This window comes from Chanos chanos, chromosome 3 (assembly GCF_902362185.1).
Source record: "Chanos chanos chromosome 3, fChaCha1.1, whole genome shotgun sequence".
Taxonomy (NCBI): Eukaryota; Metazoa; Chordata; class Actinopteri; order Gonorynchiformes; family Chanidae; genus Chanos; species Chanos chanos.
Genome location: NC_044497.1, coordinates 14,443,488 through 14,514,735, shown reverse-complemented (window position 1 = coordinate 14,514,735; position 71,248 = coordinate 14,443,488). Strand labels below are relative to the sequence as shown.

The window sequence follows — 71,248 nt, the reverse complement described above, 5'->3', positions numbered from 1 at the left end:
TGCCATTGTGGCACTCGTGACAGAATTAGAACGTGTGACAGTAGGCTAAGTTATGTGACAAATTTGTATTCCCGCTCCACGACATGGAGCACTTGCTTCAGAATGCTCTGCGCTTAAGAGTCGTCACATCTCTGTGTCCCGTCTCTGTCACTTTACATTCCCTAACGATAGGTTGATTTTAGGTGAAGAACGTCCTTGCTTATGTTTGGCCTACTTGGAAGCATCACAAAATAAAATGAAAACTCGAAACTGTTTGATGACCCGTTTATTTAAACGCGGACACAAAATAAATGACTAATATGAACAGAGCAAGTTCCAGAATTTTATTTATGTATTTATGTATTTTTGAAACAAAAAGGTTTATTGCTCATAATTTTGTGTTGTGTTGTTTAACAGGGGGACACACAACAGAGATTATTCGTCTAATGGGGAGTTTGTCTCAGTCATACGGTCCGCGGCACTATGTCATAGCTGACACAGACAAGATGAGTGAGGAGAAGATTCGTACCTTTGAAGTTTCGAAAACAAGTGATTCACAATCACAGGTAGAAGGACCCTCCTGTAGTTTCTGATCCCTTGTTACGAAGCTGATAGTGAATTTTGCCTTTCCAAGTGCCACTGTTGCAATGGGCATAAATAACCAGCAGGAGGCAAACTCTCCCTGTCTACTGACTGACAAAACTCCTAACTTAACGACCAGGATCTCATTCTTTTTAAATGTTAAATTCTGAATAGAAAAGCAACCTTATTGTTTCAGTGGTAATTGACAAGGCACATAACGATGAATAATAAATGATATTCTCATTTGTATATTTGTTTCATTGTTTCATCCCCACCTTTTGATTGGTGCTGATGTTCTCTTCCCCTTTTAGCTGCACACCGTCAGTCGAGAGCTTAAATATATAGAACAGTATCTAAAAACCACGCCATTTATCGTGTTTTCTCGTATCTCAGTTCACGATCCATAGGATCCCTCGCAGTCGTGAAGTGCGCCAGTCGTGGAGTTCCTCAGTCGTCAGCACTCTCTATGCTCTACTCTACTCTGTCCCCCTAGTCTTCAGACTCAGGCCAGACATGGTAGGTCTCTTTCTGCCCTGTCATCTCTCACACACTCATTAAACTTTTGACCACTGTACATCCTTCACACCGCCCCCGTACAATCCATTCCCAGCCTTTAACCTGAGGTGCCCCGGAATAGAACGCTCATAATGTATTTATGACTTTTGTCTCCCAAGTTGTACAATATCTATTTTGGGAATGAAAGGCATTCATTCATCCTGGCGGATTTGTACGTGGATTTTGTTCTGATCAAATTTCACTATTTTTAGCTGTTCCGTGTGAACTTAGAAACACTATCAAGCTCTGGTCAAGAAATTTGCATCATGACCTTGTGTCATACAATTTGTATTTAATATCCTGTGAGTAGACTGATCTGCCGTGATATTTTGTATGGCGTAGACGATGTATCAAACAACCAGACTGGAGCGCACTGGTCAACGTATGTTTCCATGTCTCCTTCTGGACGTTTCTCAGTGTGTCGCTTTTACATCCTGTTCCACATTCCAACACATCAGAAAACGCTTCACCATGATGGAAATCATTATTACACAACAAGCCAGTTGTGTTAAAGGCAATAGAACTCTGTTGAATGTCCAACACTGAAATAAGGCAGTAGTTGGTCTCTGTTAAATATGAGTTCAGAGAAAAATGAAACCGTTATGGATGTTTCTTTGATCTTTTGTTACATGTCTTGGATTCTCATCCCTTAACACAACATCTGGATAAAAGACATTAATTCAAGTACAGTCTCACTGTTGGAAACTTAAACTTTCCATTATGCTCCTTATGTAGATTTCAGATGTCCTCTTGGAATCGTGCTTTCTTTTTTTTTAATCCAGGTTTTGCGCTTTTGCAGTAAAAGATAGGAGAGCTTTTACTTCTCACTAATTTGGCCGTGAAATAAAGGGTTAGACAGAGTAACAAAGGATTTTTAAACCTTATGCAAACCTTGTTAAAACTTCCTTGAGGTTTCCGGCCTTCTAATTAACAGCACACAGCATTCTTCCATTGGTAATTATTACACACACCATTCTGAGGTTTCACGTTCCATTTAACTGGCCTGGAAGAGTTTCAGTTGTACAAAGTAGCATCTTGCCCATACTAAGTGATAAGATTATCGTACTTCTGGGGCACTTTTTCTTTCAGAGGCTATCTGCTATCTAAACAGTAAGAGGCTCTGGTATTCTTCTCCTTGTCTTCAACTGGGCAAAAAAGAGAGACTGATTAGAAAAATACACAGTATGAGAAAGATAGTTATGTGATGAGAGAGAGTGAGAGAGAGAGAGAGAGAGAGAGAGAGAGAGAGATGGAAAGTACTTAAGCCTTTCTGCAGGAGTGAGCAGACATACTGGGGCCCCTTCCTTTCCCTCCTCTGTTGTGTAATGGTGGGGGCCACAGAGCGGGGTCTTGTTTGCAGGATGTGGCAGGACCTGACTGGTTCCTCAGCCCAGCTGTGAGGCTGGCCTGAGCCTTCTCACCGAGGGAGGAGCTCAGCAGCATCGGGTTTCTCTGTCGCCAGGGTGACGGATCTGGGAAAAGGCGGAGCATGACAAAGCAAGCGTGCTGCGGCTCCAGCGTAGCGTAGCCAGGGTTTAGAGAGCAGTGGGGAAGGACTGGAGAAATTTGACATGTCACAGGGAGCCTGCCTGACCATTCCACCCCTAATCTCTAATTATTGTCCCATCACTCACGTCATTTTCCACTCTTTCTTTCTGCTTAGTCCATTTAGAAAAAGGGAGAGTGCTTAGGCAGAGCGTTGTGGAAATGAAAACATTGTTGCTTTTCTTTTTGATATACTTCTGTACATTTAAAGGTTTTTTGTCACATGGAGTTATTGGCACTCTTCCCTCTTCTATGGATGCTGTTTCTCATTTGATAAGCTTGTGTTATGTCTAGGCCCTCAATCTTTACCTTACTGCTGTAAAACTGCTTAAACATTTTGACATATTTTATCTGAGGAATGTCAGATTTAGCATAGTCCAGCTTGTTCTCGGACACGGACTGATTTCGAAGTGCTTTGATTTTTGGCTGCAGAAGTCCTATTTCCTTATAAGTGCTTACACATGCTCTCTGAGGCTTTCCTTTATGGAGTGCTATATACCACCCCACTCACAAACTCTCTCTCTCTCTCTCTCTCTCTCTCTCCCTCTCCCTCTTTTTCTCTCTGGTCTGATGCGTGGGCCTGTACTCTGAGTGTGCATTCTTGAGTGTGACTGGGAGCTCATCCCTTGTGTTTGTTTTTACCAAACTTGAGCATGTCTGCGAGTGAGAGAGAGACGGCCCATCGTAGGGGGTGCATTCCCGGGCTGAATACGAAGGAAATGGGGGGTCCGGCCATGAAGAATGAGAGGGTGGTCTCTCAACCATGTGTTTGGCCATAAAAGGACATTTGTGTGAGATCACAGCACCCCTCATTCCTACATTCCCCCACTCCCCACCCCACCCCCACCCCCCCCAGATGTGTCAGCGCAATCTAAGAGTCTGATGGTGTCCCCACAGTCTCCAGCCCCGTGTGAGATGCTCTGTGTGAAGCCAATGGACTGGAGCTAATACTGAGCATTACTGTTGGTCCAAGGCCATCACGGAGGTGAATTACGTAACTTAGACTTACTCTAAAATAGCCTTTTTCTTACAAGCACTTTACACCCCCCGAGACTAAAATTCCATTGGAGAATGTGTAATGGAATGATTGGCTGTATACAGTCCTTTTTATTTTTTCTAAAGTGTTATTACCTCCCAAGTTATTATTGTCGTAGCCTACGCACTTAATTTATTAATTTATTTCGTAGACAAGTTGCTGAGTTTCATGACTTTAAGTTCACATAAAATGGGTTTTATGGGGTTATTTTCTAATGAGCTTCATAACTTGCGTATGAAATGAGAATCAGCCCAAACAGAGAAACATTCCGCTCTGTCGGTAAAATGCCTGCTCCTGCTATCTGTCTTTCAGAGACGCTGACTGAATTTCTCAAACGGGGCCGAGGGAAAAAGTTGTGATCCTCGTTCAAAGAATTTGATTTACTCCTTTCCTCTGTCAGTGATTCTGACTCTGAGGCCCAAAACGTCTTCCTTCGTGTGGAAAATCGGGGTCCAGGAGCGGGCTCTAGTCATATGATTAACAAAAACAAATTACGGTGGCTCGGGAGCCACATAGGGAGCGTTTTGGGCCCTTTGGCATTCCTTTGTGGCTCCTCTCCACTGCTGAGCTGAGCTGAGCCTTTGCTTTTTCACGTTTGTTTTTCTTTGAACGTGCACCCCAGTTGCCACGGCACCATATGTTTTATCTTAACCTTATTAGGAAGTTGTAGAGAATGGAATGGAATGAGCTGTTGGTTGTTTTAAGGAAGATTCCGATATGGAATACGAGACTTCTCTCCGTTCATGAGATATTTTCAGTGACTGATGGATGTCTTAAACCAGAGTTTGGAGAATGATGGTTAACTAAACATGTCAAAATCTGCATATGAAAGCACGTTGTTCCCAGAGATTCCACAAAGATTCTCTTACATGTTGGTTTTGGGTTTTGTTACAACCACAAAAAAAGTTCTTACATAATCAGTCTTTCTACCGACATGCCCACCGTATCGCACCTCTGCTGATCATGAAATATTTATTTCACAAATTCACCGTTGAGAAACAGGGTTTAATTGAAACTCCCCTGTGTTTTATTGAGCCTGTCATCTGTTTAAGCCAAACTGCAGTGACATCTCAGCAGTAATATGACCCCAAACGTCTCCAGATGTCAAAAATAATAATAATAGAAAAGTTGAATTCATAGACGTCCACGTAAACCAGCTGTGCAAACGCACTATGTTTCACTGAGGGAGGGAAAGAAAGAAGAGAGAGAGAGAGAGAAAGACAAGGTTCATCCTTAGACTGTGGTTGAGAGTGAAAGTTCATGACGGGCTCATTTTTGATTAATTGCAATTTGTGGGGTTTATAATGAGTTTCAGGACTCTATCCTGGGGTCTGTTTTTCTCATGCTCAGTGTACCTCATCATAACAAACAGCCTGTGGTATTGAAAAAGTGGAATTTTTTGGTAGGTTTATGTTTACAATGTCTTATGCTGACAAAAATCAGAGTATTTGTGTGTGGTTTAAACCACCACACTTTACCCCTTTCAGACACAACATTTCCACAGTTTCATGACACATGAAACCAGCCAACTGTTAGCCATCCAAGAGTAATCGAAGGATTGTCTGGCATGTTATCATTTAACTGCAGTTTGCATAAGACCCTGTCAGCTTTTTATCGGGTCGTAACACCTGCTGTCTAGTCAGGCAAGTGTTGACTCAACCAGTTGGCAAGGGTGAGGCAGGAAATGACACAAACTGATGACATATATACAGTTACCTGGTGCCACGCTGCCTGATTAACGTTTGATACCTGTTTTTAAGACGATATGACATCATTGGACACGCCTAAACTCCGCCCCTCCTGAATCATCCATACCTTGAGCTTTCCCTGCCTGTCTGGATGTGAGTGAGCCATAGGTGTCTCACTGTGATGTCAATGACTGTGAAATGTGATGTTTTGGTTAATGGAAAACTGAAACTTGATGTTATTTTATTGGTTCTTCAGCCCAAGAAAAACTTAAATGCTATCTGTTCATTGAAATTTGCCAGCGCTGAATTATCAGCTTGCAGAGTGATGACAAATCATTAAGATACTACTAAGTTTCCCACATACGTTAACTACAGGGAGAGTCATGTTGTATCGGTGTGTGAGTATAGTGGTAGATGAAAGCATGATTTCCAGCATGTGTCTTATCAGTGACAGATAAGGTAGAGTTACTGTATGTAGCTTATAGCCGCAGGGTATTTGAATCGGAGCCAAATCTTTTGTCTGGTTATGTTACGAGGCTGGTATTTGAATGAGCTTGTTTGTCAGTGTGTTTTAGCTCAAGTGTTTTTATTTAGTCCAGTTCTGTTCACACCTACATGCGTCTTTGTACCAGCTCATTCTTGGTGGAAGCGTGTGAGAAGGCGGCTGAATGGGTGGTGCAGGAAGGGGCCAGAGGAGCGTTTGGGTTGGGCTGAAACCCCAGCTGTGGACATGGCAGGAGGAAACACAAAAAGAATGTTCCAGTCAGGTTTACGAATGCAGCCCCGCAAAAAAAAAGCAGGGCTTTAGAACTTATGCCTCTCCACCGGGCAGGAGGTGGAAAGAGGAGCGATTCCAACACTATAAATGTTCAAGAGATCCAATCTGAAAACCCAGAGCCTTATTACACTGCATTTTTTCCTAGAGGATGTCATGAGAAATGAGGATGATGTCAAGGGGCTAAGTGATACAGTGCTAGAATTGCAAGTGATACAGTGCTAGAGTTGCAATCATGGTGTAAGTGATCAGTTTTGGGTTTTTTGGGGAGGGGAGGGGGGCTGGCCAGAAAAATTACTTGCTGGCTGGAGTCAGAAGCCTGGTTGTAACAGTTGCTTATCAGGTTATAATGTTTCTTTGAAAGCTGAGAAGAAATGACTAGACTTCTTTTCCCAGCACAGTTTTGTGAACTAGCTCTCTGCCTAAACACCTTGACAATGACCGGTGACAGAAAACAAAGACAAAATCTCCAAGCCAAAATCTCAGGTCAGTGATTTATTCTGTGTTGAAGGCTCACATTATGTCCCTCCAAATTCACACCTTCTTGATGACAGATTGGTAAAGCACCTTTTTTTCACAATTTGGCCTGTACCCAGAGCAAATGCTCTTAGGTCCCTGCACATAAGTCTGCCACCTTCAGAGCTTGAGTCAGCTTCTCTCAGTTGGGTGACAAGAGCCGCGTTCCTGAGACTGAACTTGCAGGAACATGTCAAGTGTCAGCATCTCAGTGACAGAGCACTCATTTTGGAGGCGGGCCCAGCCCAGCTAATTGTTCAAATATGCACTAGCATTATGGGGAACGCAGTTCATGGAGTTGGGCAGTGTTATAAATCTCAGCGATAGATATATACCCTAAAACGTGAATCCTGAGAGGCTTAGATTTGATCAGGATTAGATTAGAAGTGCGATCAGATTGAAAGTCTTTTAAAATTCTCAAAAGAGTTCAAGAATTCGCCGCTGTCAGCCAGAGCACTTCCCACCTTCATAAATTGTGGAGCACCCATTGTTATTATTCAGTGTCCTTGTGTGGGATAAGTCTTAGTTGGTTTTCAGACAGAGGAGCTGGAATTTCCAGCATTAATGTTCACCCAGACGGTTGCTCAGTAGTCAGGGCTGAGAGAGATGGATTCTCCAGACTCAGTGGCCTCGTTCCACAGTAGTCTGAATGCCTTCCTGTACCTCTCTTTTCCCCAACTCTCCTTATATTTCTGCCTCTGAACTCTGCATTTCTGCTTGTCTCAATCTATGCAAATCTCTTGTCCTGTAAAAATAAGGAATCTTGACATGGGTGTGGGGTGAATTTAAATTGTCCTAGTCTCATGTTGCTGTATTGAATGTTTTTCTTCTGTTTTTTTTTTTTGTTTTTTTTTGTCCTACAGGTGTTGTGTAATGGACCAGGTACATGTGTGCCCCTGTGTGCAGCTGGATTGCTTCTCGGGGTCCTCGGCCTTAAGAGGGTCCTGATCATCTATGTGGAGAGTATCTGCCGTGTAGAGACCCTCTCAATGTCTGGGAAGATCCTTTACCACCTGGCTGACTACTTCTTTGTGCAGTGGCCATCTTTGAAAGACAAATATCCCAATACCATCTACTTAGGAAGAGTGGTATGAAGATTCCCTAGCTCCTAGACCGAGGAAACTGCTCTCCAGACAGTCCTATACGTTTTATGAGCATAGCCTGTTACCAGGGACTATGGAAAATCCTCCAATCAGCTGCCTCTGGAGAAATTTGTTACCTCATGCTGCTGTGATTTGGACCACTACGTGTGTTTTGGTTGTGTGTTTTTCTTGCGTGCAGCGTGACTGAATGCTATTTCATTCCGGAGGAGCTGTTGAGATGTATGAAACTGAGTTTGAATAAATGGGTCTGTGTTAACACCTTGGTTTTCTGGTTTTTAAATGAAACTGCTGCCTGAAATGATGTCCAGTGGACAGCGTACTGAAAGACTCTGTCAATATGCCCTAAGCTGAGAATGACAGTTTTAAGTTCTTAAAAAAAAAAAAAAAAGTATTGCTGGAGACAAGACTCTACAGGATGAATGGCAGTAACCCGAGCGCCACTCGAAGACAAATTTTAATCGGACAATACATGCAATCAGACATGGATTTTTCTTTTTTAATTAATGTTGAAGACTTTGTGTGGGCGAGAGGGTTAAGCTATAATCTGTCAGTCACTACAGCCTTTCATTCTTTTTCAGTTTTGACACCTGCCATTGTTACAACTTTGTTTAATAGTTATGTTCAACTGGAACCACACCTGATATACAAATAAGCAACCTATTGCACCAAGTATAATAGTCAAAGGAAATGTACCATCAAATTCAATAGAGTCCGTCTTCTGTTTACACACATTTAAACTGTCATTTCATAGCAACATCTCTAATATTTGGCACTATTTGCACAATCAATCAGGGAGCTCCAGTTATGTTACATCAAAAAATGCAGTAGACTCGAGTAAAAACTTCTATGTGTGTCTGCCTAATTTTCAAACATGTCAATAAGTGATTTTTTTTTTTCTCATTTGCTTTAATATTGTGCATGGTGGTGGATCGTTCCTCCCAGGACAAGGGGAAGTCTTGGATCTGTATTGTTGGGCTTTTCCGGTCCCTTCTTTGAGTCGGTCCCGTGTAAATTGTTTTGGAGGAGAGGAAGTGGGATGAATAATCGGGATGTTTGGTTTTACAGCAGCTGTAAGAACGAGGGGAACGGGAAGAGCAAGAGTTCTCTGCTGAACATTTTGATTATTTTTAGCCCTTATCTCTTTACAGCAGTTCAGAACCCATACACTTGCGTCTGATCTGTTTCTGCTGATAGTGGAAAAGAGAGAGTGAGACGTAGAATCACACCCCACTTATATCATGATGATGCAATTTTTTTTTCCATCCTACACAAGCTCATTCATGACATGTTATTGCAAGGTTTCTCTGCTACTGTGTTGCTGTGGTAAAAATAGACAAAAAAAGGACATTTTAACAGATCACCTCAAAATTACACAAAATGACCTTCATTTTCACAAGTTTAAATGACACAGCAGATAACCTTAGCAGAATTTGAAAACCATACCGCCCTAATTTGACGTGATTTTTTTTGTAAAAACAAATTATTTGGTCTCAGTCAGAGAAATCCATGAGACATATGGCTCAGTAGCACCTCAGCACTGATTATGGTATGTGCTATGTTACACTCGTACGATGTTCTCTGCAGACGTCTTGGAGCTTTTAACTTTGTCTCAGCTGCTAGCACGGAGCCTCCGTGCCTGCTCTTGAGGAGCGGCTGTTGTTATTGGCAGCTTGTCTGAGCCATTGAGTCAATGGGAGTCAGATGAAGAGACCTAGACTCTGGTGTGGCAGCACTCCAACACGGTTGGTAAAGTGATCCAAATGCAGTAGACCAGCCTAACGGATGCTTAGCTCCTGCAGTTGCATTTCTATTCAGTGAGATAAAGTAGAGAGCACTCTTAGATATATTGTTCTAAAGAAGTTTGGAGGAGCTTGGGAACTCTCTTCAGTGGTGTTCTTGACCTATCCACTTTTGACTCAGTGCCAGATCTTTATTGAAAGGCTGTGAGAATGCTTTAAGTTAATCATAAACAAGTAAACTGGGTATTGGATCATGTCTTTGGTTCATTAAACTCTTCTGGTTCTATAGAATGGAGACATTGTTTATAACCTCAGCTCAACTCAATTCTTACCTTAGGTGTGACATATGACATCTTCTGTGTCATTGAAAACATGCAGTAGATATGAATCCCTCTTTCCTTAGTAAAGGAGAGCTACCGATAGACATGTATGAAAAAGTTACAGTGTAGGACGGCCTAAACCACTGACATTTCAAAGCTCACATTGTGAACACTCACAAGCATTCATCTGATTTCAGATGTGGAACTAACATAAGATTTGGATTTTATTAATGAAAAGTGAGCCAATCAGTTCTTCCCTTGTCTTCGGTTTGTGTGAAGATTAATTTTGTACAACAAACAGGAGTCAAGAACAAAACAAAAAAGAAAGAATAAAGAAATAAAGAAAATGAAAGAGAAAGAACTGGATGTAAATTGACTGCTTATGCTGTAGACGCTATTACTGTATTTGGGCATCAGTGTTGAGTGGCATTGGAAGAGGTACCATTTTCAACATCTTGTACCCCCCCCCCCCCGCCGCTTCCTATGCCCTTTTAGTTCCACTGTGCAGCGTTGGATGGGGGAAACGCATGTAACAATCAAGCAGATTCGGTACATTATACAAGCAAGTCATTAACCCAGAGGTCATTTGTTATTGCAACACAATATTGCATACATATATATTACAGCCAAAACTGAATTTATTTAGAGTCCTATCTACTGGGTGGGCATACCGATGTCCTGCTGCTGTGTTTCTGAGATTGCATTCCGGATTTTATGATGCCTTCGACTTTCTTGTCACACGTGACGAATATACTAGCATTAAATGAGTCGTTTATTTAGACGACAGAAGGTAGTGGTAGTGCTAGTCATACCTTATTTTATGAATGTAAAGTAAAAACATATTAATTGATGATGTAAATAATGCAACGACTCGAATTACTTCAAATTTACCGATAACTTTTGAAATTTTTGGAGAACAATATGAGGATAATACCTGCATATACGTAAAGAACCTTTCGTGATATCTTTTTGTTGTTTTTCGAGATTAAACGCTGAGTACAAACCTTTTAAGGAATGAGTCTTTTCGCACAGAAGTGAGGGGATCAACTAGACAACCCTGGGCGAGGAGGTGACAATAGGAGAGAGTATGTAAAATTAGCGACTCTGATTGGTCAGGAAGGATCCGTCAATCGTGTTACGACATTTTCCCTGCACAAAAATGAGCTATTGAAGCGAGAAGTTTCTGACTAAACTAGAGCAACCTCCTACGTGAGTCGGTGATATTTTCGAACTCGGATTTAATGTCTCGGACTGTCTAATTTCAGGACTCAAGAATAACGTTGCTTTGAAATCAGTCAAGGTAAAGGACACTCTGTGGCCACTTTGTATCCCGAAAAAAACTCACACACTGACTCTAACTTTGAAAAGAATCATGACTCAGTTCAACAAGGGGCCAGCCTACGGATTATCTGCTGAGGTGAAAAGCAAGGTAAGGCAAGGTTTTTTCTTGGAACCATCAAAGTTCAAATAAAGAGTCGATTGAGAGCGCTCTGAGGTTCGGTTCAGCGGTTTCACAAAATTTTAAATGTGGATGCCTTTGTGATCTCAAGCATGCTTGTTTGCGAACTATGCTTTTAACATAGTTCGCAACATCAGAGGGTGTTTGATTGTGATTTTTTGGCGAAGCTGAGTCGAAGTTGTTTTTTGGGGTTTTTTTTTGGCGAAGTTGAGGCGATTTATTGTTTCAGAGTGTTCAGTCACTTAGCTGTTCCTATGCTCGAAACTTTTTCCCCCCTTTGATTATTTGCTGCAGCAAACGACAGTTAATTCAAGTCTGCCTGACCAGTTAAAATGTGATTTTTTTTTTTACAGCGCTCAATAAAGGAAATACATTCATAACGTTTGAATGGGGTAATTACTTTCCTGTAGTTATCATGTCACGGTCTCGGTTTTGTACCTTTATATCGTATTTTTCATTTATCGACTGCTTAATCAACTTCCATTCAAGTTATTTTTGCGATTTGTTTCGTGCGTGCGAATTCTACATGAATTAATGCGCAGGCCATTCGTCAAAGGCTACTGACCGAGTATAGTAGAACTGTTTTATCTTCTATTGTAACAGTATGTGCAACACAAAATCAGTTCCAATGCATTTCATTGCCATTCGTAAATTTGGGAGGAGTCTACTGTGAACCCCACTGAGTAGCATAACGGGAATTTTTCGTGCATCCTCACGAAATTGCGACCCTTTCATCCAAAGTTATATTTTATAAAGCTTAAAAGAACAGACTTTGCTTTATACGTTATGACACGTTGGACGTTTCAGATAAGCTGTATTCTGTTGTACAAGCGGTAGCTGCAATGAAAAAATGCTATTTTAATTGTTATTTATTTATTTGGAATCTGTATTAGTGCAGACAAGGGTAAGGCGTAAAAACAGACAAAGCAATGAATTACAGAAGACTGAGAGTGAATTCCTGTTTAAGATATCTTTAGCATGACATCATAGGTTATCCATCGGAAGTAGGTAGTGCAAATCCAGTGGGGTTCAGTAATTGGTGGTTTAAACGTGAGTGTGTCGGGGATTTCTTGGCTCCTTTAAAGACGTAGTGTAATTTACTTGTATAATTTGTGTTACAGCCCATTGTTTGTGTATTTAGAGGCTTATTCTAATAGAAGCAGTTTGGTCGGTTCGTCCTCAAGAGAGGCATTTTCTTGAGGAATTTTTTACTTTCTGTAGAAAAGACCAAAACAGTCACGGTAGCTGATCATGTCAGAGTCTTCGGTTACACAATGAATTTAGGCCCTCCTTTGTCCTGTCAACAAAGTATGTGTCACACAAGAGTACAGAGAGATCTAGAAAAAACAGGTGCATTTAAATTTATACAGATTCCTTTACTGTTATGAGATAATACAGACAAACAAGTGCACGTATCTGATTCCTATTTTTCATGTTAATATTGAAGATCGGTCAGGTACTTCGCTAATTTTTTTTCTTTGATAGCTCACCACAGACCAAAAAAAATAAACTCACTTTTTGTTTTTCCATCTCCAATATCACATAATTGGACGTATCTGGGCCACAAGGTTTAAATGCATAAGTCTTCAAGTTGTCACAGGTTTAATAATTTATTCCCATCAGATGTGTAAGGCATCCAATACTATGACCTGAAAAAAACCTGGAAGATCAATTATACTGTATCTCCTTTGGTTTACCCCCTGGAGTCCACAGCATCTATGAACCATGTGATCCAGGCTTTGCTGCCAAGTCATGCCTGGAAATTCTCTTTAGGGGCTCTGTTCTCTTAGGGTTTGAAGTAGAAGGCTATTGTTTTTGAGCATCATTTTCTTTTGTCAGTCTTCAGCTGTGTTGATTACAGATGTATTCTGTCATCGTCTTTCAGAAAATTGTTTTACTTTCACCTCAGCCAAACAACAGAAAGCCTTTATCAGGAAGAAAACAAGTCAGGTGTAAAGTCAAACGTTTGCCAAGAATGTATTAAAAATGAAAGAATCAGCTACCGCAAAGCAAGGGGGATTTTAAAATAGTTTTTGCATTCAGCTACTGAGAAAAGCTGACAAATACACTCTCATTGTTTCCACACACACACACACACACACACACACACAAAACTGCATATTTTAAGGGCAGCAGGTTACTGATGTTATATGACTGTCACTTCTCTTCTTCATTACTTTATGGACATCTTTGTTGCTCCTAAATTATGAGAGACATGAAAAATACTGCCAGCCCTATACTGATATTAATAGGATCCAGATACCCCCTTGTTTAATCTTCAGCTCTTGACATTTATTGGATCACTTCTCTCTGTGACAATTTTAAAAGAGTGAAGCTGATGAGTAACAGTTATGAGGGGAAAAATCCAAGTGATATAATACTAGTTTCCATTACATTCTTTATTGGTCCTCACTCAAGTATTTGAACCACACTTTGGTTCATGGATCACAAAGCTGAATCAAATGACTCTTGTATCAAATGAAGAGCTTCATACACAGAGGAATGACTCCACATGGTCCTTAACGGTTTGAATTGTCCGTTTGACATTTGATGAATTGTTTTTTTTTTTTACTTTGCCACAGACCTCTTTTAATGAATCGGTTGTAAGGCAATACTTTTTTTGGAGGCATGTTGCTTCAGTTCCTAAACAGGTCATGAACCTTCAGAGGACTTGTTGGTCTTGTTCCTCGAGTTTCATCATCACACATACAGGTCTGAAAGCTGAGTACTGGTTAATGCTGGTGTGCTCTGTGAATTGACATTGGTAGACATGGGAAGTCACAAAATAAATAAGGGTAAAAGTGTACCATTGTCTGAGTTAGACACACTTTTCCTTTTTTAGATGCTTTCCTGTTTAGCCTGCTGTTTGCAACCTAGTCAGAATTATCATTTCATCAGTTTCTTGACTGAAGCTGTGTTCTAACTATCCCTTAAGTAGCATTTCATGGGTGACAGAGTGAGATAGATGTTTTCCCTATCAACAACACAACTTCTCCTTAGTTACATAATCGTTTACTCAAGGGCGTCATTTCTTACTGGCTTGTTGCCAAAAGCGTTAGCCTTTTCATCATTTAAAAAAAAAAAAAACATTTGCCTAACACAAAGTTTTAAAGAAAAACCAAGCCCATTTTTAAAGCTACTTCCTAAATGACTTGACTTGTTGGATCACATACATTCATTATTTTTCCACTGTTCGTCATACACAATAGGGGTCTTTTGGTGCTGGTTTGTTATTTCCTCCTGAGGACTCTGTTTGCCTTTGGGTGGGCGACTTGTTGGTTCCAGCAGCAAACAGGGCAGTGAATTGTCTTTCAGACTCCTACGTGTTTCAGAAGAAGGAGCTCTTTTTTGTTGCTGTTGTTTTTGTAATTTTAATATACTGCTTCTCTCTCCCACTGTTCAGCGTCACCAACATTTTTTTCATGGTAACTTAGAAAGAAATCTCTCTGTATTATTTGTATATTACACTGCACTGCCCAACTATCTGAGAAGTAAGACTAGATTTTTCCATCCATTATCTAGGCTTACTCTTGGCCTTGTGCGGTGACCCTCTGTGCCTATTTGTCATGTTTCTACTGTCTAACATATTTTTAAACTTGCCTTTTTAGCCAAGTAAAGACTGTATGTATTCTGGAATTCTTTGAAAGATGTTCCCAACAGTCGTGATTTATTTCAGTGAAGGGCTCATGAGAGACGTTTAAAATGCTGAGGTTAAAGTGGCATTTTTGGGGTTAGAATACCTTGATAGTCTCTAGCTAGGGGGAAACTGCTCCCATTATAGTATATACTATATATATAGTATTATAGTATATATTAGGGCATAACATGAGCACATATCTCGGTTTGTATCTCCAGAATGCTCCTGGTGCTCATGTGGCTGTGGGGCATGGTGCCGTGGAGAAGAGCCAGGATTTGAATGAATGGGTCCACATTCAGAACTGGCTAACAGGCGTAGGAGAGTTCATCTGAATAGGGAAGAAGGGTTAGAAAATTATGGTCATGGTGGTTTTGATCTAACCAGACCAAGTTAAGCTGATATCTCCGGGTGATTGCTCTCTAACACCACATTCCGGCTGATACTTCAGTGAAAACCACCTTTCCCCTAACGTACTGTTAACACAGATGGGGGTTAGGGGGCAGGCAGAGAAGCTGCTGCATTCCCAAGCAAACTGCTGACAAGTAATATTTTCCTGGATTGGTTCAGGCTGCTCGAACCATTGTGCTTCCAGTTGTTAACCATGTGTTGCCATCTTGGGAAGAACAGGAAAATCCTTTTCCTGGCATCATTGTTTTTGTATACCCCCCCTCCCCCCTCGCTGCTTCCCCCACAACTGTTTAGAAGCATTTGGGGAAACCTTGAGACTTTAAGGTCATTTTGACAAGCTTATCTTATTTACGCTTGTTTTTGTGTAGTCTGTCTCTTTTCCCCACACTGAGACAAAAAGGATTCCCAGTAGTGGAGGAGACCTGAAATGTGATAAATGGTTCAGTTATCGTTATACTCTGCTCCATTTCCATTCAAAGGTACAGTGCTGTTCATTTGGTTTGGGCTTCAGTGACTTGTCCTCAGGTTCAGCTCCTCTGTAAACATTTCTAGTTGACTTCACATGCATAGTACAGACAGATTACATGGTCTGTTGGGTATTTCCAGAGTGAGCAGATGGTTAAATATTAATGAAGACCAGCTGGACTGATTGTGCAGGTTTTGGTCAAATACTTGGTCACGTGTATATGTCACACAAGCCTGAAAATAGTTTGGTTTAAGTCTGGCCAAATTCCATACTCAATTTAAAGTCCCACACAGAGGATTTGGCTCTTGTATCTAATTTTTCTCATTAATTTCTAACAGTGATACAGCTTTTTGAATGCTCTTAATTTCTTCAAAATTAATAGTATTGATTAAAGACAGACTAGTATTGATTAAAGACAGATTAGTATATACCAAAATGAAACCTGGGATCTTTCCCCCCTAATCATAAGAAAAGCTTATCTACCAAAAGATATAGGAAGTTTCATATTGTGTCATATTGATCTCAGAGAATCAGTCTGTTGCATTGATTGTGTTTGAGGACCTTTAGCCTCCTGTACCTGCTATGACCAGATGTGTGCTTGGTGTTGTACTGTCATCAGGAAATGCTTAGGCTTGAGGAAGGGAGGAGTTTGGGCTGGTTTGATTCCAGTGGAGTTCAGCCATAGCTTTCCAGAATTTTCCTCAGGAACAAACTTTCATGACTCTGTCAAGAAGAGTAGAACTGGTCTCCCTTACTTTTTTTTTTTTTCTTGGCAGTTGGAAGTCTTCCAAGAGACCAACTGCAAGATGGTGAGCACAGAGAAAGATGTTCCACCCTCTAATTCTCCACTCTCTTTCTCTCTCTTTGTGATTGAAGAACTCCTCTGTATTCTTGGCCGGTCACTTATTTTTTTTCTGTCTTTGATGATTAATTCCAAAAATGATTTTTTCCCCCATAAAAAATAGCCTCAGTAAATATCAGCTGTCCAAGAATTCATACTAGCCTTTTGCTCCATGAAGGCAAAGGCCCAACTTTGAATCATTTTGGAACACCACATCAGATTTGCCCTTTTGAAAGATGAGAGAAGTTCAAGGGTTTGCCCTTTTTGCCTGTCATTATATGAGAAAAGTCTTTTTGTCTAACCTCAAATTGCATGAGGGGAAATGATTGCAGCACCCCACACGCTATTTTTTTTTTTCTTGGGGAATGTTCTCACATTCCATCTGCCCGGCATCAGTGAGGAAAGTGATTCACTGCAGTTTAAAAAAAAAAAGGGGGGAGGGCGATCTGTAGAAATGGGAAAGCGGTGACCCTTCTAGATTGTAGGTTTCCAGTGCTTTGTTGTCCCAAGAGATTTTCAAAAAGTTTTTTGTTTTTTTTCTGTCCCCTTGAGCGAGTGTTTAGTTCAAGTGTTTAGTTTAGCTCTTTGATTGATTTGATGGTATTTCTTAAAATGGCTCTCTACGCATGGTCTTATTTGTGTGTCAGAGTAACCTTAATGTGATGTAACCTTAATTTTGTTAATGAGCTAATATCAGAGCAATAAGGGGGGAAATGTCAAACAATGAGAGAACTGTAAGGAGGAGTGGAGGCCAGATGTTTTCTCTCATGTGTCCTCCGCCTCCTCTTTTTCCAAACTCAGTGGCACTAGATAGTCTTGCGGAGATGTGATAGGAGAGAAGCTTGTTAAAATAGTACGCTAACAGTGCTCCTAACATGGCTGTAAAGCGCTTTAAGCTAACGCTGACAGCATCTGGGTTTATTTCATCACATATTCGCCCAAGTTTTCCAGTCGTGCTTTAAATCGTAACATCAGAACTGGTCAAATTAAGAAGTAAAAGTTCAAGAAGATCGTCCACGATGGCCTGTTTGTACGAAGAAGCTTGTGTTTTGAAAGGCCGTTTGATCTCTTGGAGTCTGTTTTGTCTCTTTGAAAAATGAATGACACAGGCCTGTCGGTCACAGGACCGATGATAGTAATGGCAGGCACTGTGCTGAAGGGCAAACAGTATGTTACATAATTAACAGTCTCCTTGCTTATCTTGTTTCGGCTGCCGGGGGGACAGCATGTGGGGATTTTCAGTGAGAAACAGCTCCGGGGCAGTGATGAGACTGGCAAGCGTCCACTTACACGCTCGTTCTCGTAACTCAAACCGCCTCTGTAATATCTTTTTTTTTTTTTCTCAAGCTGGCTCTATCAACCCCCTACCCTTCACACAAAGCACCCAGATCTGTAGTTTGATAGTCATGCTAACTTTATCTCTGAATGAGTTGACTTTGAGAGCTGTCCTTGAAAGGACACACCAACGATAAATGCCGTTTCCTCTGTTTTTGTGTCAAGTCTGATTTACGTCCAAGGGTCATGTTACGCATTACCGCTATCAAGAGATGGAACTGAAATGTCGGAATTGTTCTATAATTCTCAGAATTCCAGAAGAAGAATGTTTCTTGTCTGCCCATGTTATTGCATTTGTTGATTTTTCTTTCAGGAAAGTTCTCTTTCAGCTTTGAGTTTCTTTTCTTGAGAACACAGACATTGAAATTGCAGGTGTGCATGTCAAGCACAGATAATCATAGCTATCCGTTTTAAAGACCTCATGTGATGTTTGTCGTTGAGTCATGTTATTTACTATTCTTAAGGCTTTTGAAGGGAAACCTACCAGTCAAGAAGCTTTAATGCTATGCTTTATCATAGGCATTTGGTTTGTTTTCTGTACAGTTGTGTGTTGGACTCACCACATAATACTTAGAAACTAAAACCGCAACTCAACAACAAACAGCCAGTCGAAAAAAAAAAATGCAAAAACGCTCTCGTGAACTGAAAACACGCTGTATTTAACATTACTGAATCTCACCACTGTTTACTCTTACATTGCATCAGTGTCAGCTGAGAAAACTTTAAATGTTACTCTCACGCTTATTTCTGGAGAGGAAGAATGATGAGCTGTCATTTGTATTCTCTCTGTCTTTCCTTCTTTTTCCTCACAAAAAAAATCTCTCTTTCTATGTTCTGTTGTGTGAGTCATACATCTGGTGTTGATCATTTGATGTGATTTGACATGATGGAACATAGTGGAGCTGAAGTTCTGTTATGAGACATAATGGTGCAATCATAGTTTATAGACTCTTTGTTACCGCATTCTTAAACATTTCTCTCACTGTTTTATTTATTTAAGGCCTTGATGGCAAATGCTTAACGCTCTATTATCTCTGCCTCTACCCTCCAGATTGCACAGAAATATGACATGCAAAAGGAAGAAGAACTTCGGTTCTGGATTGAGGAGGTGACAGGAATGCCCATCGGTGACAATTTTCAAAAGGGTCTGAAGGATGGTGTCATTCTTTGCGAGTGAGTCTCTCATAAAGGCTGATATTCTAAAGGGTTCTCTGAGTTTCTTTCTCTCTCTCTCTCTCTCTCTCTCTCTCTCTCTCTCTCTCGCTCTCTCTGTGTTTCAGCTGTGCTCAACCTCATGCCACACCCCAGGAGACTGCAGCAGAGTTTACATGGTGACATTGTTTGTCCTATGCATTCTGCTGTGATCTGCAGAGCACACTGTCGTATGGCCATCTTGCTGACTGAGATTTTATGGCCAAGAAATCAATTGAGCCCTTCGGTTCTGCTCATAGTTGTCCTAGTTCAGGGATTTACGACATCTCACGGTGCTGTCTCATACGTTTTATAGAGAGGGGTATCAAATCTGATGGTTTTTATTAATCAGTTCAGATGTTTTGCTTTCACATGGGATTTCGTTTTCCTCCACGCTGTACTAATTTATTTTTTTTTCCCTTCTAGATTGATAAACAAACTACAACCAGGCTCAATAAAGAAAATAAATCATTCGCAGTTGAACTGGCACAAGGTAAAATTAGTTGTTTTTCTGTTTCAATCCTGCTGTTACGAAATGCAAAATGTCATGTACAGCCATGAATAGCTCTTGGTACATTAAAGGTGTTAAACGCTAACTAGCTTCATGGTTTGCTCTGGCGGAAAAAAAACCCCATTATCTATTCGTTCGAGCCACCTCTTTTACCAACAACACATCCTTTATCAGATTATTACATCCTGATGGAGTTCCTGAAAACAACCCTCACTGTTGCTCTTGTGTTCCCTTAGCTGGAGAACCTTGGGAATTTCATCAAAGCTATCTTGGTTTATGGCTTGAAGCCCAACGACATCTTTGAAGCCAATGACCTCTTTGAAAATGGCAACATGACTCAAGTCCAGACCACCCTACTCGCCCTAGCCAGCATGGTACGTGCAAAAACTCAACTGAGACTTGGATGCTGTTCAGTTTCTGTGTTCAGTTGGAGTTCCTTTCAGTTCTATGTATTGATTTCTTCTTCTGGACATTCTTTTTTGTTTTTTGCTGTTTTCAAAGAGAGGCTTTGTTGAAAACGCTATCATCTCTGCGGGTGATATATGTGATGTGTTAAGGGACTATTGTTTTCTTATCCGATAGGCGAAGACCAAAGGCATGGACACAAAGATCGACATTGGCGTTAAATACGCTGATAAACAGATGCGGCATTTTGATGAGGAGAAAATGAAGGCAGGCCAGTGTGTCATTGGGCTTCAGGTGAGGAACATAAAGTAATAAAAACAGCTCTATCTGCAGGTCCATCTGTGAACAATAAGGCCATATTCTATTTCAGTGTGCAGTGAGCTTCTGTTTCTTCTCCCCCCAACCCCCCCCCCCCCCCAACTCCTTTGTTCCTTATTGTGTTTTTTCTTTCTACAGTAGACACACTGATTTGTTAAGATAAAAAATAACCACTAGCTTGAATATAAAGTTTCTTTTGGGCTGTTTCAGATGGGAACCAACAAGTGTGCAAGCCAGGCTGGTATGACTGCTTATGGGACCAGGAGACATCTGTATGACCCAAAGACACAGACAGACAAACCCTATGACCAGACCACCATTAGCCTGCAGATGGGCACCAACAAAGGAGCCAGCCAGGTAACAGTAGCACAGCCACAATGATTAGGTTTCAGTCACGTCTCAGGAAACGTTCTGAGAAAGACAACTTTTTTTCATGAGAGAGAACACAAATCATGATCATTCTGATGTTGTCTTAAATACCTTGCTCATATCCAGTTCCATGCAGAATCAAATCATGCTGTCTGAGTCCTGCCCTAAATATTGCTTCTCCTCTTTCTCCTAAGGCTGGCATGGCCGCCCCAGGTACAAGAAGAGACATTTATGATCAGAAGGTTGCCTTGCAACCTGTGGACAACTCTACCATCTCTCTGCAGATGGGCACCAACAAGGTGGCATCTCAGAAGGGCATGAGCGTCTACGGGCTTGGCAGGCAGGTCTACGACCCCAAGTACTGTGCTGCCCCAACGGAGCCTGTCATCCATGCCAACGGAAGCCAGGGCACAGGCACGAATGGCTCAGAGATCAGTGACAGTGACTATCAGGCCGAATACCAAGAGGAGGAGTACCAGGGCAACTACCATGACGAATACAGCGGGCACTACAACGACCAGGGCATCGACTATTAGGAAGATCCGCAACTTTAGTTGAAGCAGTATTATCATGAGTATATCAACAGAGCAAGTCTTTTGCTATCCTCACTAGTCTTCCTGTTTTTTCTTTGTTTTGTTTTTTTTTGTTTTTATTGAGGCATAAGAGTGAAAGAGAGAGTTTTAGCCTTGTGAGCATTCCCCTCAGTTTTGTTTTGTTTTGTTTCGTTTTAATCTGTCATAGATATAGTGTCATTCCTAAGACCTGTTCCCTTAAGATTGAAAACATTCCTTTAAAATTCTTTTTTTTTTTTATATGTTATAAAGTGTGGAGTACTGTGAAGTAAAGATTTTGCAAACTATACAGCATCAGCTCAGTACGATAATTACAGTTTTTATTTATACTCCATGCTTTTTATTTCACTCTTTTTCCATTCTTCTCAAAGGAAATCAGTCTCACCAGTCTAAAGGATCCACCATTCAACTACAAGTGACTGATGATGTTTTTTGGAAATTATATTTTTTTAAAAAAAAAAACGGACAGAATGGAGGCAGAGAGCCTTCTCGTGTCATTCCTCTTGGTTTTTACAATCACTAGAAGTCTGAACACTTTTAAAGAGTAAATTCATTAGACTGTATGACCAAAAAAAAAAAACCTGTTTAGTTTTCCTGCTTTTGTCATCGTTTTATTTGTGCCATAGTGTTATGTCCTACTTTACCGAAAAGGTCCCTCTCCAGCTGTATTTATTACCATGTCTCTCAGTATAAACTCTTACTCTGTTGTATGGTTCTTTTAATGAAAAAAAAATTGTATGTTATAAATAAAGCATCGAATGCCTTGGTTCTCCAAGCATTTCTATTCATAGTTTACCGTGCATTTTTAAGTACTTTTTTTTAACGCTTTTTATACTTTGTACACATAAAAAAACACAACAGCATTTGGAATTTCCTCTATAAAATGGTAGTTGATCTTGATCTGAATTAAATAACAGTTTATAGGAAGTACGCTTTAAACCTCGTGAGTCAGACTAGCAGTGAGCAGTTCGCCTATAATTCTGAACTATGGCTTTTGCGTAGGACTTTTGATTTCATTAGCTGGCACAACACTCCTGTATATTTTACGAAGACGAATTTGAATGGCACGGAGCCTTAGATGTGCACTCAATCTGCTCAAACAGACTGGCGTACTCATAAATCTTTTGTTTTGAGGCTACCCTCAGAGGACATTTGAGGGCTTTTGGAATACGGCCTTTGAGCCAATGGCCCACAGTTTCTGGAAATGGTTATATAACCTCTGTGAGTGGAAAACCAGAAACTAAAGTAGAGCAACTCAGCAGAAAAAAAAAAAAAAAGTTGTCTGAGAGAAAATTGCATCCTGTGCTTGTGCATATATCATTTTTTTTTTCTTTTCGCCTTTTTTTTTTTTTCAACAGTTTCGGGTTTTAAAACGAATTGTTGAAAAATGAACATTTTGGGCTTGCGTATATTTATGATTTAAGGCAGTAGAAAAATTATTATTATTATTTTTTTTTTTTAAGTGTCGTTTTTCATAGTGATTCTTCAATCGAGTCAAAATACTGTGCTTTCCGTACTGTCCTTGATCGCCAGCTGGTTCACGCTGATGGTTAATAGTGGGAGAGTTAGCTTCAGCCAATCTCCACAGTGTGATCTGGAACATCTAACACACCATTGAATTTAATTAAGCTTGCTGTATTTTTTTTCTTCTCCAGTCATGAATGCAGTGCACTGAAAAAAAAAATAATTGATGTGAGTATGTGGAGATGACAGAAAAGAACAAACATTCCTCATTTATTGAGATGGCTGATTGATCTGTTTCACCCATTTGAGTGAGACATGGGCTATGGAGTGATTGTAATTTACTGAAGGTCTCAGTCTCTGAGAAATGTGAGTATTCAGCAGTAGGTGTGGTAGGGTAGGTAATGTTGTTTTGATATAACATTTATGCTATAAGACATGTAATTCAGAGTCATTCCACCAATGTTCTTCTGTAAACAGCATGAATCATTTTATGTTACTAATGCTGATTGCATTTGCATTGTGAACGTCAATCAGTTCAATTGTATGTTTCCTTTAAATAAAAAAAAAAGGAAAAATCAAAACACTTCCACTGTTCTTTCTGAGAAATTACAGTGTGTTGAAATAAGTATGTCTATAATTTGCAAATTCCTTTGAAGTTCATCAGATATTCTCAGTCTCTCAAAGTTTCACAACTGTTGAGCTGAGATGTTTGGGGTCAGTGAACTAAGCAATTCTGGCACTGTGTAAGTTCCCAAAGAGAGTCCACGTGGAGAGAGAGAGAGCATCAAACAAAAAAGTATGACCATGCCCAGGACACAGTTCAACTGCAAGGACAGTGACTGGGCAACCAATGAGCTCCATGAGAAAACTATGGCATTCATTCAACAGTCATCTTTAACCGCACCCCCCTCCCCGATCCACCCATCCCCGCCCCCGACTCTCCGACACTCTGCTGCTGAGGAATAATCAGTGCTTTGTGCAAGCTGAGGAATCCAGGACAAAAACGCAAGACTCAATTATAGAGAGGGTCCAAAAAAAGTCTGTTACCACAGCAACCACAGAAGGCCTTTAAAGGGACGTAGAGACCAAACCAAACCAGTCCTGCAACATTGCACAGAGTTGTGTACAGAACCTTCTAGTTCCAGGCTTTGTAACAAAAGCGTGTTCAAGGCCAAAAACATGTCAACTTCCTTCTGTGTTGAAAACCCATTTATAAACAGTGTGTTTGTCCCAAAGTACTTTCTGGTTGACTACTCCCCAGAACAGCATTTTAATTAGCAACAATTTGTGGTACATTATCTCTGTGTTTGAGGCATTTCGAATAGATATAAAATTGGTCAAGATAACGTTGATTTAAGACCAGTGTTGGTCGTTGATGTTCTATCCCTTTCCATATTCTACACCACAGAAAAAGAGAAGTTTTTCTGTGCCAAAATTTTACCAAACCACTGTGTCGGTCGATTTCTCATTCCTCAGAGCTCTCTCTCTCCTCTTTCAGAGCAAAAAGCGATTGAGGCGGTCGGAGATCCAGCAACACACAATGAATCCAAACACAATAGAGAGAGAGACCGTAACTACGTCTATCTGTGAAAATAATCTTAAGCCCTGCGGTCTGGATTTTATTAGCTGATTGCTCCAGCTTGCTGCTCCTCAGGCTGTAACTCACTGCTCCTCAGATGGGACTGGGGAGTCTGAGGAGGAAAAGTGGTGGAGAGAGAGAGAGAGAGAGACAGAGACAGAGACAGAGACAGAGAGAGGGAAGAGATAGATTGAGTTTACGGCAACAGAGTAAGGGTTGGAAATGGTTGGAGGCGTTGTGGATTTCCTGCAGCTGACAGGCTGCTGATCACCATAACCTGCAGCCCCCTTTTGACGTGACCTGGGTTCCCGTCCAGTAGAACAGCCTAGAAGAGGCTACAATGACTCTGAGTCAGTGAGAACAATTTTAGACTGATTCAGGGACAATGCCTCGGCACAAAATGGATGCTGTACATAAAAAAAACACCCACAGGCTCCTTCAAATCTTAACCACTGTGTTCATGCTAACTCATGGTACCGAATAATTACAATCGACTTGACCTCGCTGGAATGATTTGACAATTGCATCACTCCCTTAGAGTTTCTTTTGTTTTTCAGCATCATTGTTCTCATTTTTTAATAAGTAGATCCAGAAACACTTTAATTACACTAAACAAAACAGGATTCTGTTTTTAGTTTTAACAATAGCTTGTCCAGCTTCACTCTGTGGGGAAGGTTTTTATTTATTTATTTATTTAGCACCAATCTTTTTCGGAGTAGCAAAAGATGGGTTTTTTGTTTTTACAAATATGTTTTACAAAAGTAAAATTTTGTTAATAGAGATATTTAGTTAAGCGTAGTTTAATCTCATTTAGCTTAGTATAAAATACCCCTACCCCCACCCCCATTTGTGTGTCTCCTTTGTTTGAGTTGGAATTCTGCGTCTGTGAGATGTGAGACTCCCTTGCATGCTTGTGGACGTTTTTTTTGCCGAGCACTTACATTCCTCCCCATCTGAAAAATCGACAAATTTCATCAAGTGCAAAGTAGAGTACCTTATGGAACCTTCTCCCCTCCAAACTCCAAACCAAAGACCACTGGCAGTCTGCACTTACGATGATGATCTTCCAAGATTCTGTAACTTTTTGTTAAAAAAAAACAAAAAACTGTACAGTGGTGTGGTAAGCCAAACTGTCTCTGTATTAGCAAAGAGGTGTGTCTGTGCTTCTGTGGCCCTTGTTAATCTGAAACAGCTGTGTCTTGGATTGGACTCATACACCATTATCTATAAATTACTTGTTACTCAGGTCCAAATTAGGCTTAATTTTCTCAGCTATTGACACTCAGTGATACAAAGCAACATTCACAATACCATTAAGTGGGGAGAAATCTGGTTTCTGCACGAGCCAAACACCACAAAGATTTTTTTTTTCTATTTTGTGACAGAAAATATGTGAATAATGAGATCTGTATTTCTTCAGTAAGATGCAACAGATTTAATCTCAGCTAGTAAAAGAAAAGGTAAGACTTCCTCTGTTTTACAGCCAATTAGTCAAGCAGAATGCCATCATAACTCTCAAACAGGCCTTGAGTATAAACACTTCTGGAAACTACGTCAAGTTCCTTTTCAACCTCATGCAGGACCCCAGACAAGCAGAAATTTTTCTTATGATTTAATAAAGTGCCTCAGGCTTTTGAAAGGGGTTTGATGAACTCTGTTTGAATTCGATTTTTTGGTCAGTGTAATTTGATAGTGGCCACACAAACCCTTGCTGACACGTTGACTTGAACTGGAAGACAAAACAAGCATTGAAAACCCTAGGGATTATTAAAGCCACTCAGTTCCTGTAAGTGTGATGGGGAAATGCTAAGTGGAATTTTGCTTGAGGCTATTACATGGAGAAAATGCTTGGCATCCATTTAAGAAAACAACTCTACATTCAGACAAGATTTCAAATGAAACCGATGAGAGTGAAAAAAAAAATCAATGTCTCTTTTTGCCTAAATAATCTATTATAAACAGCAGACCCCCCCCCCCTCCACCCCTCCCCTGTCGGTATTTTCTTTCGACACCTTTCGACAGAGGGCAGTTTGTTCCTAGCACAAGAGCCCCTTTGAAAAGCTTTTGTTAAAGAGGAATTCTGTCGTACTGCCCAGACCTTGCGAGCCGATGAGTTTTTGAGTAAGCCTCTGGAACATTGCATAACATTGCATAGCGCTCTCTCTCTCTCTCTCTCTCTCTCTCTCCCTCTCTCTGACTAAACAGAAACCTACCTGTAATTTTGGATCTGGTTCCTCTTTATAGAGGTGTGCTCCACTGAATGAACAATCAGCCCTCAGTTCAGTAGTTATTCATTTAACATGCAGTATCACTTTCTCAGGTTCATTCCTCTGCTCTACAGGGGGCTCCGCGCCGCTGTGAAGAACCCCGAACAATGACAAGTGGCTCTGGTTTACTTTAGTTTAAGCATTTAAGTTCCATTTCAGGCAAGCGTCGAGGATTTTAGAAAGGAAAAGTCAGTGCTATAGTCAGTGCTACAGTCAATTGGTTGTCATCTGACCCTTGACTATGTGCTTTTGGCTGAGCTACAGTTTCACTGATGCAAGCATTTGTTTAGCGATATCACAGGTTAGTTTCTTCCATCGAAAGGCACTGTCTTAAACCAACATCCCCACAAGAGAGGGAACAGAGAGAAATACTGATATATTAAGGATGCTGTATGTATGCCTAACTCTTGAAGGTAATAATTTTACCTGATTTCATTTAAATCTTCATCTGAACATTAGGCACATGGTCTGGTAAGAGTCTCTACTGTCCTGACCATATGAGAATTTATGGATATTATCAAGTGTCACATGGCAAAGCAAGCAGATGTAATATAATTGTGGAGACTTTGATTGGTGAATGTCTTAGATGTTCTTATTTGGGGAAATTCAATTTGTATGCCTAATTGTGATAATGGAAGAAAAGGCTGGGTCTTTAATGACATTCAGGTCATGTACATAATATCATAACCGCAACATATGATCCCCCCAGCCCCCCAGTAACGGAACTAGACAGTTAATATCAGATAGTTACTGTAAACTAATTCTGACCATCTGAACAGTGCTATCCATATTCAGTCTTCCACAATACAGAGGTGACACGAATCCAGCCATTATAGAACAAGAGATCCTGTTCTCATACCGGCAGTCGAATAGGAAAAAAAAAAAGTAGAATCAAATTACATTCCACTCTTCAGCTGTCACTGATGCAGCCAAAACCTCCATTTCATAAAAATGGGACGCATTAATTTTCAATAGCAACTGAGGTTTAAGGGAGATATTTTTGCGGATGTTAGAAACCATTAACGACATTAAAATCCAAACAGGCTCTCATACAATCACATCTACAAGGCTGTGAAAAATCCCTTTCTCATCTCTTTCTCCTATCTGCATCTGTCATGGGATGCCCTGAGATCCCGCTTCCTGAGGAAACAACATTGTCTTTTCTCTATGGCTGGGACACTGTTAAAACAGGGTGGGGTGTAGGAAGAACTTAATGTAGGAAGGAGGGGATACTGAGATTGGAAGGCACATGTTACCATGGTGATGAGCTTGATTTATAGGGTTTTTTTCTTTTTTTTCTGTACGATCAGAAACAGTAGCATCCAGCCCAGTGGAATGTTTAAAAACATTATAGTGTGGTTTTAACCCGGTGGGGAATACGACAAAAAAACAACAATAAAAATGTGTTTGTCACACTTTGTACTGTTTTAACTGAACATAAAGTTCTAATTATTTTGATATTATAAAAATAATGTAATTGTATCAGAATTATTAACTTAAAATAGCATGAAAAAACACTCCAATTTAAAATCACGGCTTATTTCAGTTAAGATAAGAGAACACATCTGAGCACAAGATAAATCATTTAGAGAAAATGAGAGAATCAGTCAAGGTTGTGTAGACCATAGGTCATAACCATGTGTGTTCTCTGCCCTCTAGTGGCTTGAAATGGAGGCTACAGAGCTAATGTGGTACTTAAGGAACAGAAAGTTTTCAGCTGGGCTAAGGGTATGTCTGATTTGAACTGAGAACTTGTGGTTAATTAAAATTCAGCTCTTGGACTTTGAATTGGAGTTGGAACAACATTATAACGATGAAGACATAGAATTGCAAATGAACTGCATTTACAGGGAACAGACTTTAATTGAAATTCCACTCAAGGATGCGTCACCGTCAATTAAAAAAAGCTATAAGTTGTGTTACGCAGTAGGTCATCAAATAAAATGAATTTAAGTCAGCATGTTAAGACTATTTGATATGGGTTAATCTTTTATTTACTTATTTTCTGTATTTTAATGTGTTGTTACTCTGCCCAATATATCACACTTTATTTTTTTTTTAAAAAAAGGAGGTCAAAGAAAAAGCAATAAGAATGAGAGAAGAGACTGGAATAGCTTTCCTTTGTGTAAATATGGTGTAATACTACACTTTGCATAGTTACATGTTCATAAATGTACATAGATGCAGACAATTACATATGCATTTATATATGTAATGTATATTTATATATATATAACGTACATATACTCGTAAATAGGTGGATATATTTCACGGAAAGATTAAGATATAACTGCCAAAATGACTAAATTTGGAATATTTGGAAAATCTTTTTGACTACTGCATGTCTTCTGGTTCCATTCTGTTCTTTTACATCTAATTCTGATTGTTTTTATTTTAGCTGTTATGCTTATGCTGTTATGTACTTCCCTGTGAATGCTATGGAAAGCTGTGATTTGTGGTTCATTTGAGATCTATAACCCTGATCATTTATATATATATAAACTGTGTGTGTGTGTGTGTGTGTGTGTATATATATATATATATATATATATATATATATATATATACACACACACACACACACACACACATATATATATATATATACTGTGTGTGTGTGTGTGTGTGTGTGTGTGTGTGTGTGTGTGTGTGTGTGTGTATATATATATATTTCATTCTAAATGCACACATATATCCCCAACACGAAATGTCTTATGTAAAAATCTCTGTGGGAAACAACATTATTCACTGAATTTAAATAAACATTAACTTTGACTCTAACTTTTAACTTTGAGTTTCATTTAAAGTCTAGATTCCACACAGGTTTTCATAACTTAACCAACTCTTCTATTTACATTTTATATATTTTCTATTAAATCATTACTATACTATTGGTACAGTAATTATGGGTGTTCTACAGAATCTTTCAGCAAAGCACCCCAGCACTCAATGATTCAGAGGGATAATTTGAGTTTGTATTTGGCATCAAATCCTTCATACATTCATGGCATTATGAGGTCTACTGCAAAGACCTCAGTGGTCAGTCAGATTTTGAACTATATTTTAGCTGAACTTTTAATCCTAACTCTTCACTCTGTTCCAGCTCATGTACATTTCATAAGGAGCATGCCTCAGTCTTAAATCAGTTTTACTTGAATCAAAACAAAAAGATTGAGAAACAAAAATAAACAAACCTGGAAGAATGTTCACTTGACTGTTTTGAATTTCACTTGCAAAGAGATGACAGATATAAAGATTTTCAACCTGTTTTGTTCCTGTCTCAACTAATTCTCAAGTCTCTCATAATTTCAATGAGTTTTATGTTAACAATGAGTAGTCATAATTTCCATTTCTCCTGGCATCAAGTTCCACATGCATATTTGAATTCAAATATTTCATCTGTTTGTCTGTTTCTTTTTTTCACTTTTGCCTTCTGTAAAATTGACATGTCCAGCACGATACTTCCCTATACTTCACTAATTCCCACTATTAATCTTACTTTAAAAATCTTAATCTATTACACAACCCGTGCTCCACATTGGGAGGGTGAGGACTTGTGAGTGCCTCTTCTAATAATTATGGAATCAGACACCCCCTCCTTTTACCTATTGGTTAACAAGTGTCTTCACAGAAATGTAGCAGCCCCCCCCCCCCACCCTTTATCACCTTGGGAGTTGATGAACTGAACTGTGATGACAGGCAGTGTTTCCTGATGAGCTGCTCCTAAAAAAAACAAAAAAACCCCAAAAAACCAAGGCTGTTTGTGCTCTTTGCAACATGCAAGACCCCAGCATAATTTTTTAAATGGATTTTCCAATTCCAGTTCTTAATCTAAACTGGAACTGATAAAGCACAGATTAATCTGTGTGTACATTTAGGATATGCATACTTTCACATCAAAATTAAAATACCATAAATACCAGCTTTTGCAGAAAAAAAATGTACACATTCTATAGGGTGATTTTGTAAGCACCCAAGTTGTAGAACTGAGGCCTAACGTTAAAAAAAAAGTATATTTCTTAAATAATCCATATTACAGTAAACATGTCACACAACTGGTTACCATTAATCAAGACACCCTGGCATACTGGTCTCTCCGGTTGGCAGAGAGTAAATCGTGGCAGCTGCAGGTTAACTAAGGACGGTCCCTGTCAGATATGTTACAGATACAAGAGGCGCTATGGTCTCGTGCGAAAGTAGACCATGGGTATTACAGCACTAAAATATTCGGGTAACTTCAGCGGGTAACTACATTGTTGCACAGTTTACAGGCTTTTCATACATTTTCGAACTTTTGTGTCGCTGAGAAGGGCCCCAAGTGTCTCTCATTTTGGTAGACAGGTGAATTCGCTCAGGTTTTCTGTCGTAATGATGCAGTCATTGAAATATTTCGCGTAAATGCAGACTACCTCCTATTTATTTATTTGGCTGTTTCATACAGAATATTTGCTCACGTTAGTGACAAAAATCATCAATGATCTGTTTATAAATTGCGTGCTCTTGTGTCTATGAACGCGCGAGTCAACTCTAGGGTGAGTGAATATCTCTTTAAGAATCGAGCTGAAATTCGATCCCCATAGGAGAAAGCGCCTTGCCCTGCAGTAACCTCCCCCATCACTGCTGTAATCGCACATCAGTTTACTAGCGCATCGCACACTATGGTCAACATGTCTTTTTCATGGCAAGAAATGAACACAGCAAAACACTGCAATATAACATAACTGGAGGGACCATGGAGATCAGCCATGTAAAATCGATTATTTCACGTATCTGTTGAACGATAGAGAAGAAATTCTTTATTTTGGGGTATGAGTATAAGCAGCAGTGGACAGAATTTGTTGGTCCATGATCATCATGTTCAAATAACCAGTTGAGAAGCTGGCAACGGATCTTATCCCTTGATGGTAGACAAGAGGTAAGGGTATACGTATGACACTTTGTTATTTGTGTGACATGAAATTTGTTTTAACATTTTCTCACATGAGAGTGTTGTTGTTTGACGATGCGATGCGAGCTGGCCTACGGGTTCCATTAGTTGTGCAGTTGGTGTGATAAACACATTACCGCTCATCGAGTAGGCTATATTTGGTTATTCTTTATGCACTACGCTGCCTTTGGCCAGTTTATGGTGGAGAAATCTTATGTTGACGGTGGCATAGCAATGCCATCGATACGCATTTGTACTCCATCTTGGCAACTTCATAGCCAAACACGCTTGCAATCTCACCGTTACACAAGCAACGTAGTCCGAGTTCTTTTTGTCAAATCATAGCACTTAATGTGTGTGATCTGAGAGTAAGTAGCCTATTCATGAAAAATGCAGGCTAATTCAGTCAAATCAACCATGAGAGTGATATTACTTGTTTCCGGAATCAGTCAGCTATCGGAAGCAGCACTGCAATCTTCGCAATTGTCCCTGACAGCGCCTTGCTGGTGAGTGAAATCGTGGTTGCCAAAATAGTTGTCAAGCACATAGCTTTAGTTAAGCGTTAAAGTTTGGCACCAGATGTAGCCACCGCGGTAAAGTGATTTAGCCACTTATCATTTGCGTTGGATCTAAGGATTGCTTGCAGCAGTGACTACTTTAATTTTCGTGAGTTAAACATGACCATGACAATTCTTTGTTCATTTCCTTTTTCCTTTTTTGGGTCTATACTAGAACCTACCATGGAGCAGATAAGGATAATTACTGGAAGAACGTATGAGGTTGTTGGCACAGTTTGATGTTTAACTAGCAAGGGTTCTGGTGAGGTAGCAACACGTTATACTTCTGTATTACTGTACCCTATTACAGCTTTAGTGCTAATATAACAGTTCCTCCCAAAGTGAAACCACGCTTGCGTATTGTTAGTTGCGTGTTCTTTAAACTTCTGTCTTGATATGCATTACGTTTAAAACATATTTGATTATCTCAACTCCCCATGGTTTGAAACTGAAACTGAAGGTACGAGTTTTAATTAACAGTAGGATAATTCAACGGTCCTGGACAACTGCCAGTTGATAAACAGGTTCTAATGTGCATCAGGCAACAGCCTAACTGAAGTAAACTAAGCTAGTATTACTGGAATGACTTTTCTGAGAAGTGCCCGAACATCTCAGTGGACGAAGCACGTATGGCGGCTTTACGTAAAGTTGTTTGTTCAGACCTAAAAGTGTCCCAATGGCAGTGTGCACGGGTTTGCTGGACCCACACAGTAAGGATTATAATCAGTTTGAGATTATGTGGGGTTTTTGTCCCCACTGTCAGGAAATGCAATCTCCATTATGTCTCAGTTGTTTCCACGTGTTGCCGTTTGACCTCAGTTGTCGCTTGCCCTTGACAGCTGGCACGTGTGCACGAGGGGGATCTTTAAATACGCTCTGCTTCATATACCCCCTGTGTTGTTTTTGTATCTGCTCCTATGCACCGTGACCACTGTGTCTTTACTGCGCTACTATGTGATGAAAAGGAAAAGTGGTATGACTAAGGAATAGGTGAGAGGCAAGAAGTGGGTTTGTTGCAGGGTATTTTGCCATCATTAGACTGTAGTTTTTATTGTTTATGTTGGTCTTGTTTGAGAAAAAAAAAAGCCAAACTTTCTTAGTTTTTTGTTGTTGTTGTTTTTTGTATAGTGTTAAACCTACATGAATATGGGCTGGTGAGTATTTGACCAAACAGTTGTTTTTTTTACTTGGAAATAGTCTGCAGTGCAGTTTAAGGCATGCAGAGGACAGGACCAAACTATCTAAGTAGTTTATCAGAGCAGCAGTAGAGCAGCGAGCAGCGATTAGCATAACTCTGTGTAACTGTTACTTGGATGTAAATTGGAGTTGGTTGTGCAGCAAAGGCCATTTGGCCCTTTACCAAGGGCCGGCGCAGTCAAATCAGACCATATGCAAATGGCCCAGTGCGACAGATCGCTCAGTGGAGCACTGGGAGCACGCACTGCAGTGCTCTGACATACATTGTTTAGCAGGCAGCCAGAGGTAGCATCTCTGCATGTCTGTGCATTGTAGGTTCAGAAGACTGTCTATTAATGAGGTTTGTTAGGACAGAGCGGGACTTAAGAGGTTATGTTTACAACCTAATGTAAATTTGTTTTGGACTGTTGGTTCCTTTTTTCTCTCTCACTCTCTCTCTCTCTCTCTGCTGGTTGTTTTCCTTTGTTTTGTTTTATCCTCTGCCCAGTGAGATAGAAACTGGCATGTGAAAGAAGCAACAGTGCTATCACCTTCTTCCAGAGCAGAGTGGCTTTATGCACTTGGCACTCTGTGTTCTTTGAGTATTTGTTGCCCCAGGTAGGACCATTTTTAATGTTCTCCATTAGCTTTATGTCGCCAGGAACCATTAGTTTGCAAACTAGGTCAGAAGAAAACAGCTTGGCCAACTCAGAGTATTTCAGAGAAGAGACAGGTTTGTGTGCAAAGCCTCTACTCTCTATGTAATGCAGTGTTTGGTCTGCCTAAGTGATTGGCAGGTGAGCCAGTGGTTGGTTGGTTTGCTGCCAGTCTGCTGGGAGGAGTTATTCATCAGGCCACTGTTCTCACATCGTTGCTCTGTGTTGAGCTGAACCAGACACACTGAGTGCAGTACTTTTCTAAATGTTTTCCGACACATAAAGCCAATCAATGGGAGTTTTTTTTTAAATTTCTAGAGGTACATGTGTTAAAATGATATAATTACATGTTGACAGGAATTATGTCGTTTATTACATATACATTAATGAAAGGATAACTTTTTTGTGATTAGATTGTGTGGCAGAATGTTTAGACACAAGCCTTTGGATGTGCGGTTGAATGAAACTCAACTTTGGCATCCAGGGCAACATGAGAAATCACTACATTCTGTTCTTACTGGTTGGCATGGTGACAGCACTCTATATATGAGGCCCCTGCAAGACTGAGCTGATACTTGGTAATGTTTAGGCCAAAGGCATATCTTTGTGGATCAGTGCTTCCTGTCTGTGCATGGTTCAAAGAGTGAGAGCTAATTTTATAGACACGTGATTGAGTTGATCAGCCGTAGGGACATGAGAACTGGAGGGATGGCCTAGCAGACGCTGACTGTGTACTGTTTGTCCTCGGTGATTCTGTTTAGGAAAGAAAAAATTGAATCAGCTTGACATTTTTGTTCAGACTCTCAAGTCTGAATATAATGAAATAATAAAGACTTGAAATATTTGAAAAAAAAAAAGAAAAAGAACCATGTTTGTGTATGAATATAGTTTACTCATGCGTTGAATGTAGGAGACTATTCAAATATTCACCCTCTTGGTTCATTATTCGTGAAATAGAAGGAACTAATCCGTGAAATCCTCCTCAGTAGACTTAATTATACCCACTGTTCATGGAGAGGAAAAACACCTGGTTAAATTCTTGTAGACACTTGTTTACCAAGCTCCGACTTTTTTAGATAACTTTATAGGAAAATGCATCCAATATGAAGAGAAAGTAATACTTTAAATTTTCTTGTAAAAATCATCATTAAAAAGTATGTTTTCCAGATGCCTCTACCCACAGCCAAATGCTCTGCATTCTTATAGCCAAGTTGTTTTGGGACATGCATAACTTCTACGTAGTGCTGTACTTATATTTCAGATGTGCTCTTGAAATGTTTATCGTATCTTTTACATCATACTCAGTTGCTGCAATCTATTTCAGGCATTTGAATGACACTTTAAATAAAATCAGTGGTCATAAAGCATGTCAGAGTTGTTTATACAGTGTCCTGGCCTTCCTGTTCTGGTGACAGTGTTTACGTATATATGGGTCCATGTTTTGAGGTCAGAGTAGTTCATAACTGTATAACTTTGCCTCGGTCCCCATAGTTTGGTGGATTCAAAGGTTCTACATGTCTGTTAAACATTTACTTGGGAATTCCTCAGCAGGTGTGAGTGTTCCACCTAAAAGCACCCTCAGTAACCACACACAGTATAGATGTAATCCATGTAACGCGGTCTTTCCTCATTTGTCGTGGTCTGATTTTTTCTCCCAGTGGAGTTGGGTGGCCATGGACGCATTTAGCCAGCTGATCCTGCTCATTGCCGTGGTCAGTTTCTTCACCTTCCAGTGGTTGTTCCACAGTGTGAGCCCCTGGATGTCATCTCGGGTCAGCCCTGGCTTCTTGCGGCTTAGTCACAAACAGAAGATTGAATGGAACTCCAGGTACCGTGTGCCATGCATGCCAGCAACAGATACTGACGCTGTTGTACTGCATCTGCTCACTCTGCTGTCTGTTTTATAAATGTTTGTCCTCATTATCTGTCACGAGATTGTTCTGTTATATTAAACGGGCCTGGTCTGGTGTTACACAGACAGCTTTATCAGGAGTGGGAAACTTGTTTTCTCTTTGCATGCTTTTCTCATCCAAGCACCGACATGGTTTTAAAAGAGGGGGGGGCTTTAACTGAAGGTTTTTTGATATATGAGAACTGTGAAAGCTGTTTGTCTTTAACCTTGCTCTTAGGGAGTCATTTGCATGGCTTAATTGGTTGAACGCAACATTAGCCCATTCCAGCCACTTTTCCACAACCTTAAAGGCTATCGCGTTCCTCTAATCTTTATAAGAACTCTGACATGGCTAAAACAGCCAAAACGGTTTCACTTAGGGTTCATTTGTGTTTTGGAGCACACAGTTATATCAGCTCTCATCAAATTCTGAAACAGCTTTACAGTGGATGCTATGTACCTCATGCTTTAAGCATGTGTTGGAAGAGAAGATGTTTTCTCATGTATTGAGAGTAATTAAGAATGACAAACAGCTCTTAGTTTCCACAGATATACACTGCTTTTTGAAAAAACTGTAATGTCTTAAAATTGTCTTTTCACACCAGATGTGAAGGGTTCCTTTACCTTTCGGTTGATATTACACTGAAAATGAAGAATAAATTGCCTTATTGAAATGCATGTTTTTCCTTTCATTCTTTAAAAATAATCATTCCCTTAGTTCGATACATTATAAATTACCGTCATATCACTGTCATTCTTGATAACTAGTTCTTAGCAGCATTTGGACAACTTATCATCGCTGGGAGAATCTTGTGTGTAGGCCAGTGCTGGTTTTCATGTTGTCATGCTGTTTCACCAGAGAAATGTGTTAATACCATTCAGCTGTGTTTCCTTGGCCAGCTGTCTTAAAACACCCAGATAATGGGAGAGAACAGACTGTACCTTTCCATTCAGTTTGACTGATTTCTATCACAGTTACTTATCCTTCTAAAACCACTTTGGATCAAACTCAGACAGACAGACAGAGAAAGAGAGAGATGGCTACACATTAGACCCCAGTGGGGTTTCATTTGGCTGACCAGAATTCTGGCAAAGCCATTCAAATGTGGACAGCGCAGCACTTGATTAATTGGATCCTGTTAAGTTCCTTGGTCAGTCAAAATCGACCAGTCTGCAGACAGAGAAATAATACCTTCATCAAAAAGCATGTGTTGTGGTGTTACAACAACAAGGAACTTTACATTCACTGCTGCTCATGATGCAAATGTCAATTCGCGTTTCTGTGGATTGTCTGTTTCTTTTTTCCTTCTAGGACTGTGTCTACCTTTCATGCCTTGGTGGTTGGGGTGTTCTGCCTCTACATCCTATTCTTTGATGAGGCTGTCAATCAAGACCCTGTGTGGTGAGCACCCAGCTATCAGAGCTCTGACTGTGCATGCTGGGAAAACTCTGCTCTTTCAGAAACTGAACCTAGCTGTACCATGCTGTCAATCACTCTATGACCATATGACCCTACCCGGACCCGTTCGGTAATTCCTCTGTGTTGTCTATGTCTTTTACTTTTACAGGGGAGATCCTACACTTGTGAAGATAAACGTGAGCATAACAACAGGCTACCTCATATCTGGTGAGGGTACACTGATCACAAGATGCCTCTATTTAATAATGTGAATGTATTATGTCACATCACATTTCTGTAATCAAGATGTTTATTATCAGTGCATACTGGTTATTCCCATTACAAGGAGGCAAATCTGGGGATGGGGGCATATTTAATGGCGTGCTTAACAGTGTAAGGTGTTCTCATTCATCCTCTCTCTTGTTCTTTGTTTTCACAGATCTGCTGCTCATATTTTACTATTGGAGAGCGATAGGGGACAAGTTTTTTGTAATTCATCACTTGGCAGCATTGTATGCTTACTACTATGTACTGGTGAGTTCCCTATTGTCCAATAGCAGAATGTGCAGGCAAGATGGGAAAGAGACAACCAAGGGTGAACAGCTGTGATGATCGTCATGAAGTAACTCCTTAAGAGGTGTAAAGAGGGTGCTAAAAGCTCGGTGTTCCTGGACTAACACTCACACACACTACTAGCAGAGGCATGCACTACTAATTCAGTGTTAATTAAACAGACTGTGGAGCTTTCTGTGTAAAACCATTTAAGCTTAGCCAATTTCCTGGCAAAAGTAAGCTTGAATTGATATTGCGTTTGTTTATAGTGAAGGTAGTGGATGGTTAAATCAAGTCAGTTGTTCATTTGTGTAGTGTGGAAATTTTGTTTCTTTGTGATACAGTTACAAAAGATCGGTCTTTTGTAGGAACAGTTTGAGTTATGATGATTTATGTATATAGGCATCAATTCCTTATATTAGTTATCATAATGCCCACCTTTTGAAAGTAGGATATTCTACAATTTGTCATTAGTTATGTGATCTCTAAAGCTAGTGACCAAAAATTGAGGCAGAATTCCTAAGGCATAAGAAGTTACATTTTCAGTGTCCATGGTGATAGTTGATACTTATTTGATCACCTAGCAATATTGGAAGTTTAGGATATAACTGTCCAGAATTCCAAATCACAGCTAGCAAGCCAGTGTGCAGCAGACCTGTTGCACAATGTGGGACAACAGCAGCACCCCAGTATAAAAAGCCACCGCTGTTCACGCTTGGTTCTGTCAGTCTGTAACCCACTAAGTCGCCAGGTTCTCTAGCTGGCGACGAGGATGATGATGATGATGATGATGATGATGATATGATGGTATTTTTTGCATGGAATGCTTATCAATGGAAATGTCAAAAAACCCTCCCACCTGTCCCTTCGCCACCCACTACACATGCTTCTCTCTCATTGACCCTTCAGTAACAATAAGCACTAAGCTGAAAACTCGTGCTGAGGTCAAGCAAGCCGAGCTGTGTGCATGTTGTCAGTGCTCGGTGCTGCTTTGTCGGTGGTGGAGGGGTCTCCCGTGTGCATGATCTTTTTACCTTTCTCTCTCTCAGTCTCGTTTTCTCCTTCTCTCTCCCTCTCTCTCTCTCTGCTTTGTGCCGGAGCTGAGGTCCGCCTTTCCTTCTCTTGCTCCTCTGCATCCCTCTTTTAAAACTTGAATGCCCTGTAGCAGCTGTGGGGACTAATGACAGTGCAGGGTAAATGTAGGCAGACAGTGAGCATCGGATTCACTTATGTAGGTTTTTTCGGAATATATGGAGGGAGGCAGCCCCCCCCCCCCCCCCCCCCCCCCCCCCAATTGTTATTTTTGGGGTTAATAAATCTAGAGACTGTATTTTTTCAGCCAGTTCACATTGATAGTAATGGACAAATGCATAAATATCTTTGGCTTTGTCGTGAGATTTAGAGACCGCCTGAACACAAAAGATGCACAGAAAAGCACAATATTTTCAGTTCAGCAAATGGAGTGTATGACTACCTGCAGGGATATGTGGAAACCAAAGCATTGATGTCTTTTTTTTTTAAGATCTTTCTTGAACAAAAATGTTGAGTATGTATTCCTAAAGCTGACATAAAACGAGCCGTGTGCAGCTTATCAACTTGTATTCCATTGGTAATTAATGTTGTTTTGCTCAGCTGAAATGATGTACCCCAGTAATATGCTGAAAATAGCCACGCGCTTTATTCCGTGCGTGCTCAGCTCTTTGGCACACTGTTTTTTTGCTTTATTGTTGATTTTTTTTTTGAAGATAAGAGAAAATATCTTTCCTAAATAGCTGCAAAACGTGAATGATTAAAAAATGTTGCACGATTGGAAGAGAGGAAATAATGTCGGTCTTCCTATGTGTTTGTCTTCTTTTTCTGTCTCTCTGTATGATTTGACCTCCAGATAATTTCCACTGAGTCTCTTTTAAAGAATTCTGAAAATCCTTTGGAAGCATCAAGTAAATATTATGGTAAAAAAATAACCCCATACTGTCACTGGACACTTTCATGACTGCAGACTCAAAAATTAGCTTTACATGAAAATAATTACGCAAAACAACAGTAAAATGTTGAACGCTTGTCAGCGACACTTACATTCTGATTGGATTTGAAGTCAAGCTTTGCGTCTCACGTTGTGTCATCACTGTTTGGTACGACGGGATCTGTTGTTTTTTAAGAGTCACAGCCGTTACGTCTTGTTACTGTTTACTGTTTTACTTTCCGAAATGTTGTCAAATTTGTCACCAATATTTACAGATGCAAAAAAAACTGTACTTCAGAAGTCCAAACTTTCTATTTCTATACCTTCTATATCTTCAACTCAAGAACTAAATGTACAGCAGATTTTTTGGGGGGAAAAAAGCCATGTATTTTATATAACCTAAACTGTAACCATCTCATCATGGCTTATTTGCTAAATAGATTTTTTTTTCTTTTTAGTGAATAGTATGAAATAATTATTCTGGTTTTGACATACATAAAAAAAGAGAGCTCTTTACAAACTGCTAACACAGACAGTTAAAGGTTCAACAGTATAAACCTTAACAGTATATAAAATTCTGGTGGTTCACTCAAACTATTTTTCAATAGATATTTGATTGATTTATTTATTTTTTTAACTAAGGGCTCATGACCAACAAAAAGTTGGTCATCCTGCTGCTTACCAAAGGTTTAGTGTGTTTGTGTGTCGTGTGATTTATTCTTAGTGCATGTCAAACAAAAAAAAAAAAAAAAGACTGTTGGCGTTGCTGCTTTGTTGTTGTCGTTTTTGCTTTCAACTGTATCTGCACCTTTTTTTCTGGAAAAAAAAAATCTGTCTGTCTCGTCTCTCTGTCCTCACCTAACATGACCTTTTGAATAACGCAGTCCCACTTCTTCCAACCAGCAAAACCCTTCATGCAAAAACTACCATATATGATTAGTTGGTTAAGAAAGAAACCAGGCTTGACTGAACTAGATGGAGTCCTTCCTATCTTGTCTGCTGTTGTGCTGTTGCAGAACACTGAGCAGATATGAAGCCCAGTTACAGTATGGACTTACCAGTGCCTAGGCGTACTAGCATGCAATTGCTGGAAATTTTAAAGCTTCTGGTGTCCACTTGAACCAGATGTTTATTATCTATGCCTATACCTCAGTAAGTATACTAATACCTGATTTTCATTTCAGTTTCCAAGGTAAGTCTGCTTGAGAGCCGTTATGCTGTTCTACTTAGTAGTCTCCAACGAGGTCAAGATCAAACTCTACGTTCTCCTGCTGAGGAGATTATGTGTTTTTGTTTTTTTTGTGAGAACAATTATGGCAGATGGCATATGTATTTCAACATTCCATAAATCCCTTCCTACCTAAAAAAGTGGTCCTCAGATGAATGGACAGCGCAGTCCCTGTTATTCCTAGATACTGGTGTTGTCTCTATCAGGTTCTAGCTAAACCTAGAAGGAAAAACTTGGATTGTAGTGTTAAGCTACCTGAGGGCTGGATTTTGGATAGGAAAAGTACAATGGAATTTTGAAAAACTGGCAATGTTATTCTTGAAGCCACTGCCTCCTTACTCCAATAGTGTTATTACAATGTGCTGTAAGTGTGATGGGTGTTTGGTATTACTCAGCTGAAGTACATGAAGATTGGTCTAAGTCAGCGGTTTCTTTCATTTGCATGGCTTACCATTGCTACAGTGACCTGTGGCTGAATGTTGTCATTATGTATGGCTTTCTTTGCAAGAAACCTGATTTCTGTACAGTGCAATGACAGTTTTCATTTTATTCAATCAAGTATTTATAAATTATAAATTTATATCTCTATATAATGCTTGCTTTGGTATTTTTGAAGCTGAGGGTCACAGTAAAATCAGTAAAGAAGTTTGATAAAAAATAATGTCCAATCATGAATGAGATTGTGCTTTGAGTGGTTAGAATGGTACAGTATAGTCAGGAGAATGCTAGTAGGAAGACGTTTGTCTGATCTGCAGTTAAATCATTCTTACCATATCTGAAATGTCTCATTTTTAGTCGACAGATCTATCGCTATGTCTCTCACCATCTATTAGTAACAAGGTTTCAAACCCTTTATCCTCTTAATGTAAGCTTATTCAATTCTTTCTTGGACTACAGGTCAATTTAATCTACAATTTCTTCATTAAGAAGATGGATTTTTGTAGCTCAGTTAAGGGAGTGAGAGGAAAATTACAGAGTGAGCAGAATCAGTTAAATATGGACCAAAAGCTTCAAACAGAATGTTCCTCCTTGGGATTTGACTGTTTTTCCTTTTTTATCAGTATATAGGTACCATATTTAGAACATTAAAATTGCTGCCCATCTTAGCAGATCTCATGAGAACTTTGTACTTTTTATGGTACATGTAATACACCCCCCCCCCTAAAAATGTCACTTTCATTTGTATTTGTGCGCTCTTCAGCCTGCATCCACACACTTTTCAGTTTGGATGCGTGGGCACAGTCTACCATTCTGTTCTTTTTTGTTCTTGTTTTTTTTTTCCCCACAGTGGTTCCAAATGAAATGGAGAAACAGTTTTATCACATCCTTTGCCTGTGTCATTGTCTGTTTCTTCTTCACCTTGTTCTTCCAGGGCCAAGGACTGTTGCCTTATTTTGCTAACTTCCGTCTGCTTGCAGAGTTTTCCACCCCATGTGTCAATCAGCGGTAGGTACTCAACATCCGCATGCTAATGGAAAAATCTGACAGTTGTGTCAGGCTAAACAACAGCTGAGTGCATCTCAGTGTTGAAGCTGATCAAAAAAATGTATTTTGATTTACTTTTCCAAGGTTTAGCTGGATCTCCCAAGCATGCATGTATCAGTAACCTTGATATTAGGGTGGGTTGGTGTTCTGCGTTCTTTTTGTGACCGAAGGCCTTCAGTCTCTCTGATGAAGGTAGTTTTATGCTCTGTTATGTCATTGTGCTCAAAATGTGTGTTTTTCAGCTGGTTCTTTGAAGTGTTAGGTTACCCCAAATCCTCCAAGCCTAACATCGCCAATGGGGTGCTCATGGCGGCTGTTTTCTTCATGGTTCGGATAGCTGTAATGCCCATCTACTACAGCCGCATGTATTCCGTCTACGGCACGGAGGCCTTCTACCATGTTTCCTTCGGGGGCCGAAGCGCCTGGATCTTCTCCAGTTTTTGCTTAGACATCATGAACATCATGTGGATGCACAAGATTGCTCGCGGTTGCTACAAGGTGTTGCGCTCCAGTAGACAGCTTAAAGCCGAGACCCAGGAAAATGGAAAGACTGACTAAGCATGAAACGTCTTTTTATTTATTTATTTTGTTGTGGGGCAGGAAGGAAGGAAGGAGCAGAAGCTTTGAAGAAGCCTCTTGCTCTGTGCACTAAATTATTTTTTTTTTTTCTTGCCTGACTGTGCGTGCTTCAACTCTCAGAATGGTCACATGATGTACTATGGTCTGACGGTGACATATTCAGACTGTTCACCCCAGATTCGGTTCTCCTTTTGAGAGCTGAAGCGTCGAGAGGGAACTGGACGTTACTTGACCAGAGGATGGCAAAACACCCCTGAGCAATACTTTTAGTGCATGGCCAACACTTTTATTGCATTTTATCATGAATTACAAATAACCTCCACTTACGTAAAAACTCTGAATGCCCCGTGTTTACTCATGCTTCTGTCAATACAGTACACCTGAAGTGCAAATGTTGATGCTTAGTTCAAAGACACTTGCTTAAGAACATGGATTTTTATTTTAATAAAGTTTCTTTTTTTTAATTATGTTCAGGTTGACTGAACACCACACAATGGTTTTTAATTTAACTTTGAAGGGAGTGCTCAGATGAAAGCTCTCAATCAATTTAACTGTTTTTCTCTGAAAAAAAAAAGTGCCAGGATCCTGTTATTCATTCATCAGACAAGTAAACCACAGATCATCAGTGGACTGTCCAGTTTGTTTTTGCTGAGGTTAAGCCAGGGCAGTGTTGACTGTGTGAGAGGAACCATTCTCTCAGCTGAGCTACGTCAGGAATGATGGTCTGATTTTAAGCAAGTCCTGAAGAGGACCCCAAAATGCCAGCAGCCCACAAAGCCTGCTCAGGGTGGTCTGAGTCAGGAAAAGGTTAAGCTGTGAAATCTGCATGAAATCACAAATTTTATCTATGAACATAATATCTCTCCGTCTGGGGCTGGTCTAGCCATAGAATTTATATTTCATATAGCTGACAGGTGAATTGCACTTTGCTGACATACGCAGTAGGTCATGTCATATTGTTTGCCTGCTTGGCAACGTGGATGACATTGTAAGGGAAATTACTGAATGTCCTTTTTTTAGTAACTGCAAAGTTCTTACATGTGATACTCTGTGGGTAATGTTAGCTGGTATCTGACAGTTTTCTCACTTTGTTTGCTATATTTCAACAAAAAGACCAAAACAATTTAATTTTCAGTTTCTGGTTTCAAATCTCTCTTTTTTTCTTGCTATCTCACACACATGCGCGCACACAAACACACACGCACACACACACACACATACACACACACATCAACTATTTGACGGTAAATCTTTTCCCCAGTGCAGTATCCTCAGTGTGCTCTTTGTACAGTCAATAAGTGCATGCTGCAATGTTGTTCTCCGAATGTTTGCATTGTAGATAGAAATCTTATTGGACATGCAGAAATAGTTCAATTAATTTTCTGTAGTGTGTATCTGATGAATATTAAACACTTGAATGACTATAGTCCTGGGAGGGCGATTTAAAAGGATATGAAAATGTTCTAGAAATATGGAGGTTACCCAGTAGTGATTGTTCTTAATGAGCCTACGTAGTGGTCTGAAGGGGTCATTGGTTTTGGGAACCTTTTGCATCATACGTTATTTATTTAAACCAGTAAAGCACTGGAGCAGCATGTCAATGTTTGTACCTACATATTTATTCTTTTAAAGGAAATGTATGATGTATGGCTAAAAGGTGTTTGTGATGTATCTATATAGTAGATATATACAGATATACACAGAAAGAATTAAAACTACAGAAACGACTATTGCGACCAATTATGAATGCGTTGTCCGTCACTTTATGAGAAATATTTTAGTGTAGAATCCACATAATGTATGCTCACATGCATTCAATAGCAATTCACTTATGTAGATGTTAGAGTAATGGATTCCACCCACAATATGTATTTCATTGAATGAAAAGTATTTAAAGTAGATGGAGGATTATGGGAATGGTGATGTGACGTTTTCATGGATGGTTTGTGTTAAGCTTTCTCAAACCATGTTAAAGGTTTATCTATTTTTTAATAAAGAAATGCTGTACTTGAATTTTTGCTGTAACTTATGTGTAAAATGGGCACAAACAGCATCTTGTGATGCAGTGAAACAAGATAATCTTAGTCAATTTTTGCCTTTACTTGTTTAAATTTGACATTTTTATTTGTTCTGATTGCCTTTGAAAGACATGTTTTCTTTTTTTTTTTTTCCTTTTTTTTTAGATAGGCTTTGGCATTTTGATATTGCCTGTAATGTGCAGTATTTGTGTTCAATAATATCAGATATCTTTTTTTGCATGGGTTAGGTTTGCATTTAAATTTCCCACTTCGGTGTGACTGTCATTGGTCCGCAGTTGTAAAAGTAATTTTTCTGCTGTGTTTTCCTTGTATTCTTAAATATGTAATTCATTGTTTGGGTTCACCAGCGAAGGCAAGTCTTAACATAATTTTGAACTGTGCTTACTATTAGACAAGTTTTTATTTTTGGAACAAAGACCCTCATGTGATACTAGTTTACCATATGTGTCATGTAAGCCCCACTTCTACAACAAGGTTATAGCACAACTAACTGCTAAAGGGAGGGTGAAATGTCACACTACAAATAACATGCACCATTTTAATTGGACTTTTAGGGATATGAGCAAGGTAGACAAGAAAGTCTAGTGTAATGTTTGCCACGATGTGATTTCAATTTTGATGTGCATCAGTATTTCTGTGTGCTTTATCTTTGTGTACTATCATGTTAGTGGTATTTCAGACTGACTGTCTTTGACTCTGGCATTGGAAAAAGCTTAAACTCGTCACAGATGACAGGCAGGCGCCAAAACTACTGAGTCTGTCATAACTTAAAGGGTTGCACGACTTTCCAAATCAAACATTCGAACTGAACTTTTACCTGGAATGCTTGGTCTTCAAACGTGACCTTGACATTTCACACACATCCTAATTTCACATAGATCCCTATTCTTAGTCTATTGGGTAAATGCCCGAATGTGTCTTTTTTGCCTTTGTACCATTAACATTTTGGTCCCTTCACTCGCTTAATAAAAGAGATATCTAGTTATGATCAAAATCTATTTGAAAGTTACAGCTGAAAAATTGTATCTGATAGGTTCCTCAACCATCTGTGCTCATGTTAATTTACATATGGTTTCATATTGTTGACATTCACTGTGTTATAATCTGTATGCGTCACTTTTTAATGACATGGGAAAATTATTAATTTGTGAAGGTTTACACTTGTCAGCCAAAGTTTAAGAGGGGTTTTGATGCCCAAATGCTCATGGATAAGGAAAGTTTATCTTATGTGTGAAGAGGCACTTTATTTATGAGCATCAGTTCTATTTATTCTTTGGACCTCTTTCATGTATCTGTCCTAAGTTCACACTGACATTGCAAAGCCATTTGCCTCAATAAAGCAATACATTCATTGTAAATGATCATGACTTGTTTTCTCAATACAGTATTCTCATAAATGTTATTAATGTACAGACCAGCATTTAAGCATGTAGTTAAGTTAGTTCACTTCTTAATAAATCTGAGAAAGATTAGTATAGTAATAAATTGATTGAAACTGACCATACTTAAAAGCAAACCATGATCTTACTAAAGAAACATTACGGTAACAATGACATCCTCCTGTCTTCTGATAGACCAAAACTCCAACATTGAATTTTAAGATAAAACTATTTTTAACAGAATTATTGAACCAAAAGTACAATGAGGAGCTGGCCAGGGCCTTTTCTATAGCCTGTGATGATGATTCGCTGCTGGAGCAAGTTCTCATACGCCAACAGTAAAGAGATGCATTGAACAAGGCTAAGCATATTACTAAAACTGTCCTAAAATGGACTAAACGCTTTCTCCATCAAGCTTCAAAGTGACCCCAATGTTTGCTTTCTTACAGACCAAATTATAATTTAATTATAAAGATCACGTATCAAAGGCAGTATACAAAATGTGTTCATCGTTCAGCTCAATGGCAATCATATTACCATTTCCTGTGCCTGTTCACATGATTTGTATTCAACTAGAATCGCTTCCAGTGTTAGAAAATTTCTACTGTTTCTTCACCTGACATTGTCAATTTCTGTTATTCATGGCGCAGGTTAACCTTCAGGATGTGTGGGCAAGCTAATTCAACTTGGCCAAACACTGTAGTCTCCTTTAACGTCCACATATAAGAGACCTAATGAAATCAATGTTTTTTCTGTCGACAGAGTCATAGCTGTGGCACCTTCCAACAAGCATACACTACACTTGGGAGCAGACGTCTTCAAGGCTACACAATTTTGTCGGCTATAAGAACCTTAAGCATAAAGTTGACAAATTTCAGTCAAATCAGAATTCTAGAAGTACAGACATATGTCAGTTGTATTAATAGTACATGTAAGATTACAGACCAACATGGATGTAGACTAACAGCCAATAACCAATAAGAGCCACTTAAGAGCAGTTGTCTCTTGGTTGTTGCGTCAACGTTGAGACGTTCGTACGTAAGTATTTCGATCACATGGAACCAAGACTACTTAAAAAGTCAACAAATGTGATCGGACGTGTTATTGGATTTTTTCAAATTTGGCATGCTAAAACATTTATTTTGCCAAAAGGCAAGCAAGGAACTGGTAATATTTTGAGTGTAGTTTATAAGTTTATAAGTTTTCTTCACAATGGATCCTTACAAAATTCAAAATATGGCGTGTTTTCATCAGTGACGTCCATATCAAGTAGTACGTTGTCTGTTTTTCCCCCTTAAATTTAACAATGTTAAAATTGTTAAACAACTTTAAAGTAATTGCTCCTCTACAGATTCAGAATGTGAAAAGAAATCCTGACTTCCCAAGCGGTTTGACCAAGAGAGCTGGACGGCTATCTGTCAGTCAGTTTGACAGTATGAGTTGTGAATGTAACAATATGAATGTATGTTATGGTCTCATGTCTGGGCTGACGGCAAAATTTCCTTTTTCTTCCTTTACATAGCCCATGTGTGAGCACAACCAGCTAGCAGAAGATAATCAGGCTTGTGAGGGCATGAATTTGGTATCTACTTCAGACACCCCTAGCCAGGTAAGGACCCTACTTGTCCCTGCTAAATGATCTTTGTCTGTCCTTTTATTGTAAAAAGAACTGGGATGTTTATTTACATTGTTGGAAGCAAGGGGATCAGCCGAGACCGCTCTTGAGTAAGCCACATCCCAACTTTAAATGCTTGCTAACAAAAATGTTTATAATGTGAATCGTTATCCCAGATACCTGTGAACAGAATGAGCAAGTAGAATGTGATCAGGCTTGTGACAGGATGGTGACCAATACAGATACCTCTGGTCAAGTGAGAACTCTCCTTGCCTCTGCTCAATGATGTTTCCCACAGCACAGGAGAGTGATAGTTCCTAAGATTGTCCATTCTTAAAGCGCTGTAATAAATAAGCTACATCACAAACTTTTGATGATAGTATGAAGTGTCAGTGTAAGAATATGAACATATATTATGCTCTAATGTCAATATGTGCTGAGAGGAAAGTTTTCTCTCATATTTTTTCTTTGTATACAGCCCATATGTGAGGACAGTGAGTTGGCTGAAAATGATCCGGCTGATAATGACATCATTTTGGTGACAAGTTCAGAAACGCCAAGTCAGGTGAGACCCTTACTTGTCCTTGTTATTTGTTTTTTATCTGACCTGAGGTACAGAATGCCCAGTTCTGATAGGCATGGTTTGCCACTGAATAAACCACATAACAACTTCTCGTCCAAACTAGCAAAATATTTGTAACAGGTTTCTTTTTCCATTCTACAGTCCGTCTGTCAGCATAATACGATAGCAGAATGTGATCAGGATTGTGACAGCATGGTGACCATAACAGATATCTCTGTCCAGGTGAGAGCTCTACTTGTCCCTGCACACTAATTTTTGTGTGCCCTTTAATTGTAAAAAGAACTGGCAGTGATGTTTCTTTGCATTTTCCTATGCATGTGGATCAGCCAAGTCCTGCTGCTCAGAATAGCGATAGTTCCTTAGTTTGTGCAGCCTTAAACCAGGACAAGCAAGACGTCACTTCACTGGTGAGAGGACATTTTCCTGATTTTGAGTGGCATATAAACTTAAAACAACTAGGTGACAACCACATGAATCTGATCGTGGGTTTTTTTTTTCGTTTGTTTGTTTTTTTTATAATTCTTGGAGCCTGATACCTTGCTTTCCCCTGTGATGTCTTCCTCGATCCTGCAGCCTGAGGAAATGGTGGACAAGGAGCTAGATCTGGCTGTTTCCATGAAGGACATCTTAATAATGATGTCTGGCAATCTGGAGGATCTGCTAAGAGATCTTAAAGGTGGACTGAAGAAGCTCCAGGATGGCTTTAAATATAGCCTGATGTTAATGAAGCAAAACAGGGTGACCTAGGCCCAAAAGGCCAGTAGGAGACAGGAGGAGGTGATGGAGAGGATAGGTGCATTAATTGACATGTGGGTAGACAAGTTGGCAAGGAAAAAGGCAGACCAACAGTTTTCTCTTGATGAAACAGTGGATGACCATAACAGAGTCTTTAGTGACGTGCTGTGGTTCCTTGGCACAGCCCTGGCTGATGCAGAATACAGTTGCCAAAGAGTGGTTTACCATCAGAACAGCCGAGAGAGCAATACAGATGCCATGGATCTGGAAGACTGCATAGCCGAGATGGTAGGACTGGAAGCTGCATGCAGAAGACACATTGAGGTAACAGTGGAGAGACTGAGTGAAATCCTTGCCATATTTGAGAAGAACCGGAAAAAAAGCATTGGTCAAAGGACATCAAAGCAGAGCAGAACTAGCAAGCTAGAAAAACCAAAGAAAATGAAAAGGATCATTCATTGGCTGTAAGGATTGTGTTGTTGCAGAGCGTAACTCTTTCATTATTCTTCCAACATCCTAATTTTAGCCTGATTTTAGAATTTATTTAATAGATTTAAGGATAAAGATATAATAATAATAATAATAATAATAATAATAATAATAATTCTTATTGTTGTTTTGTTGTTGATGTAATTATTATTGTATATATTGCACATATTGTATATATAGCAGTAGTAGTAGTAGTAGTAGTAGTAGAAGTAATATTTAGCAGTAGTAGTAGAAGTAGTAGTATTCTCAAATAAACTCATTTCACATCTTATCTGTTTGTGTGTGTGTGTGACACAAAAAACAGGGGGTATATCCTAATTTTTATAAAGAGCTAAGCTCTGAAGACACCCCAGCTTTGGCAAACTTTGCCCATTTTTCACCTCAAGCTTTCAAGCATTTACTGGCCATGGTTACTCGACCAATGGCCAGAACAAACACTAATTGCAGAGACTACATTTCTCCTGGTAAACACTTCATGGTGACTTAAGGATTTTTGGCAACAGGTGAGGTGCTAAAATTTATATATGTCTGTATACTTTATTCATACAATATACTTTAGATAGTAAAAATGATTGGCTAACATGGTACTGTTTTACAGGTGAAACCTTCCAGAGCGTTTCTTACCAATTTCGAATTGTTTGCTCAACAGTTCATACTTTTATTCCTGAAACCTGTGTGACCAGCTATCAAGCTCTCTGTGAAAAATATCTCAAGTTATGCATTAATAATTTATCATCATTATCTCATGTACTGCTTACAGATACACTTCAGCAGCTTGTGTAATCAAAATAACAAATGTCAATGATGCAAAACCAGACAAAGCAATTAAAATATACTAGTCTGTGTCTGTTTAGTAAACAGAAAAAATACCATCAATAAATATAATCATATATTAATATAACCACCACCTACAATGATATAGTCAGCAGATAGTATTGCAACAGGAATGCATCAATTAAATCCAAAAGGGTTGTCATACTGAGACAGATGGTTGTGAGGACTAGGGACATTATAGATGAGCTGACCGATCTGACCTTGTACACATTGAAAATAATGTGGGTCTGACTCTTGAATAGCTCTAAGTGCATGCTCTAAGTACTCACAGTACGCCGTTATGTTGTCAGAATGTTTCAGAACTGAACTCTCAGTGAGTGTACACAGAGTAGCATTAACTGTCTTCAGCACTTGCATATCTCTCTCTTGAGCTTGGGTGTCTGGGGACTTCCTCTTGCACCTAATGAGCGGGGGTGTGATATCACTTGGGGTTGGCTCCTCCTCTCCCCTGTCAGATGCGAACAAAGACCGCTATGAAGATTATGTAATCTTCATAGCGGTCTTTGTTCGCATCATCTTTAAAGCTGTCTTCATTCTCAAGTCTATTTTCTTCCATGTAAGATGGAGTGTCCTGTTAAAAAATGATTTTAACAGTTTTACTCCATAGTGCTCGTGGCCCTAGTTGACAGCAACTATAAATTTATATATGTAGACGCTGGATGCAATGGCAGAGTGTCAGACGGAGGTGTATTCAGGGGATGCACACTTCAGGAGTCACTGGAGTGGCAAACAGCCAACACCCCCCTACCTTCTCCCCTCCCTGGACCACAAAAGGAGATACCAAACTACATGGTGGCAGACGAAGCATTCCCCCTAATACCATACATCATGAAGCCATATGCTAGGAGAGATCTTTCTACTCTACAGAGGGTCTACAATTACGGATGGTCGAGAGCGCATGGGGTGGTTAGAAAATGCTTTTGGCATACTGACCAACAGGTGACGTGTAATACCGTCACCCGTCAACCAACAACCAGATGTGGTGGAAAACATGGTCCTCACCTGCTGTGTCATGCACAGCTTCCTCCGAAAGGAATACAGTATTGTGTATGATGGACCATAAACAAACATCCCAGATATCTGGAGTCAGGATTCTTCTTTGCGGCAGGCTGCTCTGCCTGGGTCTACTAATCCCACACAGCAGGCTAAGATGACCAGGGAGGTCCTGACAAAGGACTTCAACTCAGAAAATGGAGCTGTTGCGTGGCAATGGGACAGTATCTAAATGTGTAGGCTATGCTTGTGTTTGTGAATATATGTGTAAAATAAAAACTCTCATGTTTTGAGGGATGTTTGACTTCAACTGCCTTTTCTTCATGTGGATCTCAAGAAACGTAATTTTCTGCAAAATCCAGGACTGGCATGGTGTGACAAAGCCATCACTGCCCGATGGCTTTGCCTTCAGGTAGTGACTGTACTCTGTGTAAAACAAGCAATAGATCCAGCCACCAACAATAACATTATGGTTTTAAGACCGATTACCTTAAAGAGAATATAATAATCTATTTATCCTGCCTAGTACCTGATTAATAATTACAATGCATTAGCCTACAGTTTACATGAAGATCATGTCATCTTTTAACTTTCTATCAGTAGCCCACATACATCAAAAGAGCATGTTCTGTTGTCAAATTTAAAATATAAGCTACGTTTCCCTCTGTTCTCTATTCAGTAGCTTAGTACAGTGATTCTCAACTCAAGTCCAGGGGGCCCACTGTCCTGCCCATCTTTGTTTTAACTCTTTGCTATCACAGTTCATTGAGCTAATCAAGGCTTGATGATTAATTTATCAGTGGAATCAGATGTGTCAGTCCTGAGTTAAAACAGAAACCAGCCATTTTTAATATAAAACCTACAATCAAAGTGAGTAATGGATAGCTAGCTAACCTACATTGACATCACAGAAAATCGTGTGCGCTGATGTTCCGCATGCGAGTATAGGCTTAGTTGTCAGTTGTTGCGGTTTGTTGCAAAACGGTGCACATTGGTTAGACTTTCCATGACTCCACCAAACCTGACTGGACATGTCAAACTCAAAAAACTCCATCCGCCAAACACAGACTGATGGTGCGCACTGATCTAACAGTTGTTGGTTGGAGTTAGTTGGTGTTTGTCTTGGCAGTGTCCAGCCACCCTTCGGTTGCATGAAGGATTTAGATGATGTCCATTACCCAGACTGAGCTTCTTAAATAAGATCAGAGTCATTATGGAGGTCTGGGTAGTTTTGATAGTTGATAGGTAACATTAGATAGCACCCACATGTATGTGCCTGAGGTAGACAATAGAATGTGGAAGTCACTATGAACTGAACTGTGATATGGTGTCCAAACAGGATATCTGCCCCTCTGCAGCACAGGAGGAAAACCGTCAGCACAGTGTTGTCAGATTCACCGATGTACCTCCTCAAATATCTTGGCACCGTGTTTTGAGGGGCTGTCATTTCTTCTGGGAATTTCAGAAGTTCTTTAACATGCGTAGGAGTTGGGATTCCTTCTTCCATTATCTCAAAAAGTTTCTGTGGTACAAAGTATCTGCCAAGCTTTTCAAGATGTCATTGAAATTCGTGGCCATGGGCACACAATAATAGTTGTGGCCACAACTTAATATCTCATTGCCACGCCTTATCAACTCATGGCCACGTTAAGTCGTGGCCACAAGTTATTGATCTTGAGGCCACACGTTACTAACACATGGCCACACAACAATATTTTTCCCACCAATGTCAGCAGGAGGGCTCCATACTTCAGCATGAATTTGACACATAGCCTACAAGTTAATTCATATTTTTTAGTATTACTGTGATAATGTGCTTTTGGAGAAAATGATGGAATAAAAATGACAAAACTATTGGAACGGGTCCGGCATGCGACATGTAGGTTTTTTGCATATTACGTCACAAACTGGCACACTTTCCAGATGGAGGGCAGGCAATAGCGATGGGAAGTTCAGATCTTTTTACTGACTTGGATCTTTGAATTTCGTTCATTAAAATGATCGAATCCTTTTTCAAATCACTCATTCACCCTGTTCACTGGAACTAGTGTGCCCCTGTAGCTGTAATCTGAGTGATGACAGAAAGAGCACGGTTTTCAAATACTAAGAGCAACATAGTTTGCTTCACTTGATAAAGTATCATACACAAGTTCACCTTTGATAAGCTCTTAAGCAACATTTTGAACCATAGCCACTTTAGATATTCAGTTGAAATGACAGATTACTTCAACTGCCCGTACGAGAGCGCTGCAACCATCAATAAAAAAATATCATTCTATTCATTCTATGATAGCTATGCACTTTAGCCTATATGGTCATTGAAGACCCGTAGTGCATGAATTCATTCTAATGGAAAGGCAAATAAATTAAATATCCATTTAGTAGCTACATTACACCTAGCTAGCTAGCCACTGAAATGTTCTGGTTGACCAGCTAACATTAGCTAGCTCTCCTCATCAGTAATAATAGCATTGGTCATGTACTGTCACCATGTGAAAAATGAACAAAAGACTCAGACCCGGTGATCTGTAGCTAGTTATGATTCGTGAATGAATCAGTATGTTCCTATTCTGAGCCTGTCATGTGAATAATGAATGAAAGACTCAGACTCGAAGATCCGTGCTTATGAAAAACAGGATTTTACTTCCAGGAGATGGTAGTCCATTTGTTTTTTGTTTTTTTTTTGTTTTTTACATTTTTAGCAGCAGCAGCTCCTTCATTTTGGTTTGAAGAACGCAATGTCTTTCAACTGCAGCCAACTGTAGGAAACAGCTTTTTAAAAAGATTTAAATTGAATGTTACGGAAATTAGCCATCCTTCACGTGACTTTTGTTGACTTCTTGTATGCTAGCCTACTGTATAGTGGCATGTTGCATGACTTGCAAATCATGTGACTGGAGCGAAGTTGTTCAATACAAATCAAATGGCCTACCATAGACATAGGAAGACCAAACACTATCCAGTTGATTTCAGAACAAACTGTGGGAAACAGCTTGAATTATATATTGTTTTATAATGTTACCAAAATGACCCGATAGGTTCAAATTCACGTCCGCATGCAGAGCTGCGGTTGTACACCACCAGCAGTTTCACAACAGCAGTTTCAGGCCTGTGTCGCTCAGTCCATGCGCTGGCACTTTTTTTTTTTGGTTTATCTTAGCGACTGTTAGGTTAATCTACCTTTCAGTTGTCTTAGGTGGGTTTCGGATAGGTTTGTGATGTAAAACTGAAATAAAACATTGCTGTTAACCCTCTTTAGCCCTGATGTGCTCTGGCATCTTCCACATGGAGGTAGCAATTGACTTAAAAAATGTGTCAAGCTGATCCTGCTGCTGCTGTCTCTTACTTTTTAAGCGCTCCATTATAGCAGTGTCAAGGCAAGATGGAGCAGTGGCAGCACTCTTTTGGGAACACGAGGTGGGTGTAGATGTGCCTGGTTCCGTCCTTTTATGCCCCTGCTGTCTCTGCACTGACTGTCCCTCATTTGCCTCCTCACCCTCATCTGGCAGGCTACCTGATGTTCTGAAAAGATAATTGAGTTTTACTCATGTGGTTTGCTATATTTTACAGTTGCATGTTAGAAAAAATCTTGTTCTATGAGGTCCTCATTGGATAAACTTATTCCTTACGAGCTTAATCTGTACAACTTCAGACTTTCGATTATTGATCACAAACTCTCTCCCTGTACTGGAAGTGCAGAATCATGAATTCCAGTATCCCGGCAAATTTATATGGCTTAACAAATTTTGCTGGGTCTCCACTCTTGCTGGCTGTTTTCTTTCTGCTAAGATGATATTCATCTCTGATTAAAAAAACTCTTACCGCTGATTCCGAGGGTGGGCCCAATTGCATCCCAAATGTCCCTCTTCTTGATGGTGTCTTTATGAGCACTGTTTGTTTGATCAAATAGGGGTGTGTTTTTTTGAACCTCAATGATGAGTCTCTCCGCAATGTCATCTGCAACGTTGAACACGACGCCCTGTAAATTTGGATGGATTTTGATTGGCTGTCAGTGTTTCTATCGTTCATCAAATCACTCTGAGAGGGATCCCAATACTATTGTTGTTGTTCTTGTTATAGTTGTGGTGTGGACACCGCCATCCACTTGAGTCAGAGTGGTTTTTAAAACTACATGTTTATAATTATTGTTATAGTCATCATTCTTGGTGTGGACAGCCCATTACTAGGAATCCTGGGGCTTCCTCCTTTTAATGTCTGTAAGAATTTGGGGTAACTGAATACAGTGCAGTCGAGAGGTCATGTTCAGTATTCAGTTTGCTTCTGCTTTTGTTCTTTAGCTGGGTGAGAGCAGAGAAGCTAGCCTTGCATAAATACATGGTGCTGAAGGGCAAAAGCACTCTGAGTGCATGGTTAGCAAGAGCAGGATACTCGCTGGCAACGCTGCACCAGAACTGAGGGAGACTTAACTCTGAGAACTTCTTTCGAAGACCACGATTGCATGATAACTCAACCAGCTGAGTTTCTTCCTCATGACAAAATCACAGTTTCCACATTAACTCTGAATGGCACCCTTATCCACTCTTAGGCCAGCATGTTCTCCTCTTCTGGAAAGTAATTGCAAAACCTCGATTGCAGTTTCTCCAAATGGTCACTGATCACCCTTTTTAGCACTGAGCTGCCTGAATCTGTCAGGTTTTTACCTCATGACACACATTCGGTAACCTGTCCAGCCTGCCGTTGGTAACATGCTTGGTCCACAGAGTCAACTTTTGTTTTAAGGCATTGATTTTGTCAGTTTGCTCAAATTGGTTATGTCCTCTTCCTCATAATGACACGTTCAATGTATTCAAATAATCAAAAATGTTTGCAAGATTAGAAAGACGAGTAATATTCTGTTAGATCTGACTTCTTTTCCACAGGAAAAGCTGCCAACTCACTTACACTTTGCCCCTGGAGGGCCAGTAGTTGTTCATGCCCACTCTCCATCTCTTGACAAAAAGCTTGAAAACACCTTGCATTCTTGGCGTTATGTTTGGTATAATTAACAACTTTCACCATCTCTTGTAGTGTTTCGTGAAGCTCCAGTACCATGTCTTTAGCAGCTAATGCTAGGTGGAGAGTCCGTAGCAGGAGCGGAGATCAATCTTGGGAAAAAAGTGTGTGGAAGAACAGAGTACGGAACATAATGTCAGTGCTCCAGTACTCTTTCAGTGACTTCTTCACAATGCCTATTACAATCACTGCAACAAGAAATGTATATAGTTCACCTACAGTTGTGTCCTCCCATTTCTCCAGTTTCCTTTGGCTGTTACTTGCCCTCTGTTTGAGCTGCCCCACATAATTGTTAGTTTCCTGGACGATGCTAGCCACTAGCTCCCCCAGATCATGAGTCAGAGGTGTGGGATCCATGGCTACCTCAGTGTCAAGATTGACAGGCTCTGCACCAGGATCTTCCCCCAGCTGAGACTTAGACTGCTTTTATTGTCATTTCAACATATGCATGACTCATACATACAGGGGAACGAGATTGCATTACACAAGGACCACAGTGCCACGTAAAACAAATAACAAATAAATACCACATAAAACAAAAAATAACGCACAATAAATACTGAGGACAAAAAAAACCCAAGAAGTATTGAGTAATAAATATGACAACAGAAAGTACTGAGTAAAAACAGAAAGTACTGAGTAAGAACAGAAAGTACTGGGTAAAGAACAGAAAGTACTGAGTAAAAGAAAGTACTGAGTAAAGAGTAAAACTTCTACAACATACAATATAATAAAACAATATAAAAAAAACCCTACATATTACGAACCTAGACATAACAAGCACACCTGACACGGACAGTGAATTACTGAGGTAATTCCTCATCCAGCTGAGGTAACAACTCTTCATCACTAGAGTCGGACTCACTTATTTATAAAAAATATAACAAATATAATGGCCGCCTATATCTAACGTTAGCTCATAGCATGTATTTCAGCGGTTAACCTAAAACCTTACTGTGTCTGTGAATGTTAGCATTGTTGTGTATATGATGTAGATGTAGATGTTTGTCTTTGACAGCTAAATGTAGATCTGGCTAATGTAATAGTATGCTAACTAATCATGGTGGCGAACGCCGTAAAGTGTCAAAATGATGAGTGCTGTAAAGTGGCTTGGGGTGTGTGATGTCACAAATATTCACAAAAAGGTATGAAAGTTTCATTTTGGGGGGTACAGGCCCATAGGCCCTCATTCATTCTGGACTGTCTTGCAAGCGCCCCCTATGAAACAGGAAGATCTGAGAGTGGAAGTTCTTTCCTATTTAGAAATTCTCTGGCTATGTGTTATTTTAGAGGGAGAATATCAGAAGAACAGCCTGCCACCTGTGTTAAAATGAGGAATGTGGAGCATCTTGTGGAGTTATACTTTAGTACAGGTTTCACAAATAATGAAATACTTAATCTTTTGGCATGTCAGCACCACATTATCATAAGTTTCAGGACTTTGAAAAGATCATGTAAGAAACTGTGTCTGTGTGGCACGGCACGACGTCTGAGATAAACAGCAGTTGCCAGAAGCAGGCTCAGACTGCTATTGGCCGTCCTCTTGCCCGTTTTATTGGTTGCTGATAATATGTTTTCCTAAACGTTGTGGGGCTTTCTTTCTCGAAATTTTACAATTTTATTCTCATAATATTACGATTTTCTCGTAGAATTACGATTTTATGCTTGTAATATTACAACTTTTTTTCTTGAAATATTATGGTTTTATTCTTGCTAAAATGACTTTATTTTCATAATGACTTTTTTCTCAGTTACGACTTTATTCTCATAATAATATTCTAATATAATATTCTTGAAATTTCAGAATTTTTTCCCCTCAATGTGGCCCTAATACTCCATCATAGAGAAATGAGAGGGCTGTTGTTTGTTTACTCACTAGAACTGCCGCATTGTGTCATAAATTAACATACAATCAGGCTTGTCAACAGCTTAGACTACACCACTCAACTACCGTAACATTAAATGTAATTTTGATATTTGACTAACGGCACTGGCTGTCATATTACTGCAGCAAAACCAGGCATGGCTGACATGAACTGACATAACATGGTTGAAGGATCCATCTTCCGTTTCTCCGTTTCTTTTTTAATTGTCTTTTATCAGCCGTTATAAATGCCAATGCCGATTTATCTGCAATTAGCTTGTAGCCTATCAGTGGATAATATCGGCATGCTGCTTTAATAGTCAGGCTCTATTCAGTTGTAACAATATGGATGTATGTCATGATCTCATGTCTGGGTTGATGGGAAAATTTTCTTTTTCTTTCCTTTACATAACCCATCTGTGAGCAAAACCAGCTGGCAGAAGATGACCTAGTTTCTGAGAACATGAGTTTGGTGACTCCTTCACACACCCCTAGACAGGTGAGAGACCTACTTGTCCCTGCTAAGTCATCTTTGTCTGTCCTTTTTGTCCTTTTACTGTAAAAAGAATTGGAGGGGATGTTTCTTTGCATTGTTAAAGGTAATCAGATGGGCCTTTTTCATGCCGCCATATTGGAAAGCAACAGGTGTTAAAGTTACGTCCGGTCAACAATGGCTACCTTCGGTGAAGAAGTGTGTGTCTCTCTGCTGTTCTGCAGATCTTTGGCAAATCTTACAAAATTCCAGCTCTCACAGGTCGATGAAACAGTGGATATATACTGCAAAACAAAACTATCCAAACTGGACAGTGGATACAATCTTTTATCTTTAATTATGAAGGTAATGCTAGCTAGCTACGGAGAGATGAGTAATGTTAGATCAAGCCACCTAGCAGCTTGTAAATGCACTTCAATGAAGCTGTATAATAAAATTATCCTATTGTTCATTGTCATAATGTATATCATGATAGTCTAATATTGATTTATGTTTGTTACGTGCATGTTCTTTTTGGTATAGCGTAGCAAATGGTAATACAATGTAGTAGACGTTAGTGTCGAAATACAAGCACAGTGCTACAGGTCACTTAAAAAGAATGAGGAGCCACACAAACTGGAGATGTAGTGAACATAACATTGACTCTGTAAGGGGGCAAAAGGATCAAGAGCGCAGAATAAATTATTGTTTGCATCTCTGTATGTACATCTTTCAGTGTTACTGACAAACACACCTTCCTCTGTGGACCAGACAAACAATACATTAAAGCACCAGTAAGAAGTCTTAAACTAGCTAGCTAGCTACCGAAAAGGCACACAGAAACCTTCAACAAGCAACAGCCAAGGGGGCACACTGTGCTGTACAAGCTTCTTATGTATATCTGTCCTTCACGTAGAATGAAGTATGCGGGCCACATTGAGGGGAGATTCTGAGAATAAAGACGTAATTTAATGAGAATCAGGACGTAAATTATAGAGAATAAAGTCGTAATTTTTCAAGAATGAAATCATAATTTTACCAAAAAAAGTCATAATATTACAAGAATAAAGTCGTAATTTAGGCTATGTGTTATCTTACAAGGGACATATCAGAAGAGCAGCCTGCTGCCTACGAAAAAATGAGGAACGTGGAGCATCTTGTGATGTTATACTTTAGTATAGGTTTCACAAATAATGATGAAATACAGTACTGCATCTTTTGGCACATCAGCACCACATTATCATAAGAATCAGGCTAACGCCTAAGACAAACAGCAGTTGCCAGAAACAGGCTTAGGCTGCCATTGACTGTCCCCCTACCCATTTGTTGGATGCTGATAATATATTTTCCTAAAGATTATGTTGGTTTTTTTCTCGTAAAATTTCGACTTTATTCTCGTAATATTATGAATATTTCTCAATTACGAATTTAATCTTGTGATATTACGACTTTATTCTCAATATCTCCGAAATTTTTCCCCCTCACTGTGCCTCTAACACTCTGTCATATTCACATGACCATATCATCAAAATGAATTTGTAGATGATGCCAAAAACTAGATGCCCATAAAAACATACTTGAGAAAGTAATAGGGAAGATGGCTAACTTTTGTCCCTGTGACATCTTGCCTGATCCTGCAGCCTGAGGAATTGGTGAATGAGAAGCTAGATCTGGCTGTTTCCGCTGAGAACATCTTAGTAGTGATGTCTGACAATCTATGTCTGACAATCTGGGGGATCTGCTAAGAGATCTATAAGGTGGATTGGAGAAGCTCCAGGGTGGCTTTAAATACAGCCTAATGTTAAGGGAGCAAAACAGGGTGACCCAGGCCCAAAAGGACTGTAAGAGTCAGAGGAAGGTGATGTATGTGACAAAGAAAGTACTTCTGCTTAACTCTTCCATCATTCTGCCAACGTCCTAATTTTAGCCTGATTTCAGAATATATTTAAAAATAATAGATTCAAGGATAAAGATAAAGTATTATTGTGAGTATTACCAGTATTATTATTATTATTACCAGTAGTAGTAATAGATGTCGTAGTATTGGTATGGTAGTATTAGTATAGTAGTTATATGAATAGTATTAGTATTAGTAGTAGGACAGGTGGTAGTGATATTAGTAATAGGAGTGGTATAAGTGGTAGGAGTAGTTTTTGTAGTATTAGTATTATTTTCAAATAAACTTTATTTCAAAGCTTACTTGATTATTTGTTTGCGTGTGCGTGTGTGCGTGCGCCGGTTTCTGTGTTTTGAAGTTGGGTCTATTCAGCCTTAACACTTAAGACTGATAAATTCAGTTGATATTTTACCTCTGTGGCGTTATGATAGTGAGAGCTTCTTAATTGTTTTTGCGTGAAAAAGTCAAAAACAATTAAATTAATTTACAACATTAACAACAAAAGAAATGCAGTCTTAACTGTCACTCGGGGTGTGCACTCGGTGAAAAATCCGTCCTCAAGACTGTAACTGCAAGACTAACATATTTATAGGTTTATTGGTTCGCTCTGACTTTGAACTTTTTCTCGTTATACTGCAATTGTGAATAGATGTGTAACGTTTTCGAAACTCTGAAGCTCTTGAACACCTCACGTTTGCCCCACTGCATTATGGGTAGCATGCTTCTGTCCTGCACGTTGACATTGGAATTAAGCAACGGTTCCTGACAGCCGGTGTTCAGGGTTGGTATCTCTTAGTTAAATATGACTAATTTGCCTTTGAGGCTCTAGCAACAGTCGTTATATTATCTAAAGATAAGTGCTTCACTCTGTATTGTACATTGTCTCATCTGATATATTAAATTTCATTTGATTTTATGACAGCGAGCTAGGTGGACTAGCCTTCTTGCTAGTTACACAACTTCTGTAACTCGTGAAAAACAAAGGCATATTTTGGGGGACGTCAGTACCTGATATCTGTTTATCCTATTGTGTCGAGTAGTACTAATAATAAGTTACAGGAGAATATTCTGTCGCATTTACCTTTGTGTAACAGTCTCACGTCGCGACTTGGCTACAGTATTGAGATGTTTTCCAAGCTAGCTGAGTTGTTTCGTAACTATGCCGTCAACTTACGTAGAGGTTATATTTACCTAATAGACTCTCACTAGCTATAAGTGTTATAATTAGTATTTGGTCTGTCTTTATTTTGGTAGAATCGTAGAATTGATTTGGGGATATTTGAAGTAATAGTGGCTGAAAGAAACTTGGAATCTTGTTACTTTGAAGTCACTTAAACGCGATTTTGTGTCCGATTTGACATTCAGGTCAAAATACGGTTTATAGTCATGGGTTCAACCATGTCTAGTCCTGCGGCCACAGTGAAAGCTGAAGCCGTGATGGTGGCACCGCAAACGGGTATGTCCCCACCAGTAGGCTGCCCCATGCACCAGGAAGCTAAAAAGGGTGAGAATTAAAATATAGCATCACTTTAAATGTTTTTTTTTTTAGTTTATTGTTATTCTTATGTTGTTTGTTAACTTATGATATTTGATCTCTTTCTTTCAGTGTCCCCTCCACCTGAGTGTCCCATGCATCAAGCTGAGGCCCCTGCTGGTCCTGTGCACCAGGACCGTGCATATGAGTTTGTTGAGTGTCCGATGCGAGCAGGGGAAAACCTGAAGGGACAGTCTGATATCGACCCCACTAACATGGTACTTCAGCAAAGCACTTAAAGTCTCAGACAGTCAGCCTTATTGCTTTGGTTTTGCATTCAGAAAGCAGTTACACGTCCTTTTACTGTCTTCAACCAGATGCCGCCACCCAATCAGGTGCCTGCTCCTGATCAGCCTTTCCTGTTGCCTGTGACCAGACAAGAATCAACAATCCCTAGAGCTGGAACAGATAAAAAGTGGGTCTATCCCTCAGAGCAGATGTTCTGGAACGCAATGCTCAGGAAAGGGTAGGTGGGCTTATTTTAGCGTTTATCATGTTAGCGCAGACCTTTTAGGACTATGAATGATATGACCTGAGTAGCTGATGTATAAAAACCATTTTTATGCCTGAAACAGGTGGCGCTGGAGGGATGATGACCTCGCTCCCCAGGACATGACCAACATTATTAAGATCCATAACCGGAACAACGAGCAGGCTTGGGAAGAAATACTCAAATGGGAAGCCCTCCATGCACAGTGAGTTTTCAGAGCTGGGTGATTTACTTGACTTTGCTAATGGAATGTTCAGCTTCATGCAGATGTAACTGCCGTTAAGTGTATCTGCTTGCTGGTTACTGTTGGCTCACTTTTTGGCCAACTTTACAGTTACTAGTAATGTTCTCACCATCCATTTCACTCAGAAGTTTCTTAGAAACTTGTTACTCGTTTGTGATTTACTTTTGCTAACCTCTTGCTCACTCTCACAGTGAATGCCCCTGTGGACCGAGCCTCAAGAGGTTTGGGGGCAAAGCGAAAGAATATTCTCCAAGGGCCCGGATACGACATTGGATGGGGTAAGCAACTCTCTGGATCAGCTGACTCCTTTAAAGAGGGTTACATTTTGAAAAGACACGCAGAATACTGTAATTCCTCATCTGCCCATTGATTCACACGGAGGCTCTCAGATTATTTGTGCTTAAAATATATATTTTTTTCAGTTAACATTTTCAAATTTTTTCCTTTAAATTTGTTTTCAGATATGAATTACCGTTTGATCGCCATGACTGGATCGTCGACCGGTGTGGAAAAGAAGTCCGATACGTAATTGACTACTACGAAGGCGACATTGACAAAAATACTTACGAGTTTTCCATCCTGGATGTGCGTCCAGCCTTTGACTCTCTCAGTGCAGTGTGGGATAGAGTGAGGGTGGCATGGTGGCGCTGGACATCGTAAATGTTCAAAGAACTTTACATACCTAACATGGCTTTCATCTGTCTATACTGTGTTGTAAATAAATAAATAAATAAAAAAACAGAAAACCTTCAGAGAATTATAAAAAATTACATTTAAGAAATGAACGCTTGTCTGTCTTTGGCTAGTCGTAATAACATCCGTGTGAAGTTATTTGGCTCTAACTTCTCTTGAGACAGATTTCTGTGTGGACAGGCATGTGTATATGGGTAAGCTTTGAGACTGAATAGCTTTTGCTCTGAGGAGACAGGAGCAGGGATTGATTCACTGAGCTTTAGAATACTGCTATGATTGCACAGTTACCTTGGCTGCAATGCGACTGTGGCTTACGAATGGTCTCATTCAGAGCCCACTAGAATTTTCTTTAGATGAGGGATCGTATCGGAATTGCATAAAGGTACATTTCTTTAGGGTTTTTTTTTTTTTTACTCTTACCTCCATTACACTTGGTGTACAGATGTTTCATTTCTGCTTTGTGAATGACAAAGCTGTTGATTTTGGGCTTAAACTAGCAAATGGTGCTTTTTCACTCCAGTTTGTTTTGAAATTTGAATTATTACAGCCAGTCTGTTTCACCAGTCTATTTCATTAGCCTAATCACTCATAACCTCCCATCAAAAACCTCCCAGTGTCCTTATAACAGCACTGGTCAGTTTGGGGTTAGCATTTGTACTCAGTACTGTGAATATGTTCCTTTGGGTTTGGGACAAACTAAAGCTTATGCAGGTTTTGCATTGTGTTGCACCCTCCCCCCCCTTTTTTTTTAATTCATCTCTGTCCTTTCTCCTTTGTTTTGTGTCATTCAGTGAAATACATCTGTTTATCTCACCAGACTAAAACTTGGCTTCAAAATGATTTACGCCTGTTACATGTTGATTCCTTTTATTTATTATTTGTGAAATATCAGTATCCTTACTCTCTATGTAAATACATAAATGCATGAATGCTGTTAGTTGTGTGTGAGTCTGTATGAGTGGTTTCCAAAATGATTTTATTCCTGATTTCCCAGAATAATAAAAGATGATGTAACCGAGGCTGAATGTTGGCTGTTCTGTACCTTTTTCACCTTAGCCCTACTCTGTTGGTCAAACTCGAGCAGATTTAAGAATGACATTTTACAATTTACAATTATTTCCATGCCGTGATGTGAAACGAAAGTTAGCAAAAATATTGTTTTGTGGATCAAAAGAAAAAACTTGACAAACAAGAATAAATTCTTACAGTTTCCCAAAGTTCTTCATGCAATTTTTCCTCTTGAGACTATTAAAGAATATCCCAGGACATTGAATGAGAATGTGGGAAAAGAGTAGAAGCGTAGTTTATAAAATGACCAGCAGATGGCACTCTATCCTCGAGCGTGCAACTGCTTACCGCTCGTCCTGATGAAACCTTGCGTGATGAATCACTGTGATTTAATTCATCCGCAGCACTCTGCAGTTATTGTTTGTGCTTGCATTCAGGGTCAGTGTATATTTATTGGAATCCCTACCAGAAAGCTGCAGTACATCACATGGAATCTGACCACCTAAATGGTTTTTAATGTAGTATTTAGTATTTTTGTGGCCCAGGGACAGACAGAAGGCACCCCCCCCCCTTCTTTCTTCCTCTCTTTTTCTTTTAGTGTACTTAACTCACTGGTCTTCTTCCTCAAGTTGATAATACTGGCAGATGCTGATGTATTGACAGTTTAAGCTTATGTGAGCTTCGCTGGACCCGAGGAGAGAGAGAAAGGGGGAATGAGTTCATTTAGGCTGTTCACACAGTCAGCATCCTCCAGAGGTAGTCAAACAAAACAGACTTTTGAGTTCAACCTGTGCTTTATTAGTTTTAGGAGTTTTGACTCGACCAAGTAAAATGAGTGACTTGACATGGATTGAATAACTCAGATGGGAGAGAGTTTTTTTTTTTTGGAAAGTTGAGAAAGAGGCAGGAAATCTCAAAAGTAAAAAGTGCCTTTGCTCTGTTTGTGTGGGTGTGAGAAAGAAAGCATCAATTACACTGCGATTAAGCTTGGCCTCAGGAGTCTATTTTTGTCTCAGTGTGGGCCTCCATTGTGTGTGTATATGTGTGTGTATGAGTGTGTGTGTATGACGCTCATAATATTTTGGATGTTGCTGTGAGACACCCTTTGAACTGACCATTTCATTGTCAGAGTTTCAACCTGTTAGTTCATTTGACTGTCACCATCACACTATGCAGTATTATTTACCAAAGTTGTTTTTTGGGGGGGAAAAAAAGTTTATGGAACATAATTACGCGGTGAGTGTTTGATCTATGAACTAATCAAAGACCATGCTGAGGCATTTGTTTCACAAACCAACTATTAAAACCATTTGTTTTTATACATTTGTAAATCTGATGCCATATTCACTGTGCAGTTCTAACCCTTTGTCCCATTCTATCATTGCTGTACATGCAAACCACCCACTGAATGAAGTATGTGCATGCTATGTTACCACTCGGGGTACTGTTTGGCAAAGTGTCAAAAAAAAAAAAGCACCAGTGTAGAACAGACATACTGTGGCATTTTAGTCCATCTGAATGCTTTTTTTTACGCCCAAAAGGTCCCTGCAGCCTTCCCCCATTTACATACCAAAGCATGCTGTGTTATGCCCAATACAATAAACAGTCTTTGTCTACATGCGGTGGTAATTGTTTTGGGAGGAGATTATGTGTTTGTGTGTGTGTGTGAGAGAGAGAGACAGAGAGGGAGAGAGAGTGTGTGTAATGGTTCTTGCTTTTCATTGATATTCCTCGTGAAAATTGGGCCCATTTGAATGCTGTCCAGTGTTTAGAAGTCTATTGATCCATGGCTAAAGCTTAAACAATGCTAATGGAAAAATAGGTGTGTTTCATACTTCCTCTTAGGCTAATCTCAACAGCATTAGGTTGTAACAGTCTTGTCCTGCCTCTAGGTTAAATGTGATCATAAGAGTCAATAGCAGAACTGGAAGACACTCTCAAAAGTTAAATTTCATGTCCTGGCACAAACTTTTCTCTGTGGTAAACATGTTATACTGAAAACATAAACATGCCCACACAGTAAATGAAGTGAATATCACAGATCTCACATTCAGGGAAAAGTTGATTTCTCAGGAGAAAGAAGAACATGGCATCATAGACCTGGAGAACAGGAGGACATACTGTTAAAAAAAAAAAAAAAACAGCCCTTGATTCAACAATCACAAATGTTTTCTTATCTTTCCACGAGCTCTAGAATAATGGCTTGCTGATCAACGTGTTCTAGCTGAGAATGCCGTAGTATTTTTAGATTTGGACAATGCTCTTTTATACACTGTCACAAATACACATAATGTACCGTGCGGAATTAAGGTAGGTAATTGTGCTATGTTCTCTTTTGTTACATATATAAAAAAAAAATAAGAGGAAATTACTATCATGATGAAATTACTATTAAGTGAATGGAAGTAAACTGTTGTTAAAAAAAAAAACCTGATTCACAGTTCAAGGTGCCTCTTGGGAATGAACATTCCCCCTGTCCCCATCTTCATATAAAACACACAATAGGCTGCATTTAAGTCATTCTTCATTCAGAAAAAAACAAAACAAAACAAAACAAAAAAAACAAGTGAGGGTACAAGAAATTGCAGTTATTCACAGTAGGGGGGCATATCAGCATTGAAAAAAACTCAGTGGCTTTTCATTAGCATAAGACATATATAGACAAACATATTTCAAAATTAGTTCTGTAAGATTTCAGACCTCGCGCTGCATCGTGACATACTGAGGAGCTTCTGCATCCTCCTCCTGTCTTGTTCCTATGGTGTTCTTTTTTCTCTGAGTGTATTAGCACAAACACACAAGCACACATCAGCTTTTTTCTGTTCAAGGACACAGAGCATAGAGGCAGAACAATCTTACTGTTATCACTGATTGATTCTGTATGCTGTCAGTATAGAACTAGAGAAGGGCCAGTGACATCTTGTTCGGTGTAGCTAGAAGGCAGATTCAAAAGGACCTACTGCAGTGCTTCCTGTGTAATCAAAAGCCTAATCCAAACCATAGTGGCCAAGGTGAGTGACCATTAAAAACTAAAATTTGATTTACTTTTGGATCAGACTGCTGACCGTGTTGCTTGATTGCACTGTAGCAAAAACCTCACACTGATTTTGCAACAGCGGTTAAACAGCAGTTTGATTCTTCTAGGTCTGAAGTCTTTCTCCACCATACACCACACAGAGCCCCAAAAAGCTTTTAGTATTGTCGAATCAGAGAAAAAAAAAAAAAGAAAAGAAAAGAAAAGGAGGAGGAACTGTACAGCATGTAAGACACAAAGAAACAAATCTTCAGCTTATAGAGAACACGGATTTAGAACAGACAGCGGCAGAGACTGGACAAGAATCTCAAATATTCCCACATTCCCCTGACTTCTTGAAATACGGAACTGCCTTTTGGTTTTTTTTTTCCTGAACAGGAAAAAAAATCCCACAGAAACCGCAAATGAATTAAAAGGCAAATTTAAAATTTAAATAAAATAGAGACATAAATAAATGAATCAGTTGAAGCTGCAACTAGCAGCCTAACTGATTATAATAACATCTAACTTTTTCTTTGCCGTCTTCTTATAATAACCTCATGCTTTACTCTCCAAGTGGCGGTGAATAAATATTTTTTTTTCTTTATGTGCAAAAAAAAAAGAAGAAGTGGATTGTTTTTATTAAAGTTATTTTTAGTCTTCTGTGTCTCCGTTTGTACTTTCTAGACCTGACCCTAGTGACAGGCTCTCAGCTAATGTCTTTGCAGAGTCTATGAAAGAGTTTCACTCATAACAAAGTTTCTGTATTTGGTAAGGACTCAGAGCTGTAAATGTGATGAATTGTACAGTTGTTGTGAAGAGAAGGTTGTGAAGAACAGCCTGCACTGGGACTAACAAAGCACGCAATAGGAAAAGAAAAAAAAATGATAAAAAAAAGAGCCAGACTGAAAGCTTGGGTCGTCAGCTAACTGATCTTAGTTTGCACAGTTACACCAATTCTCAGGAAAAATTCAACGATATACAGTAAATTAAAAAGAAAATAATTACAATAGAATTGGAGGACATGATGGAGCTTCTTGCCTACACTTTATTTTCTGACAGTAATGGAAAGGAGTTCATTTTATTGCACATTGAATATAACTACATTTAAAAAGTACATGATATTGCATGAGTAAAAAGTGTACGTAACATGGACCTGAATAAAACGTTAATGTGATCTAAAGCTGAATAAAAGCTTAAGTGGTAAAGAGCTGTGATCGAACTGAAAGTTGCTGTTGCTGAATTAGAGGTACATGTAATATGAGAACATATTTAAGATAAATAAAAAGTCTATACGTTGTATGGTCCAGCTCCTCAGTCTATATATAGGGGGTCAGACACAACATGATAGTCAAGTGACAAATCGCAAAATGCATTTTGTTTAGCTTCCACATACTGTCAGAGTTTAGGTGGTCTGTGAGGTGTTTACCTCTTCAGCCCTGTTTGATCATTTTGCAGTGCAATCTCTCTGTAACCAGCCTCTGGCGATGTTTTCCTGCAATGGAGAATTCACTGATGTTTAACATTCCACAACAAAGGAGTCAAACTCCCTGTGCGCCTTTAATTTATGCAGCCTCCAAATTGCCTGAAGGGCTCTGAATACTTCAGGATCTGTGTCTGGACCTCACACTGCCACTCGGTCATAGGGGTCTGCGTATGAGTGTGTGTTTGTCTCACGGCTCCTGTTTTCAAAGTCCTCTAATTTGGGCTCTTACCATGGGATTGAAGGGACTTGACCTGTTCCAAAATGTCTTTATAGTCTCACTTTCCACAGACATGGGAAGGATGAACGTAAGAATGTTTACATCTGCGACAAGACCTAATCAGACGACTTCCAATTTGAGTATGTAAGCTTATTATTCGCTTGGGAGCGATGAGTTTTTGACTTTTATGGTGCAGTCAAGCAGCAAACAGTGAGATAGGGTAGCTGGAGCATTGTTTTTTAATGAGATCTGATGAAAGCATGCGTCTGATAAGAGATGTGTGGATGCAACTCTGCGTATAATCACTATTGCAATGATCACCCCATTTCTCCCTGCTCAATTGGATCAATACGCCAGCCCACCCTCCGTCTTCTCGCCAAATCACCTTAATCTCATTTGAATCCTTTTGCAGTGTTACCTCATCACAAGACATCGTGTGTGTGTATGTGTGTGTATGAGAGAAAGAGAGAGAGGGAATTTATATAACCGAAAGCCGCCATACCAGCTGCAGCAGAAACACACCGAGTTCTCTTCGGTGCGATTACTTGTTGGCACTGTGACCCCATTTGCCATCATTGCTCGCCTTATGAGGTATTTGAGCATACTTGTCCACTTGCATCATCGTTACCCATTGTTGCTGTTGAACTGGAAAGCGCTTGGCTCGCAAACACTAATTATCTCCTAGATTAGTTGCTGAAGCAATTAAGAAGAGGGAATAGGGACTATACCCACTCCCATCACCACTGAACCCGAGCGCCTATGTGACCGAGCGCTCAGATAGCGACGGATCTACATCGTAAACATCCGATTTTCTCAAGTGGTCTGGACACGAGTGCCCCTCTCCCCCCTCCCCTCCTAGCTTTATCTTGCTAAAACAGTAATCAGTGTTTACATTCTGGTGGAGAGCGTGTGTCCATTAACCTGTCTGATAGGCAGCCTCCCTCTGTTGCACAAGGTGATTATGGAGGGATATTGAGTCTCTGTGTTGCATTGCCATTCCAATTCAGTCATGTCAGATGAAGGCAAGTTTAAATCCATCGCTTTTTCATTTATTCTATATTCTTCTGTCCAAACTGTACTCATAGGTTCATAGGTTTCATTTTTTTTTTCATTGGAGAACAAGAATTCTGAACATTTTGTGCAATTTTTTGGAGTTAAGAGACATGTTACTTTGACAATGACATCAATCAAGTAGATTTAGTCCTTCTAGGAATTCCCTTTGAGTAGACTGTCTTTATTATAAGCAGGGACATTGTGCCTCAGTGTAATTCAGTGTAATTCAAAAAGATTTAGGGGGACATGTTTAGTGATGTGAGTGGACACTTTTTTAAAACCAGTTTATAGGGTGGAAATAAGAAACGTCCAGTAAAGTTTCCTTTCCATTTTGTTTCCTTTCAGGACCATAAATCTAATCACCGTGCAGCACTGCAATCTTCCACAAAAACAGAAAAAAAAAAAAGGAAATGAATTCTTAATGTTGAATTAAAATGAACTCTTTTGGGGTGTTTGAAGTGTGCCATGGTTAATTATACACATCTCATTCTCATTGTGTCGGCTTGGTCGTGATTTTCATATCA

At 39.6% G+C, this 71,248-nt stretch overlaps 4 protein-coding genes across 9 annotated transcripts in view; all 4 read left to right on the top strand.

Moving 5' to 3' along the window:
* The window catches only part of alg14 (ALG14 UDP-N-acetylglucosaminyltransferase subunit), an 8,909-nt gene extending 913 nt beyond the window's left edge, over positions 1–7,996 (top strand). Inside the window, exons 2-4 of the mRNA XM_030769586.1 lie at positions 397–545; positions 955–1,077; positions 7,540–7,996. Coding sequence (XP_030625446.1) covers positions 397–545; positions 955–1,077; positions 7,540–7,770 — 503 coding nt within the window. The 3' untranslated portion in view covers positions 7,771–7,996. The remainder of the gene's footprint in view (positions 1–396; positions 546–954; positions 1,078–7,539) is intronic.
* A 3,030-nt stretch (positions 7,997–11,026) lies between these two features.
* On the top strand, positions 11,027–22,145 carry cnn3a (calponin 3, acidic a). 2 transcript variants are annotated; one of them, XM_030768463.1, is made up of 7 exons: positions 11,027–11,267; positions 19,036–19,157; positions 19,602–19,668; positions 19,923–20,060; positions 20,269–20,385; positions 20,620–20,766; positions 20,973–22,145. In XM_030768463.1, the coding sequence occupies exons 1-7, from the start codon at positions 11,211–11,213 to the stop codon at positions 21,312–21,314; spliced, it is 990 nt and encodes a 329-aa protein (XP_030624323.1). In that variant the 5' UTR covers positions 11,027–11,210; the 3' UTR covers positions 21,315–22,145. The 2 variants fall into 2 exon arrangements, with proteins under 2 accessions (XP_030624323.1, XP_030624324.1); XM_030768464.1 differs by lacking the exon at positions 19,923–20,060.
* A 9,153-nt stretch (positions 22,146–31,298) lies between these two features.
* On the top strand, positions 31,299–46,473 carry tlcd4a (TLC domain containing 4a). 4 transcript variants are annotated; one of them, XM_030768925.1, is made up of 8 exons: positions 33,065–33,134; positions 33,273–33,298; positions 35,635–35,804; positions 37,180–37,269; positions 37,436–37,494; positions 37,706–37,800; positions 42,382–42,455; positions 42,737–46,473. In XM_030768925.1, the coding sequence occupies exons 3-8, from the start codon at positions 35,650–35,652 to the stop codon at positions 43,050–43,052; spliced, it is 789 nt and encodes a 262-aa protein (XP_030624785.1). In that variant the 5' UTR covers positions 33,065–33,134; positions 33,273–33,298; positions 35,635–35,649; the 3' UTR covers positions 43,053–46,473. The 4 variants fall into 4 exon arrangements, with proteins under 4 accessions (XP_030624783.1, XP_030624785.1, XP_030624784.1 ...); XM_030768923.1 differs by lacking the exons at positions 33,065–33,134; positions 33,273–33,298 and adding an exon at positions 31,299–31,575; XM_030768924.1 differs by lacking the exon at positions 33,273–33,298 and having other exon boundaries at positions 33,069–33,134.
* Positions 46,474–60,686: 14,213 nt separating this feature from the next.
* Positions 60,687–64,002, top strand: hccsb (holocytochrome c synthase b). Of its 2 annotated transcripts, none has more exons than XM_030769306.1 (7): positions 60,687–60,699; positions 62,371–62,490; positions 62,593–62,738; positions 62,838–62,986; positions 63,096–63,215; positions 63,446–63,532; positions 63,716–64,002. In XM_030769306.1, the coding sequence occupies exons 1-7, from the start codon at positions 60,687–60,689 to the stop codon at positions 63,912–63,914; spliced, it is 834 nt and encodes a 277-aa protein (XP_030625166.1). In that variant the 3' UTR covers positions 63,915–64,002. The 2 variants fall into 2 exon arrangements, with proteins under 2 accessions (XP_030625166.1, XP_030625165.1); XM_030769305.1 differs by lacking the exon at positions 60,687–60,699 and adding an exon at positions 61,702–61,767 and having other exon boundaries at positions 62,352–62,490.
* Positions 64,003–71,248: the final 7,246 nt, after the last annotated feature.

What these genes read in the sequence shown, in the direction of transcription:
- cnn3a (XM_030768463.1), top strand. Translation starts at nt 11,211, where the DNA reads ATGACTCAGTTCAACAAGGGGCCAGCCTACGGATTATCTGCTGAGGTG. An exon ending in CGCAGTTGAACTGGCACAAG is followed by an intron (nt 19,669 to 19,922) that starts GTAAAATTAGTT and finishes GTGTTCCCTTAG; the next exon opens with CTGGAGAACCTTGGGAATTT. An exon ending in CCAACAAAGGAGCCAGCCAG is followed by an intron (nt 20,767 to 20,972) that starts GTAACAGTAGCA and finishes CTTTCTCCTAAG; the next exon opens with GCTGGCATGGCCGCCCCAGG.
- tlcd4a (XM_030768923.1), top strand. Translation starts at nt 35,650, where the DNA reads ATGGACGCATTTAGCCAGCTGATCCTGCTCATTGCCGTGGTCAGTTTC. An exon ending in AAGATTGAATGGAACTCCAG is followed by an intron (nt 35,805 to 37,179) that starts GTACCGTGTGCC and finishes TTTTCCTTCTAG; the next exon opens with GACTGTGTCTACCTTTCATG. An exon ending in ATGCTTACTACTATGTACTG is followed by an intron (nt 37,801 to 42,381) that starts GTGAGTTCCCTA and finishes TTGTTCTTCCAG; the next exon opens with GGCCAAGGACTGTTGCCTTA.
- hccsb (XM_030769306.1), top strand. An exon ending in TGGGAAGCCCTCCATGCACA is followed by an intron (nt 63,216 to 63,445) that starts GTGAGTTTTCAG and finishes TCACTCTCACAG; the next exon opens with TGAATGCCCCTGTGGACCGA. An exon ending in CGGATACGACATTGGATGGG is followed by an intron (nt 63,533 to 63,715) that starts GTAAGCAACTCT and finishes ATTTGTTTTCAG; the next exon opens with ATATGAATTACCGTTTGATC.